At 43.3% G+C, this 57,939-nt stretch overlaps 1 protein-coding gene across 1 annotated transcript; it reads left to right on the top strand.

The window, feature by feature from the left end:
• The first annotated feature begins 19,713 nt into the window (after positions 1 to 19,713).
• MRPS15 (mitochondrial ribosomal protein S15) lies at positions 19,714 to 49,039 on the top strand. The gene is made up of 8 exons (XM_082247409.1): positions 19,714 to 19,931; positions 22,053 to 22,100; positions 23,490 to 23,565; positions 24,699 to 24,747; positions 40,793 to 40,877; positions 43,029 to 43,087; positions 45,850 to 46,041; positions 48,799 to 49,039. The coding sequence occupies exons 1-8, from the start codon at positions 19,796 to 19,798 to the stop codon at positions 48,892 to 48,894; spliced, it is 741 nt and encodes a 246-aa protein (XP_082103535.1). The 5' UTR covers positions 19,714 to 19,795; the 3' UTR covers positions 48,895 to 49,039.
• Positions 49,040 to 57,939: the final 8,900 nt, after the last annotated feature.

The raw sequence follows: 57,939 nt of genomic DNA, 5'->3' as shown, positions 1-57,939 counted from the left end.
AAATTATCATATCAAAAAGCAAATTATCCAAGCATACTCATCCCAATAACAGGGGATAAACTACAAGAAAAAGTCCCTCTTTGCACCACGCAAAGATGACCCAACAAGTATAAACTGGCCGCGACAGCCAAGGGGAGGGGAGGGGGGGGGAACAAAACTTTCAACTTGACACGACGTTCTTCCTGAGGTAAGTGGTGCTTCAGGAGCTGAGCCCCCCTTTAAATAGATCCTGGGCAGGCTCAAAGGCGGGAGAAAAACAAGAAGAAACCAGTTTGAATGTTATTCTTCCTAGCTACAGAATAAGCCCCACAGTGATTGGGGCTTATTCTGACCATACACTGGCTAGCCCACCTAAATCTGCCTAGTAACCTATTGATATGACTAAAAGATGCTTATTTTTTTTCAAAAAAGCCTGCCGCCATCCCATCTAGAAAAAGGGGTTATTTGAAACCCCTTTTTCTTTACATTTTAAACATTAAAGCATATTGATACATTTTTTTGCATTAAAACCCTTTCTACACCCTTTCCTTCCCTTTAAAGCAAACACCAGCCACAGGCAAAAAGGCTGGAGGCCATAACCTTCTCCTGACTAGTTAGTAGCTAAAATGTGATTGCAATGAAGAAGTCATTCTCTTAAAATGAGTTATAGGACTGTAGGATTAGTAAGTTGGGTAAGTATCAGGATTTGTAAGATGATGACACCCATTGTGGTGCTCTAAGGCTAATATGACAGATTCCTGGTGTAATATTGCTGTAAATATTAAAACAGGAGTGTGTTAATACGGGTGGATACAAAACCAAATACAACAGCAAATCTGTGCAAAATTTAGCAGTAATTAGCATGACCATACTATGGATTTTTTTTTAGATAACTATTACTTTTATTTTGCAAATATGCTGATTATGGCACAAAACAATGAGGCTGGGTTCACACTTGTGCAAACACAGACATCGCATGTGATTCGCACTGCAATGCTGTGCAGATTGCAGGTGATGTCTGTGCAATGCGAATTCAGCCATACAGTTTGCATTGCATTCGGACCAAAACGGTACAGGACCCTTTTTTTGGTTCGCATTGGAATCGGATTGCATGGGTGTTCACACCCATGCAATCTGATTCCTGTACCGTTTTAAAGTTAGCACAGCGATCTGCGAACCAATCTGTGGGTGCCATTACCTTCTATTGACACCCGCAGCGGTTCCCAGAGTGCAGTGTGAACTGTTCGCAAGTTAGATGCGATGAGGGTACCTGCACTGGAATCACGGTGGTTCCCGCATCGCATATGTGGGAACCCAGTCTAAAAGCTTTTTTTTTTTAGTTAAAATTGTAGTAAGCTCAAATACGATACATTTTGAAATATAATGCTAGCATAAAATAAACATTTGCTTGAGATAAGTATTTTATTCATAAATAAAGAATATATAATGTATTAGGTTTAACAGCACTTTTTTTAATAAGAAAACAAGAGAAAATGTAAGTTGAAATACATCAATATTTTTCTGATAAAGATATACCTCAAATAATATAAAGCTAAATAAACATATTAGACAATACAAAAAGCAGGTAAGGTACCTCTTAATCCTTAACCGGTGAAATTTAGCAGTTTTGGTGGAAGATGTTCCTTTGTCATTGCAGAGCACTGAAATACTAAGAAATTAGAAAATGGCCAAAAATCTTAACTTTTCAAAGATTTGAGATTATTCTTTATAAGTATAATAACCAATTATTTATATATTATACAAGGTAACACATATAGATTACAATTTCTGAATGCAGTGCAACTACATTCAGAAGGAGCTTTCAAAATTATTTAAAGCGTTATTAAACCCAAAACCAAAAGTGTAATATATTACAGTTTACTAATCATTAGATGTGGTGGCTACATTAGTTGTGTTTTTTTCCCTCTGTTTTCACCGGGGATTCTGGCCAATAACACACCTTCCGTATGAGTGCCCCCATTTTGGATGAATGAGCACAGGGCCAACTTTGGACAGCAGAATTATTAATCTTGGGGGGAGGTGAGTGTAAGATGTACTAGCAGATTTAGATACACTAACAAATTAAAGCCAAACTTTAGCTCACACTTTATATGAAGGTTTTCACAAAAACAGCAAGCTTTTAACAAAAAGCAAAACTGATAATTGTAAATACCCCTTTCGGTGGTAAATGGTTTGTCTCGACCCTCTAAATGCTACATTTGCAAAAGAGCTTTTTCTTTTGAAAAACAACATAATTACTGGCCAGATCACCAGGTGGAAATAAAATAAATATAATAAATGTTTGCTTTTGGGTTTAATATCGCTTTAAAGATCAATTGAGTCCTCTTCCTTTATTACTGTAATGCATTCAGGTAGCATATACAGTAGTAAATATATCTTCCTTTTTTTCCAAAGGAAGTGCTGCCAACACAAAACTCTACTCCCTATGAGCAGAACTGTTTTGTTCAGAACAATGTTCAGTGGGGCATTTTATTGAGCTGGGCTGCTGCTTGAGTGTGAGAGGGTACCTGTAGTTTTGAATATCCTAGTACTGCCAAGCACAGGCTTTTTAACAGTAAAAGTAAAAAGAGACACATGTATTACTGTATATGCTGCCTGGCTGCATTATAGTACAAATTAAGAGGATCTAATTGGCCAAAAAAAAAAAAAAAAAAAGAAAAAGCTAAATTTTGCATAATTCAACTCACCAATAACCACCATCTAATCTTCCCCTTCGGTATATTAGGTCTGTTGTTGCAAGTGGCAGAGTCTGCAATTGGGATTTCTGGGTTATGTGTATTGAAAAAGAAATAAAACTTCAACTTCCATACCTGGAAAAGCTTATACTATTGGACAAGGCCAGCAAAGCTTGAGCTGTACCACATCCAGCCCTATACCTTGTTCTTAGAGCCGGTTCACATTAGAGCGATCCGACTTGCCGGGGCGACCTCACAAGTCGCGGTGCGCTGCTCGCACCGTGACCTCGGAGCGGCCGGCACGGACTTCATAACATTGAAGTCAATGCAGGTCGCTCCGGGTCGCCCCAAAGAAGCTCCGGACCCTTTTTCTAAGTCGGAGCGACTTGTGTCGCTCCTATTAGAACGGGTCCACAGCTTCTCTATGGCAGGCGACCTACGGCGACCTGTCAGGCGACCAGGTCGCCTGACAGGTCGCCCCAGTGTGAACCGGCTCTTAAAGTAAAATTAAACCTTTTTTTTTTTTTAACTAAAATAACAAACATGTTATACTTACCTGCTCTGTGCAATAGTTTTGCACAGAGCAGCGCTGATCCTCCTTTTCCAGGGTCCCCTGCTGGCGCTCCAGGCTCCTCATTTTCAGTGAGTGCCCCCAGGGAAAGCAAATTTTCCTCAGGGCACCCGTGCATGCTCGCTCCTGAGCCCCGCTGCTGCGTTCATTGACACAGACAGTGGGACTCAGCCCCGCCACCCCACTTAGTTGTCACTGGAGTTGATTGACGGGAGCAGGAGCCAATGGCTCCCGCTACTATCAATCTTCCAAAGTAGGAGGGAAACAGTGGTGAGAGACGCTGCTCTCTTGCACGTCACTGGATCAATAGGGCTCAGGTAAGAATAATGAGGGGAGGGGGCTCCTGCAGCATAATACATGGAATGCATTAAGGTAAAAAAAACCTTGAGGCTTTAGAACCACTTTAACTCTTATCTCCACCCCATCAAACTTTGGCCATATCTGCTTCCATAGACACCTGAGGAACAGTGCTTATCCTGCGTCACTGCGGACTACCCAGTCTTTTCATTACCAGAAGGAAGATGGATGTAAGAGGTGGGTTTCAGAATCTCTTCTCAAGCTGCTGCTTGAGGTTCTCTCTCAACTTAGGGGAGTAATTGTGCTGTTCATCTAAAAAAAACTGTGCCTAAGTATAACAAAACAAAAGCAGAATGAAGGCAAGGTGTCATGTACCTGGTCAACAGTTGACAAGAGGGCTTCCTTTACACCTCCTGTCCTGTTTCCACTGGATTTGAGGACAGGGTATAACAGGGGAGCAGGGTGGCACAGGTGCCGGAACGTAATCCTGGCCACGATATACTGCAAGCAACTAGTAGCTGGCAGATGAAGAAGCTCTGGCGCGTGGTCAGGCAGACAGGAGTCAGCAACTACTAGGCAGTAGCAGTACAGAATCAGGAGACAAAAGCATAGTTTGGGGCCAGGCTGAGGTCAAAATCAGGCGAGCAAAGAAAGTACCAGTACAGCAGGTAGGAGGCAAGGTTGGGTCACAAGGCGGGGTCAGTAACAGAGTATCAGAAATGATCAGAGTCCAATGAAGCCAGGCCCGAACACATAAGCAAGCATGGGATCAGGGCAATAGGACCTGACAACCCCTCAGCGATCATCTGTACTCTTGGGAAGATTTAAATATGCCGCTGGTCGCCAAAATATCCATGCTAACGTGCACCCTCATCCACGCTAATTTGTGTGCGCCATGCACATAGCGTACATGGGTTGAGGCACATATGGTTCTTCTGTGTGCATGCCCAGGAGTATGCGCACACGCATATCTTCATGCACGGCTTCGCACATGATTCTCCTGAAACAAGGCCTAAGACACATGGGTTGCATGTAGTAAATGTAATTCATGATAACCGTACTGGTCACATAGTAAACACAACAGTACAGTACTGGTCACTTCGCATATAAAAGAATCCTAACTAAAATTTTTATTTTTGCTGGGAAAACCCACCCTACATGTGAACATTTCTTTTAGAGTATACTTTATTGTAAAAGTACAATAACGCAATTCCTTTTGGCACTTTATTTTTTTAAGTAAATATTTTATCCTCATTGAGTACATTTTACTTTACCTTTATTATAGCAGAAGTTATCTATCCTCCTAGCTGCTCTTTATAAATGTACTTGTACACTATAACATGGTAGTAGACATTTGTTTTATCCACAGTATAAGCAATATTTTTTAAATGTTTTATTCAAGTAGGCATGAATAGTTTGAACTGTTCTTTGGATTGTTCTTAAATAGATATGCATAATGCTAAACTGTATTTTAACATTGTGTAGTTCATGCTTCTTTTGATATTGCAAGAGATGTACATTTTATTAAATACTCATATCAATAAAAAAGTTTGTAAATCTATTTTTTAAATAAATATATTTTTCAAATCATTTTAATGAGTTATCTATTTAAATATTTTGTGAGATTTCTGGAGAGTTTACTAAAAGAAAGACTTTTAATGCCAATATTGTATATCAAATTTGCAGGTATTTAAAAGAAACCCCAAGATATTATTAGTAGAGCTGGAAGCAATGTTTCCATAGAAAAAAAAAAAAACAGTAAGACCTACCAGTAAATCTATTTCCAAGAGTGTTCCAGGACAGCCCATGAGATATAGGCACCTCATTTAACAGAAACAGGAAACACATCACCAAAAGTACTTTAAATGAAAGTCCTTCTGTTGAACTGATCAGTTTTAAAAAAGAATTGAAAGACGAAACCTGAAAAAAACATATACAAACATATAAAAAAACATACCACAAGGGTGGGAATCCGGCTGTCTTGGAAGACTCATGGAAAAAGAGTTACCAGTAAATCTAAGTCTGGTTTTCCCAAATCCTCTTCAAGGACAGCCCATGAACTTACCAGACTAAGGAAGGACAATAAAAAAAGCCTGGAGACCTCATCTCCACAGGGCTGACCATAAATATCACAGGTATGGTGGACCCTAATATATTACATTCTCAAAGAGAAAACTATGGCAGGAGACCTAACCACAGGGAAAAGTCTAAGCCATATTATAAAATAGGAGCTCCACAGGACCAATTCCAAAAAAAGTAAAAAAAATCTGTTATAAAAGAACCAAACCCTAGTAGGACTCTAGTCAACTAAGGACATATAAATGGCGCTAAGCTTGTGTGACCAATGTAACAAGGTAGTTGAAGAATTTTAATTCAGCAGCTATCATAGGTGTAACTGAAAAAGAAGAAAAGCGCCACTCTAAGTGCAGTATGACTCGGTGATTTATTGAACATTTACCATACTGGGTACTCACAAGATTAAGAAAGTTAAAAGCATAGTGAATATTCCTCAAAAGATCGGTTGGTCCAATGCCTGGGCGAGGAGGGACTGATGTGCTCCGAACGGATCCGTGTCTGACCGCGAGAGTCAGCGATTTCCGGACCCAGGGGACACCTGCAGCACCTCCGGCGGCGGACTTCCAGGTTGAGGCCTGAGGAAGGAGCGCATGCTCCGACAACGCGCCTACGTCATCACGCCCCCCGCTCCACGCCCAACCCGGAAGTCCGCCGCCGGAGGCGCTGCAGGTGTCCCCTGGGTCCGGAAATCGCTGACTCTCGCTCTGTGCTAAGCAGCTTACTGTTCATTCACAAACTGAAGCATAGTAAACAGTTTACTATGCTTCAGTTATCAATGAACACAGTGAGTGTATTCACTGTGTTCATTTATAAAAGGAAGGCGCTGGTAAATTACATATTTACTAGCTCCTTCCCCTACTCTCCATCTTTAAACATCCCTTGCAGCAGCTGGGGGGGGGGGGGGAAGAGAGGAGGGAAGCCAGCAGCGCTGCAGGGCGGGGGGAGCCAACATGGGGGAAGCCCGGGCAGTAGGGGGGAATTGGCACTGCCCGCGCACGCCTATTCCAGCTATTTAGTTCAGATACATTTTCCTCATTGCAGTACATCAAATGCACAAAAAGCATCAAATTGAAGAAAACTGCATGAAGACTTGAGTGCAAGCTGAAAGACTAGCCACAGCACAACATACATGCATTAACTAGGTCTGAGTTAAGGTAGAGATAAAACAACCCCCTTTATAAAACATAAGCACATAATAAAAGTCTGCTGCAGAAGCATACATCCAGCGATTTTCCACCACCTATGTCCTTGTAAATGAATGACACAAAGCCTTAGTGCCTTGAAACATACATTATCAACTAAAAACCCATATTCCCCTCCACTGTGCAGTAATAACAGGCTATATCCAATAAATCTGTTTTCTGGTGGCCCCCATTTGTAGCCCAAGCTATTGTACACTTACTGAAAGGACTAAGTAGTAGGGTGGTGGCTTAAATGTGAACATAACTTTAGTACTTCAGGAAATGTTAGGGGATACCAAAATTCCTCTGGAATAAGACTCCATATGCACCTTTTATCTGTGGGGGGTAGTATAGCGGTACATATGCTCATAACGGCATCAAGATTACTGACAACCATTGAAATGAATAGTTGAATAATCAACTTTCAGTTAGACATAAAAACATGTAATAAAGTCTGTATAGCCTCAAAAACACCAAATAGGGTGCCATGACGTGGCCTCTGCAGCCTAGACATGTATTTACAAATGTGTGCAAACAAAACTCTTTGGTTTTTAATGTGGACTGATAGACAAGGTCAATTCTGATTGTTGTAGGCTGGCTGGTAAGTGAGCTGGGAATTTTTTTTTATTTTTGAAGGGCACAACCTACACCATGTAAAAAGCTAAGCGTTAAACATCTCTTCCAATACCTAACAAATGCTATGCAGAAGTTCCCTAATGCCAAACACTAATGGCACTTTTCCACTGCAAGTACCGGCTCGGCTCTACTCGGCCCTGCTTGGCCCGGTTTGCTTTTCCACTGCTGGTACCGCATGGTACGGTGTTGGAACGGTTCGGTACGGTATGGTATGGTTTGCTTTTCCACTAAAGTAGTACTAAAGTTAAGTAGGTGGAATAACAATGATTCTCTGACCAATCAGTGGCTAGTAGTGACTGCATGCAAAGGATTGTGGGATATGGTACCGGTATGGTACCTCTTGGAACCACAATCGAGGTGGTACTGTTTTTGAGAGCCGTACTGTTTGGTTCCGTGCAGTGGAAAAGCGCCTCCGTACCGAATCGTTCCTACACCATACCATGCGGTACCAGCAGTGGAAAAGCACAAAAGCGAGCCGAACCGTTCGGTTCCATGCAGTGGAAATGCGCCATATGTTCACAGAAGCTACTGCTGCATTACCACACCTGAATGCCATCAAAAGAAGGTTTACTGTGTAGTAAAAGAAAAAAAAATCATAATAAATATACTGCGAGCGGGTGGCAGGTGCAGGCACAATAATGTACATGTACATCATCCCTTTCTTCTGGGTTCGGCGGCGCCCAATGTCATTAGCACAGAGTCAGTGTACAGTATTATCACTGATCATTGTATTAGTGTCACTAGCGATGCAAGGGTCAGTTAGTGACTCTCCCAATCTTTCTTTTAACCTGTATGTGCATGTCATTGTCTGTGATTATTTGTTGACCAATGTGACCTTTTATATGTTTTTTACATTTAATAAAGTTACATACATTTTTTCAAGTTTATCTACACCGCGACTATTTATACCTACCTCTGAACAGCTTCTGGCTGTTTAATTTGTTTTTTGCTCTCCTAGATAGTGTCTGTTAGCACCAGTTTGCCCGCTACCCTATCACAGTCACAGTCGCTAATTATCGCCATTACAGTATTTTTTTTTACCAAAGACAGGTAGCAGAATACATTTTGGTCTAAATTTATGAGGAAATTCGATTTTATTGAATATGTTTTAAAACAGAAAGTAGAAAATATTGTTTTTGTTTTTTTTGTTTTCAAAATTTTTTCTTTTTTTATTTATATAGCAAAAAATAAAAAACCCAGTGGTGATCAAATTGCACCAAAACAAAACTCTATTTGTGTGAAAAAAAATAATATACATTTCATTTGCCAAGACATACAATTTTAAACAAGCTTGAAGGCAGGTGCAGTTAGCTAGTCTGCCACTAGGTAGCTCTGCCCCAGAATAGTGTGTGGTAACAAAGAATAGTTTATTCAGGTGCTAGGTCCCTTTTAGCTAGAACCCTCCTGCAGTGATGTCACAAGTAAATCAGTGGGCATATACAGTATCCGCTGTATGGTCTTAGCCACCGTGCTGCAGCTCAGTTTCTGGGTCTTGGGAATCTTCTTATAGCCTAGGCCATGTTTATGTAGAGCAACAATTCTTTTTTTCAGATCCTCAGGGAGTTATTTGCCATGAGGTGCCATGTTGAACTTCCAGTGACCAGTATGAGAGAGTGAGAGCGATAACACCAAATTTAACACACCTGCTTCCCATTCACACCTGAGACCTTGTAACACTAACAAGTCACATGACACCGGGGAGGGAAAACGGCTAATTGGGCCCAATTTGGACATTTTGACTTAAGGAGTGTACTCACTTTTGTTGCCAGCGGTTTAGACATTAATGGCTGTGTGTTGAGTTATTTTGAGGGGACAGCAAATTTACACTGTTATACAAGCTGTGCACTCACTACTTTACATTGTAGCAAAGTGTAATTTCTTCAGTGTTGTCACATGAAAAGATATAATAAAATATTTACAAAAATGTGAGGGGTGTACTCATTTTTGTGAGATATTGTATATGCCAGGTTGGGGGAAGCCTAGGACAGTTGGGGCATAGCAGCCAGAGACCCCCACTAGCTTGCAGATGTAGTCAGCTAATACAGAGGCCCTGGACAGGACTGGAGGACTGGCTCTTCTGGGTGCCAGCTGTAGTCTTCCTGTCTTTTATGGTAGGTGAAGGCTAGAGCAGGTTGCAAAGGCTTTTCAGGCCAGGCGTTCTCTGCAGTGAGTTCTATATCCTCAGAGGACCTGGGAGAAGTGTACTGAAGCTTGAGGTGCAGCTGCAGTGATCCTGTCTCTGGAATGACAAGCATGAAGTCATAGAAAAAGCCAGGCACTTTGTGGGAATAGGACAGCAGCTGGCAAAGGTCAATATGCCCAAACCTTTGCAAAAAAAACTTTATTAGAAAATGCAGCTCTTGTAAAATAAATAAACCAATGATTGGGTTATAATGTGCAAATTAAAGTGTTACTAAACCCAGGACTCTGCATTTACTATATCTGGTCTCCCACAGTATACGATACATGGAAATGCAATTATTTTAGTAAATATAAACTGCTAAATACCTTTTCTCATCAGCAGTATATAGCAGTCTTGTGCTTTCTATCAGTGTCTGGCCCAGCACTAGTTAAAGCTTGTAGGAGGAGTTTTCATTCTCCTCTAACTGTCCTATGAGGCTGCATGACCCTTGACCCTCTGTTCGGACAGTGCTGACTAAGGAAAAAAGATTGGGACTTTAAATGAGGTGCGTGAGTAAACCTTACTCACCGACCAGTCTGCTAACAAACCAAATCAATCTGTCTAACAATGTACTGTAATGTAATTTTTCCTTAATTTCCATCACAGGGATGGAGACGCAGAGCCTGTGTCTCATTCAAAGTCCCAATACTGCCCTTACTTTACATACAATCAGGGATGGAGGAGCGTGCTCCTCAGCCGGTCATTCTTAGTCTTAACCCTATGGCTATCACATAGCCATTAGATTGTATTTACTTGTGATTTTGTAATATATATTGAAGGCCAATCATAGATGGGGGCAGGTTGGGGGAGGCTTGGGCTACCTCCAAGCCCACCTGTCCCTCATCTATCCATTAGCTAGCATGTGCTCCCACTGTGGAGACACTTAATAAATTGGTAGTGTTAGGACTGCAAGTAATACAGGGTGCCGTGAAGGGGCCTTGCAGCTTACACATGCATTTGCAAATGTGTGTCAACTAAACCCCTGTTTTTAACGTACATTGTTAGACAGATTGATTCGGTTTGTTAGCAGACTGGTAGGTGAGTAAGGTTTACTTAGGGCCAGGTGTTCTCTGGCACCTCATTTAAAATCCCAATCTTTTTTCCTTAATTTCCATCACAGGGATGGAGACACAGAGCCTTACTCAGCTTGTGTCTCATTCAAAGTCCCAATACTGCCCTTACTTTACATATGGATAGTGCTGATTGGCCCTGTGTCGATCACATTCACCATCCCCCCCCCAAAAAAACAAAAAAAAAACTGTCTAGCAATACACATCAAACTAAGCATGTGCAGAGTGCCTTCAAGGCTCTGTCTTATCAGCAGATGGATTGGGGGACAGTAAAAGAATGGGAGGATCAGAGAAGACAGGATCATACAGCCTTTTTACACAATGCACAGGGTTAACCCCTTAGGTTCCACAGTGAGTATAACAAGCATGCTTTACTGCATATAAAGACTGATTTGACTGCTGTGGGTTTGGTAACACTTTAAGTGAACCAATATGTACATTTACATGGTTGAATATATATAAAAAATAGTCCATGAATATCAAAATATCTAGTGATAACAGTTTGAATGGTAACAACACTCCTCAGTGATGTATCTGTCTTTTCTGGACATTACACCAAAAATCCACAGTGTGTCCCACTACCAATCCACATGCACTCACCAGAAAGGATTGCTGCACGGATTATAGGCAGCAAACTGGGCTCAATAACATCTTCCAAGGCAGATAGATCCTTTTTAGCGGACCCTTTAAGGAAATTACCAATTTGAAGATGGCAGCAACCAGACTATTCCACCAGTGGAAGCAGCAAATAGCTGGCAAGACTGGAATAGGGCCAAGTGCTCCCCAATCTTCTGTTCATTTCCCCAATCCATCTAGGAATTTTGTTGTTGTGGTGGCAGCTTTGCACATGCTCAGTTATGTTAAGCATTTCCTCCCTATCACATCTGAGCAGCCCATGTGACTATAGAGTCACACATGTGGGCGTAAACAGAGTAAATGACAGCCCACTCCCTCCCTCCTCCTTCATGCCCAGCTAAACACAATGGGGGAGGTATATTACATGTAGATTAATGGGGGCTTCACCTCCCTCCTATTCTATAACACAGGCTGGAGGGGCGTGACACAATTGATTTTAAATATATATTTGAATGACAATTTAAAACAGTTTATTGATATTATTTATTTTTACTCTTTATTCCAAAGACTGATTTTTTTTTTTTTTTGAACATGTGACCAGCAGCAGAGGACTAGAAGCTCCTCCTAAAAAAGAAAAAGAAAAAAGTAAGCGCTGTGTAATCATTTAGCAGCTGACACACGAAAGGTGAACATACAGCCTTTAAATAAACATACGTAAAACAACAAATGGTGCGCAGTGTTACCTGTGATTAATAGGTAACAGTCAGTAAATAAGTAAATATAAATCCGTGACTGGACTTCAACAAATCTTCAATGTGAACCAAAATGATTCCAGCAATATGTGTGATGTGTCTAGCCACTTACCAGAAACTGGAGAAAATTCAGCATAAAATAAACACCACTTAATGTGTTTGGAAAAGATTCGCCACACATGTGCACCTCCACCAATCTTTGCACCCTCCAGATGACAAATGATAATGTGCCTTAGATCATTACTCTGAAGTAAAGAGGTATCTCTCCCTGGTATACTGGTAGAGTGGTGGTCTCCAATAAAGTCAGGCACTATGCAAAAGAAGTTCACCCATGGGAGCCCAAATGATGCTCATATAGAGAAGTAGTTTATTAAAAATTAAAATCAGGTACAAAAGCTGCGGCATAAAAACATATATGGCCAAAAACTTACATAATCAGCCACCGCTCCTACCACATGGATGCGGTGGCAAAGACGTCAGCACGTAGGCCCCTCCCGATGCGTTTCGTGCACGTTCTCCAGAGCTCTGCCTAGAAGCTCCTCCTGCTTATATTTCCCTATAGACAGGCTGGGAAAGATCTGAGCCATGTGATGGCTGTATATTGATTAGGAAAATAAGTACTTCAATGTTTTTTTGTTTGTTAAAATAATTACAAAGCTATCATCTCCAGACATAGAAGGGACAATGTAAATAAAACATGGTTACATAGTCAGGTTGAAAAAAGATACAATTCCATCTAGTTCAACCAATAAAAGGGAGAAAAAAAAATCAAAGCAGTGTGTGTTTAGTATCATTTTAAACCCACAAGTGCTATTTCTTTTTCCCACTACTATTTCTTGCCTTTAAAAAGGTACAAATGCAGCAATTTAGAATTTGGATGAAAGATTTAGCTGTGGGAAACACTGTTTGATAAATAGTGCATTCTTAATACAACTATATATATAGTAGAACCATGGATTAATAATTATTGACATCATTTGTTCCGGAAACATGCTTGTAATCCAAAGCACTCTTATGTCAAAGTGAATTTCCCCATAAGAAATAATGGAAACTCAGATGATTCCTTCCACAACCATTTATTCATAAGTCCTTCAGTTTATAATCCATATAAAAAGATTATAGCATTGCGATAGGTTGTGTAACCATAAAATGTCCATCCACAAATGGCCGCTTCCACAAGGGGAATAGAAGCAAAATCCAGCAGGAGCTACAGAGTATAAAACAGAAGAGAGACTCCTCTAAGTGTAGCAATATGGTTACATTTAATGAAGGTTCAACATTTAGCAACTCACATGGTTGATGATTAAGCCCCCATTCACACTACCGCGACTTGTCAGGCGACTTGTCAGCCTGACAAGTCGCGGTCCCTCGCGGTCCATTGACTGCTACAGGACCCGTTCTAATAGGAGCGACACAAGTAACTCCGACTTAGAAAAAGGGTCCTGTACTACTTCGGGGCGACCTCGGAGCGACTTGCATAGACATTCATTATATGAAGTCCGTGCATGTCGCGCCGAAGTCGCGGTGCACGGGACTTCACAAGTCGCCCCCAAAGTAGTACAAAGTCGTGCCGCGCTAGTGTGAATGGGCTCTTAAACAGGCACATCTAAGCAGGCCCGGACTGGGACAAAAAATAGGCCCGGGCATTTTGGACTGGGCAGCCCATTTTACAGCCAAAATTACAAAAAATGATAACCGTTTTTTTTATGTCTTTTAGTTATATTTGGCCAGCTTCAGTCATTGTAAGCCCTGTACGCTTTAACCACTTGCTGACCACGCAATAGCCAAATGACGAGTACAGCCTGGCCAGCCAGGGTGTCATATGGCGTCCTCCCATGATTGTGCCCACCGCACGCCCACTGTGGCGTGCGGGTACCACGCTTTGTGATCACTGTGTCCTCTGGACACAGCTGATCACAGATTGAGATAAAGAGCCAATCATCAGCTCTTTACCATGTGATCAACAGTACCCACCGTTGCTGCCAATCAGAGCCCACCAGTGCCTCCTCTCAGTGTCACCTCTCAGTGCTCATCAGTGCTGCCAATCAGTGCCTTCTCATCAGTGTCACCTATCAGTGCTCATCGGTGCCTTCTCAGCAGTGTCACCTATTAGTGCTGCCAATCAGTGCCCACCAGTGCCTCCTCATCAGTGTCACCTATCAGTGCTCATCAGTGCCTCCTCATCAGTGTCACCTATTAGTGCTGCCAATCAGTGCCTCCTCATCAGTGTCACCTATCAGTGCTCATCAGTGCCTCCTCATCAGTGTCACCTATCAGTGCTGCCTATCAGTGCCCATTAGTGCCTCCTCATCAGTGTAATCTATCAGTGCCCCCTATCAGTGCAGCCTCATCAATGACATCTCATCAGTGCCAATCATTGAAGGAGAAAATCTACCTGTTTGCCAAATTTAATAACTATGAAAAGGTTTTTTTTTTTTTTTTTTTCAAAAGGTTTGGTCTTTTTTTTATTTGCAAAAAATAAAAAACCCAGTGGTGATTAACCACATCCCGCCCGCCCTATAGCAAATTGACGGCGGGATTGTGGTTGCATTATCCTGACCGGACGTCATATGACGGCAGAGCGGCGATCGGTGATGCGAGGTGTCAGTCTGACACCCTGCATCTCCGATCTTGGTAAAGAGCCTACTGACGTAGGCTCTTTACCATGTGACCAGCTGTGTCCAATCACGGCTGGTCACATAGTAAACAGGAAGAGCCGTTGATCGGCTTTCCTTAGTTCGTGCCTGACAGGCGCGAGTAAAGGAGCGCCGATCGGCGGCTCCCCTGACGGGGGGGGGGGTCGGCACTGGTAATCAGATCATTGATTACCAGTGCAGACCCTCGGGGGGGGGGTGCCACTAGGACCACCAGGGAGCCCCCCATTGCCCTCCCCATCAGTGCTATCAGGGTCACCCACCAGTGCCCATTATTGCCCACCAGTGCCGCCTATCAGTGCCCATTAGTGCCCATCAGTGCCATCTATCAGTGCCCAGCAGTGCCGCCTATCAGTGCTCACCAATGCTGCATATCAGTGCTAACTATCAGTGCCACATATCAGTGCCTATCAGTGCCGCCTATCAGTGCCACCCCATCAGTGCCACCCCATCAGTGCCTCCTCTTTAGTGCCTGTCAGTGCAGTCTCATCAGTGCTCATCAGTGCAGGAAAAAACGTATTTATTTACAAAATTGTATAACATAAACAAAAAAAACTTTTTTTTTTTTTTCCAAACTTTTGGGTCTTTTTTTATTTGTTTAGCAAAAAGGAAAAAACCCAGAGGTTATCAAATACCACCAAAAGAAAGCTCTATTTGTGGGGGTAAAATTACGTAAATTTGGTGTAGGTACAGTGTTGCATGACCGCAATTGTCATTCAAAATGCAACAGCGCTAAAAGGGGAAAATTGGCCTGGGCAGGAAGGGGGTGAAAGTGCCCGTATTGAAGTGGTTTAATACCACCAAAGGAAAGCACTTTTTGTGTGAAAAAAATTATAACAAATGTCATATGGGTACAGTGTTGCATGACCCTGCAATTGTCATTCAAAGTGTGACAGCACTGAAAGCTGAGAATTGGCCTGGACAGGACGGGGGTAAAAGTGCCCAGTAGACAAATGATTAATGACAGGTCAGTGGCAGCTGCATCTATCTGTGGCTATCCGCTCTGCCAGCGATTACCTGCGAGGATTGCTGCTGGATGCACTTTGTGCGCAATCTGCAGGTAAACTGGCAGAGCGGATAGTTACAGATAGCTGCAGCTGCCACTGACCTGTCATTAAAGCGTATAGGGCTTGATGGTCAGCAGATTTCTGCTGCTGTCATTCGCACCGGTGCTATTTACCCGTACAAATGCAGCCTAAGTCAGGGCAGTGCAAGATGGACTGTGATTGGTCAGTATGGGTTACTTTGCATAAAGGCAACAGACATAGGAGGGATCTAGTAACCCATAGTAACCAATCAGAACTTGTCAAACATGTGACCAACCAGTAGTGACTTGTGATATGATTTAATGTTCTGGGTGACTGCATCTTCTGAATGCAATCAGAGCTGGCTGACAAAATGGAAGCCCCATTATATATGCACAGTCTATATACACCATTTACTGTGTCATAGGAAGTGACAGTGCTGAGCCAGATGTTATCAGAAACAGTGCTTGATAGGACCTGTAGTCCCAGCAAGCTTCAGGGGAGCCCCAGCATCCATACAATCCCAGGTCACAGCACTGCAGGAATGTCAGATATGTTATAGGAAGAGTCTGTACAGCAGCAATGCAGCACCTACTTTTAGTGCCGGTTCGATCACAGACATCGCATATGATTCGAAGCACACTGCTCCTAAAATCACATGCGATGTCTGTGCGGTGCGAGTTCAGCCATACAGTTTGTATGGCTGAATTCGCACTGCAATCGCAGTAAACTCGCACAGGACCCTTTTTTTGGTCCGCAGCAGAATCGGATCTCATGGTGGTTCACACCAGTGCGATCCGATTCATGTGCGAACTGTCAGATCGCACTGCAATATGTGATCTGATCTGGGGGTGTCGTTAACTTTGAATTGACACCCTCAGTGTATCGCATATGTCAGTGTGAACTGTCTGCGCTGCGGAAACATGCAGTATATTCGCAGTGTTCCCGCATCGCAATAGTGTGAACCGGGACTCAAGGTGACAGGCAGGCCAGTCCCCAAAAGCTCCCCCCTTCCTTTTCACCACAACCACCTGAACTCCGATCCCACCATCAGCAAACCTAGATGAAGCTCTTTCCCATAGCAGTGCGCACAGGGTGTGCCTGGGCACACCCTAATCATCCTATGTGGCGCAGATTCCCCCTGTTTAGACCCTAAAAATATTGTAAAGAAGTAATAGAAATAAATAAAACTAAAAAATTATTTTAAAAAAATTAATGAAAAAAACTAGTCACCATCCACTGCCCTACTGACTCCAATCCCTACCAGACTGACACTCTCAGTATATAAACACATGCACACACATGTGTTTGAGCTTTGGGGTGCACACCCTAATGCAATAGGCTGCGCACACCTATGCTCTTTCCCCTCAGTCTGTTTGACCCACGCTCTGACACAGGTCTCGTGTTTGCTGACGCCCCGCCCACCTCTGCAGCCAAACAAGGGAAGCAGTAGGAGGAGACAGCCTGTGACCTGAGCACTCCTCTCCCACAATACTGAAAAGGAAACACAGTGGAGTGGGCAGAGCAGTGTGCGCATGGCTGGCTTATTCAAGGATTATTGCCTCGTCCACACAGCCTTATGCTGGCGCCAGCCCCTATTAGTAAATTCCGCCTGGCGACCCGGCCAGTCGGGCAAGTGCCCGGTGTGCCCTATGGCCAGTACGGGCCTGCATCTAAGTATGCAGGTATCCAGGGTAAAGCTGTCCACATAGACGCACCGCCGGCTTTCACCACTGTCAGTCTACAATTGTGACCGGGAAGACTACCCTGCAGTAGAGCGATCTGAAAGCGAGGCTTGAAGCGCTTGTGGAGTGCAGTGTGGAAGGGATGATGTTGATGGCGGTGCAGAGGAGGGTCTATGTGGACAGCTTTACCCCAGATACCTGCATACCTAGATGTGCCTCTTTCAATCATCAACTATGTGAGTTGCTAAATGTTGTACCTTCATTAACCACTTGCTGACCAGCCTCCGTAAATACACTGTACGTACCTTCGCGGGGACGCTAGTGGGGGCGCCCGTGCACACCCATTTGCCACAGGGGAAGCTAATAGCGGGCCCGGCGGACCCCTGCGATCGCTCCCCGTGGAGACAGAACGGTTGTCAGTAATGGACGCAGGGATCCTATGTTCCTCTTATTTAGGAACACAGGTCTCTGTGTTCATTCAGTAAATACATCCCTCTACAGTTAGAAAGCACACCTTAGGGACACATTTAACCCTTTGATCGCCCCTGACGTTATCCCCTTCCCTGCCAGTATCATTATTACAGTAACAGTGTATATTTTTAGCACTGATTACTGTAGTAATGTCACTGGTTCCCCCAAAAGTGTCAAAAATGTCAGCTAGGTGTCCAATCTGTCTGCCGCAATGTCGCAGTCCCGCTAAAAGTGGCTGATCGCTGCCATCACTAATAAAAAAAAATAAAATAAAAATGACATAAATCTTTCCCCTAGTTTGTAGACACGATAACTTTTGCGCAAACCAATCAATATACACTTTTTGGGATTTTCATTTACCAAAAATATGTAACAGAATACAAATTGGCCTAAAATGATGAAAAAAATTAGATTTTTAAATTTTATATTGGGAATGTTATATAGCAGAAAGTGAAAGATATTGTTTTTTTTTTGTTTTTGTTTTTTTTTTTTTTTCAGAATTGTCGCTCTTTTTTTTGTTTATAGCGCAAAAAATAAAAACCACAGAGGTGATCAAATACCACCAAAAGCTCTATTTGTTGGGAAAAAAAGGACATTATTTAGGTACAGCATCGTAGGACCGCGCAATTGTCCCTTAAAGTAGCACAGTGCCGCATCACAAAAAATGGCCTGGTCATTAAGGGGGCAAATCCTTCCGGTCCATAAGTGGTAACCATATTGCTACACTAATGCTGGCCATACACTAGCCGAAAGATTGTTCGAAAATCTGTCATTTGGTCTGATCGTTCGTTTTTCGTCCAGTTAATGGGCACAAATAGAAAATAGTTCTTAACTTTTCAGAGCCAAAAAAATCGAAGGAACAGTTTTGAAAATCTGCCGACCAAACGATAAATTGAAAGGTTAATGTGTTTCTCGGCCGACCTGTTTGCACTAGGCATATGTGACAAACTGAACGAAAAACTCATTCATTTATGTCCATTGAACGATTTATCGTCTGAAATTCGGTCATTACGTGATGGCACGATCGTCTGCTCTCACGGCCGATTTTTCATTTTTCTAAAATGATTTCCCCCCCATATTTCAGCTAGTGTATGGCCAGCTTTAGAGGCGCCTCTCTTCTCTTTTAGAGTGTTTTCACACTTGGTGCGATTGCCTGGTCCGAACCCGAGTTATACGGTTCGCGGTTGCGCACCCGTGTTCAAAGTTCACATCATCAAAAAGAACCGAATTCTGACGTCAATCGAACCCGGGTGCGCACCAAAAGTGCTAGTGTGAAAACACCCTTAGACCCCATTCACATTACCGCGACTTGTCAGACGACTGGTCAGCCTGACAAGTCACGGTCCATTGTGTGCTACGGGACCCGTTCTAATAGGAGCGACTCAAGTTGCTCTGACTTAGAAAAAGGGTTCTGTACTATTTAGGGGCGACCTCGGAGCGACTTAGACATTTATTATATGAAGTCCGTGCAAGTCGCGCCAAAGTCGCGGTGCACGCGACTTCACAGGTTGCCCCCCAAGTCGTGAACCGGCACTTATACTCAGTTGTGACGTGACTGTATATCAAGACATCGCTTGTTTATCAAGTCAAACTTTATAAAAAGATTTTGCTCGTCTTGCAAAACGTTCTCAAATCAAGTAACTCTCAATCCAAGGTTTTACTGTAGATCAGACCAACATGAGGGACAAATGAGGGACTTTGTTCCAAATGAGGGACAGACCCTCAAAATCAGGGACAGTTGGGAGTTATGGGCTCTCTCATTACCAGGTAAACATTACCAAATCAATGTTACACTTTGTACCCATTAGAGAGAGTACAGACGCGTCTCAATACTCCCTCTAGTGGACAGCCCAGCGTGCATAGAGATCTGTGCTCGATTAGTGAAGCCTGGACAAGATGTCTGCGCCCTTGTGAGAGCTGTCAGTGAGCGTCGAGTTGGTGGCAATGTTGGGGCTGAGGAGAGCGGTGTGTGAAGTCCTGGGCTGGGGTGTCAGAAGCGGCTCTGACTTGCTATCTGCAGGAAGGCAGGTTGTCAGATGTCAGCCATGGATCGGAGAGAGGTGCAGCCGGCCTGCAGCAGGTATATGTGTGTGAGGGTAGTCTCCTCGTGTCCTCCTCAGGGCACCTTGACTTTCTACATCCCATGGGGGGGTCTGTATAGTGGGGACAGCGCTGGTAGATCATTGGATCATCCCTACAGAGCACTCCAGACTGACACATGGGGGCTGCACCATTTCAGACCCTCTGCTAACAGCTGGATTACTAATTAGCAATCATTGGGGTTCTAGAAGAATCTAGTGTACAGTCTTGCATAGATTAAAGACTGATCTCCTGATAAATGTACATGTATTACTTTACTGCTGAGAAGTCTGCAGAGCATTGCACCATCAGTGTATTGCGGGTGGACTCCTGCAGTCTTCACTTGTAAAATGCAGACGCAGTTTGTCGGAGAGTAGATGGCAACATAGGCCCAGTTGGGATGGAATCCATTTCAAGTATATCATCAATTTTAATCCACCCCAGGACAAGTTAACCCTTTGACAAAAACATAAATAAATGCACATTTTATTTGCAGGTGAGAACCTGGAAAGCATTGCACCAGGGATCAGCAGATCTCCTGCAAATCTGTCAGCGGATTGGTTTGGTCGTACCTCGTACGAAGAAGTCCATACATTCTGACAGGAAGACTCAATGAACTACCCCGGCGCCGTGGTAGTATATTGAAAACTACAAGCCGACAGCCGCAAAGGACCTTGTAGTCCCTTCACAGAGCGCTGTAAATGAGTGACGCAGCTGGGCAGGCATAGCCCACGTTTTTTAAAAATGTTGACAGCTAGAAGGGGAGAGAAGATCCCCCACTAGCTGTCACAGCAGGGGAGTGTGGGGTCAGTGCATGTATAACATGTTACATTCCGATTATAGGTGTAACATGTTTTGAAAGTTGAACTTATCCTTTGAAGTGATCCTGTAACAATTAAGCCTATGTGAGAATTGGAACATTTTAGGGGCTTCTTCATAGTGTGGTACATTATGCAATATCTAAGGCCCCTTTAACACATGCTGTCCGTTTTTCATCCATCCGTTGACGGATGAGAAACGGACATCAATGTATCTCTATGTAAAAACGGATGACATCGGATGATCATCAGTTAACATCCGTTTTATCCGCTTCCGTCAATGTCCATTTTTTTGAACGGATGAATGCCCTATTTTTCATCTGTCAAAAAAACGGATCGGATGAAAAACAGATAACAACTGACGAAAAACGGATGGAAAACTGATACATTTTGACGTGACTGAACTGATGAACTGAACGGACCGTATGTGTGAAAGAGGCCTAAAGTAGAACTGAAGGTACATTCAGCCAGATCAGGAGGGACCAGGCGAATTTCCATCCATGTATTGGAAGAGTGATTGTACAGAAGTCAATCTACTGATCAATTTCTGTACAACCATCTTGTCAGATTTTCCCCGCTCAATCAGCACTGCAGGCTATAGCTTTCAACGCTGATCAGTGTATTCTGACATCAAGTGTGTGGATGGGGGAATCGAGTCCTTGATATTTGCTCAACCTGCTGATTGAACAAAAAAAGGGCTAATGTATGGGCCGCTTTACACTTGTTTTTTTTTTTTTCTTAATTTTGGCTAAAGTAAGGGAGAGTTATAACCCCTGAATAGATCCCAACTCAAACGCTATCCTATACAAACACCCTCTAAGTGGTTATAAATAAATATATAAAGTTTAAAAATATTTCATAATGATCAAAACTTCCAAAAAAGTGCTCAGAATCCAATACAGTACTATAATGTCTGATTGAGATATATATATATATCTCATTTAATTACTCCAATAAGGTGATTGTGCTCCAATTATTAAATATATCTTAGTGCAGTTTTTCAAACTGTGCAGTTGTGCAATTCCACTTCTCTCACTTGCACCAAAAATCATACTGTGACCAAAGCGCCCCCCCCCCCCCCCTTGTTCCCACACTTACTGGAGCTTATGGACTTGCTACCCCAGACATTAAGAGTCATAAGCGCTTTTCAGCAGAGATAAACTTTGCTTCCCCCCCCCCCCCCCCCCATGCGCCTCTGTCTCTCTCCCACTCCTCCTTTGCCTATCAAATATATCCTATTTGTATTTTTGTAAGCTAATTTAACATAGTTTATACTTCTAGTGAAGTTATCTTATTTTTTTCAGGTGCAAATCTTATTCAAGTTGCCAGAACATATGCTACGACAAAAGAAGGTTGGTATTTCTGAACTAACAATATAAAGTGCATGATGTCAGCTACTTGGTAAGATTAAAATTCTGCTATGACATATAGTGGTAAATTTACTAAAACTGGAGCACTCAGAATCTAGTAGAACTGTGTATGGTAGTCAATTAGCTTCTAACTTCAGCTTGTTTAATTCATCTTTGGCAATAAAACCTGGAAGCTGATTGGTTTCTGTGCAGAGCTGCACCAGATTTTGTTTGCTCAAGTTTTAGTAAATAACCCCCCTATTGTCCCCCCACCTTCTCAGGCTACATTCAAACTTGTAGTGTTTTATAAGCATGCAAAAAGTGTGTTTACATGTGTTATCATTGATCCCAGTGGAACATACATTTTGCTGGAACCTGCATGAAAAATACAGCAAGCAGGGATTTTTTGAACACCCTGCACCAATACATGTAGGTGTGAATGCTCTGTTTCTCATATATTGGGGTTGATTGAGGCAGGATTTACACTGGTGCGAATTGGATGCGGTATTCCCCACATCCAATTCGCATGTCAGGTGACTGTGACCGGATCTCAAACATAGCTCCGGGACAGCTGCAGACTGTTTGCTGAAGGGTCCTGTGTGTCTTCTGGTCTGTTTGAGGTCCAAATTCAGCCAAAAATTGAGACCTGAAACGGTGAACAGGGACACACTGGACCCCTTGCTGCAAGCCGCTCTGCACACAGTGTAAACCCAGACTTAAGGGCCATACACACTATAAGATTTTCTGAAGACTTTTTCCTTCAGATTTACCTTTTCTATGTAGTGAAAGGGGCTGCCAGATTGCATACAAATTGAAAGTGTTTAGGTTTGACCTCATATTATATGGTTTTGGTAAGTCTAAAGGAAAAAGTCTTCAGAAAATCTTATAGTGTGTATGGCCCATTACTAAAACTGGAGAGTACAAAATCTGGTGCAGCTGTGCATGGTAGCCAATCGGCTTCTAATTTCAGCTTTTTCAATTAAGCTTTGACAAAAAAAATCCTGAAAGCCGATTGGTTTCTATGCAGAGCTGCACCAGATTTTGCACTCTCCAGTTTTAGTAACTCAACCCCATTGTCACCATTTTATGAACAATTTTTTCTGATTCTTTCAACTACTCTGAAAGGGCTGGTAATTTGCCACATTCACCTGGGCTCATTCTGTAATGTTGAAGACCTTTCTATACTCATCTACCCTTCACCACTAAGCCTTGAGATTGAGGATGCTACTTGGATGAGTGAAGAAACCTCAAAAACATCCCAAAACAATTCCAGTAGATTAACGTGTACCGAAAAACCTTAAAAACTGAAGTTGACAAAAATGATTACAAAGCCATAATCAAAACTTTTATATATATTTTTTTTTAATATATGTATGTATTTTTATCCTTCAGGAGTTAGTAGCCAGTTGGATGATTTGCCACCCACATTGCTTAAGAAGGAGTATGGTGAAGTGCAAAAAGTGGAAGAGTAAGTATGTCATGATGAAAACATATGTTGGGTTCTGTAGCACGGGTTCTAGCCATTATGATTGTTACTCTAATGACATTTCTGTATTTTGTTTAGAGCAGTTAAATCTACACTGATTATCTCACTTACTTTGCCCACCTTCCAATTGCTTTCCCACCACTCTGTTCCACCACCACCAGCATGCATGAGCTTCCAGTGTATGATTCAATTTCTGAGCAAGGATAAAAGGTATACAAGGGTGGTGAAAACTCCCTCATTTCACATATGACAGTGTTAAGGTTTGACAATTGGCCATTCAGCCACCAAGCATTGCACTGTTGGTGTGTTACATGTTCTCCTATACCTGGTAGGCCAGCAGTGGATTGTAGCAGCAGAGAAGCAATTTGGAAGGTAGATATACTGTATCTACCTGCCCTATACAATAAAGTCTTCAATTGCTTGTTTATTTTTAACCGGCTCTCATATTGTGAAATACTGCTTAACATTTTAGGGGTTAAAGCATAATAATTGAATTATCTCTGTGCTAGTCCAAAGCACAAAGAACAAAAAGTAAAACATTTGCATTATAGTTAAGCCCTATATAACAGGACACAGTTGTGATCTATCTGCAGTATACTAAGTGAAGATCCTGTAGTGCTGCATTTAAAGAATTTGTTAACCGAACATTACATATTCCTGATAAGTGCCTGCTATGCCATGTACTTGTATGAAAACCTATCCTGTTCTCTTCATATTGCTTCCTTTGTGTAAAATCCCTGATGTTCCTGCCAGTCCCTCCTCTGCTTTACTATTACAAACTGACCACACTAGGTATGAAAAAACAGCATGGGAACTCAGCCCACTCTCCTCCAATGATGAGACTTGTCCTGACACCCCCCCCCCCCCAACCTTGCGCAGCCATTCACTTTACTGCTCTTTCTCCTCCCCTATGTAGCTGAAAATAGAGATTCTGTGATCAATTATATAAAATAGAAACTAAGTGGGTTTATCATGTGTTTTTTTTTTTTTTTTATTATTTATATTTATACACAAATGTTTTGCCTTTTATTTCTATTTTAAACTGAATGAGTTGTTTTACAAGGTGACCATTTACATATACTTCTTCTTTTTTTTTTTTTTTTTTTCCCTTCCAGAGTTAATGAAGTTGTCAAAAGGCTATTGTCATTGAACATGGCAAGTCAGGTCAGTATCTGAGCAGTTTTGTTTGGGAAAAAAAAATCCTTCAAATAGATTAGATTCTCCTTGGAAAATCTTTTTATAGTGTATCATAATCAATACACTTGGGTGTCAAAGAAATGTAATCTTGACCACCTCAATATCGGCATGTTACACCACCTTACTGGCCAGGTCAGTAAGGTGGTGTAACATGTCGATATTGTTTTTCCCTTTTTAGTGCTGTGTACCCAAATTCATTTTACATCTTTTTGTTTTTAACCACTTTCTGCCCGCGCTATAGCCGAAAGACAGTTAGGGCTCTTTCACACGGTCTGCCTCCGTAGGCGGATCCGTGCTGCTCAGCGGGGATTGATCCGCCGATCCCCGCTGAGCCGGCGGATGACAGCTCTGTCTCCGCTTGCAGTGCGGAGAGGGAGGTGTCACAGCCCCCGCTGCTCTCTATGGGGGTTCAGATGAGAGCGGACCGCCTGTCCGCTCTCATCTGATCCGATCCCCAGGACGGATGGAAAATAGATTTCCATCCGTCCGGATTTCATGGACAGGATCGGATGCGGATGGCAGCGGGTGTCAGCGGACATGTCACCGCTGACATCCGCTGCTCCATAGGGCTGAATGGGCATCCGATCAGATCCGCCTAAAAAACTGACAGGCGGATCTGATCGAAAGAGCCCATGTGAAAGAGCCCTTACAGCGTGGGCTTCCAGTGCCATGATCGCGCTGCTTGCGCACGGCCTGCTCTGTGTTTGTCGAGTCCTTCAGACTCGGCTGATCACAGAACAGTGTAAAGGGGCTATGACAACGAGCCTTTACCACGTGATCAGCTGTCAATGACAGCTGATCACGGAAGTAAACAAAAGGCAGTTATCGACTTTTTTCTCTTCAAGATCAGCATGAGGAGAATAGAAAATCGGTAACCAGCTTCTGTTGCAAGGACATCGGTCCCAATCTGTGCCTGCCAGTGCTGCTAATTAGCGCCAACTATTACCACCTATAAGTGCCCACCAGGGCCACCTATCAATGCCCACCAGTGCTTCTGATCAGTGCTGCCTATTAGTGCCCATCAGGGCCCACCACTGATGCCCCATCGGTGCCTATCAGTACAGCCTATCAGTACCCATCGGTTCAGCCTCATCAGTGAAGGAGAAAAATTACCTGTTTGCAAAATTTTATAGCTAACTATGAAAAATGTATTTGTTTTTTTCAAAATTTTCTATTTTTTTTTTTTTGTTTGTTTCTTGAGCAAAAAATAAAAAAAAACATTGGTGATTAAATACCACCAAATCAAAAGCTCTATTTTTGCATTAAAAAAAGATTTAAAAAAATGTTTGGGTACAGTGTTGCATGACCTCACAATTGTCGTTCAAAGTGCGACAGCGCTGAAAGCTGAAAATTAGCCTGGGCAGGAAAGGGGTATAAGTGCCCAGTAAGCAAGTGGTTAAACAAATAGAGCTTTGGTGATATTTAACAACCACTTTATTTTTACTGTATAAAGGAAAAAAAACCCAAAAAATTGGGATTGCTTACATTTACATTTAATTTCTAAATTATTTTCATCTATAATATATTTTCATTTCTAATAGATATTATATAGAGTTGTTTCCTAGCATAAAACATTAGGGTTGCATCGTATTATAACAGATGCTTAGGCAAAAAAATGGGCGTGAGAATGTTGCACTGAATCCTCCCAAAAGCATTAAACTGGGTTTACACCCTTGCACTGCAGGAACATGCAAATACACATTTGTCTGTTTGGGTGCTGTGGTGCCATTTATTCCTAACGGCACCCTAATGCACATTCTTTTCAATGCACCACAACACGCAGTAACACACTACTGTGTGCTATGGTTCACCTTGTTAAAAAAAAAAAAAAAAATGTAAAAGTATGTATCTTTTTTTATGTTTCTTGTATTAGCAAACAGCGAACACCAGCCTAATGATTAGAGGTAATCGTAGAAATAAAATTCCCCCTTCCCTCCCAATCAATCGTGGTCAGTTGCATTTTAAAATCTCCCCCCATTAGTGCTCAGTGGCACTTTAACCCCTTTATGACAGCATAACACATATACGCAGCATCCAAGAGGTGGGCTTTAACCTTTTCGCTGCCAGGCCCTGCACTTCACTTTTAAACTCAGCTGGCCAGACCATTTTTGCAATTTTGTCTTTTCTTTGTGGAGTTTGTAAAAGACACCCCCCCCCCCCCCAAACCATATATTCTCTAGAAAGCCACAGGACCAGTAGAATAAAAAGAATGTGCTACTGATTTTTGCGCAAATGTTTATCAAAACAATATTTTTGCTAAAAATACACTAAAATCATTAGTGATGCACCGAAATTTCGGCCACCGAAATTTTCGGCCGAAAATGGGCTTATTCCATTTCGGCCGAAAATGGGTTAAATATGCCGATATTAAAGATGGCCGTTGCAGGCGCAGCGCAGGTTTAAAAAACCCGCCTCTGGCCGGCGGCGCGCCTCCCGGTGATGTCACTACTAGTGCGATCCGCGCATGAATGAATTAACACATCTGGCGGGCGAGCGAGCGACCGCTAATAGCTATAACTATGTGATCGCTTCACTTCCCTGTCAGCGGAGATACATGCCTGCCTACACTGCTGAGATCTAACATCTGATAGCTTGTACTGGAGACTCTGTGACTGCTAAGTGAACTGTCTGCCAGGTGCTGGGGGAAAAAGTGCATTTCAAAAAAACCTGCCTCTGGCCGGCGGCCCGCCTCCCGGTGATGTCACTACTACTGCGATCTGTGCATGAATGAATTAACACACCGGGCGGGCGAGCGGCCGCTAATAGCTGTAACTATGTGATCGCTTCACTTCCCTGTCAGGCATGTATCTCCGCTGACAGGGAAGTGAAGCGATCACATAGTTATAGCTATTAGCGGCCGCTCGCCCGCCCGGTGTGTTAATTCATTCATGCACAGATCGTAGTAGAAGTGACATCACCCGGAGGCGGGCCGCCGGCCAGAGGCGGGTTTTTTGAAAGGAAGGACACCGGAGGAGCCGAGTGAAAGTAAGGAGATTGCATTGGGATGGTGAGGGACGCTGAGGCAGGGGGGGGGGGGAGGGACGCTGAGGCAGGGGGGGGGGGGGAGGGACACCGAGGCAGGGGGGGCAGGGACGCTGAGGCAGGGGGGGGGGGGATGCTGAGGCGAGCTTACCAATGGTATTTGTTTTAATGTATTGCCACTGCTGGTCACTGCATTAGTGCAACCAGTATCAGTGCAACCAGTGTTAATTAACACTGATACTGGTTGCACTAATGCAGCACAAAGGGGTTAATTAACTGCCACTGGTCAGTCACTAATTCATCAGTGACCAGCAGTGGCAATACATTAACCCCCTCATGCTGCATAATACAAATACCATTGGTAATTAAATTAACCATTATACTGCGACAGGGTGGCAGCTACAAGTGTACACCTGCCTGTTTTTGGTGTATGCACCTGTTCTATCTATTTTAAAATTATTTGGGGGGAAAAAGTCATTTTCGGTTTCGGCCCAGAATTTTCATTTCGGTGCATCGCTAAAAATCATTATTAGCAAAAAACACAGCAAATTTTATAAATATAAAAGCTTAACCTGTATTGAGTTAATAAATAACAAATATTTGTAACTTTTATATTGCGGCTTTTTTGCGCAATGGTGAAAATCGAATGTACGCAAAAATGTAAATATCCAAATTTTTCCAAAAATCTGAAGATTTTCATTTTTCCCTTACAGCTTACGGAATTTGTGAAACACCCCCCAAACCATATATTTTCTGAAAGCATATGACCTTTAGAATAAAAAGAAGGTCCTACTGATTTTTAATGCGAAAATAATCTATTTTCGCTAAAAATACATTAAAATCATTATTCGCAGATAAAAATACAGCAATATTTACAACATTCCTGCTAAGTTCCTACTAAATATAAAAGTTTAACCTGTAATAAACAACAAATATTTGTAAATTTTAAATTGTGCCTTTTTTGCAAAATGGTGAAAATCGAACATACCCAAAAACTTTTTTTAAAATCTGAAGGTTTTCATTTTTCACTTACAGCTTTCAGTTTGTAAAAAAACCCCAAACCATATATTTTCTGAAAGCACATGATCAGTAGAATAAAAAGAAGGTGCTACTGATATTTAGGACCCCACGATTTTTGTGCAAATGTTTATCCAATTACTATTTTCACAAAAAAAAAAAAAAAACTAAAATCCTTATTTGCACACATATAACTTAAGTAATTCCTGCTAAATTCCTCTACTAATGCCTTGTTCAGTGGGGTCCGCTAAAGTTCACGCCCATTGAGGGCCATGTTTACCTGCACAGGAATGCACAGGTATTCTGTACATCCCTTTTGCAGGCAGTCCTATTTATGTCACTTGGGACACAGCAGCTGCAAGGACAGATCTGACACCTGTGTAGGTGCATGGCCCCAAACGCAGACAGTGTGAGCTCAGGGACATGCAGCCACACACAGTGGCTTTTTTCTTGCAGCTGCTGTGTATCAATTGACCTGAATGGGACGGCCTGCCCAGGCATGCACAGAACACCTGTGCATTCCGGTGCAGCTGCTGTGTCCCAATTGATATAAATGGGACTGCCTGCATGTGGGATGCATGGAACACATGTTCATCCCTCTGCAGCTGAACATGGCCCTGTAGCAGTATGCCCCATGTGAGGAAGGCCTTAGGCTTTGTTTAGAATCCTGGAGGGGGGGGGGGTTAGTGGTGGCCAAAATGCATGATTTAGCAATAGGCAATGGATGTAGGTTTTTACATGGAATGAGACTGCCTGAACAGGAATGCATGGAATACTTGTGCATTCCTGTGCAGCTGCTGTGTCCCAATTGACTGCCTGTATGGGGATGCACACTTGTGCATCCCTCTGCAGCTATACATGGGACAGGGTGGAAAAAATGCATGATTGAGATGTGTTTCTGCCACCCACCAACCACACCCCTCAAGCTGCATTAGGCAGCGGACGAGGGTGTTTACATGCTGGGGCTGCGATGCTACACCTTCAAACTAATAGGGAAGTGCCGCAAACGCCCAACACAAAAATGTCATATTAACCACTTGCAGATCGCCGCAAGTACATATACTGCGGCGGTCAGCCCCGTGCAGGCAAAGTGGCGTACCCCTACGTCACTAGCTCCCGCTGCTCTGGGGCGCCGCTGATGACCTGATTGGGTTCAGAACCAATCAGTCATCAGGTCCAGGCCAATGATTTTTGTCCTGGACCTGTTGACCGGTCCTGCCCAATCAGATTCTATTCTGAGCCTGTGTAATGTAAACAAGAAGACCCGCTCTCCCCTCCCATGATCCTTTTTGGATTCATCGAGCGGAGAGAGCACATCTAACTGTGAGTACTGCACCAAGCACATACACACACACTTAGATAGGCACACTTAACCCCCGATCGCCCCCCTGCCCCCAGTTAACCCCTACACCCCCTATCACAACACACACTGTATATAGCATTTTCCTATATACCCGTATAAGTGTGACTTGTGACCAGGTTTAGCGTTTGCGGCCCTTTTACACTTAAAAAACCCGCCACCCCCCCCCCCATAAAGATTTAGCCCCCTGATCCCCCCTGATCACCCACAGTTAACCCCCCCCCCCTGTCACATTGCACACTAATATACAGGAAATAGTGTTTTACTGTATTTTGTATTTGTGCAATTTTGACTTGAGTTAGCGCTAGCAAGTTAGTTTCTGTCCCAAGTAGGTAACCCCTACACCCCCTGTCACAACACACACTGTATACAGTATGTAGCATTTTCCTATACAGTATATAGCCTTTTCCTATATACCCGTATAAGTGGGACTTGTGACCAGGTTTAGCGCTTGCGGTCGTTCCTTTTATTCATAGGATACCTGCCACCCCCCCCCCAATAAAGATTTAACCCCTTCCCCCCTGTCACAAGGCACACTAATAAACAAGTAATATATTGTTTTACTGTATTTTCTATTAGTGTGATTGTGACTTGAGTTAGCGCTAGTGAGTTAGTTTCTCTCCCAAGGAGGTTTAGGGTCCCCGCCACCCCCCCAATAAAGATTTAACCCCCTGATCACCCCTACACCCCCTGTCACAACACACACTGTATACAGTATATAGCATGTTCTATATACCTGTATAAGTGTGACTTGTGACCAGGTTTAGCGTTTGCGGCCCTTCCTTTTACACTTAAAATACCCGCCACCCCCCCCATAAAGATTTAGCCCCCTGATCCCCCGTGATCACCCCCAGTTAACCCCTCCCCCCACCTGTCACATTGCACACTAATATACAGGAAATAGTGTTTTACTGTATTTTGTATTTGTGCGATTGTGACTTGAGTTAGCGCTACGAGTTAGTTTCTGTCCCAAGTAGGTAACCCCTACACCCCTTGTCGCAACACACACTGTATACAGTATATAGCATTTTCCTATACAGTATATAGCATTCTCCTATATACCCGTATAAGTGGGACTTGTGACCAGGTTTAGCGCTTGCGGTCATTCCTTTTATTTTTAGGATACCCGCCACCCCCCCCCCCCCCAATAAAGATTCAACCCCTTCCCCCCTGTCACAAGGCACACTAATAAACAAGTAATATATTGTTGGTTTAGTGTATTTTGTATTAGTGTGATTGTGACTTGAGTTAGCGCTGGCGAGTTAGTTTCTGTCCCAAGGAGGTTTAGGGTCCCCACCACCCCCCCCAATAAAGATTTAACCCCCTGATCCCCCCCCCTGACCACCCCTACACCCCCTGTCACAACACACACTGTATACAGTATATAGCATGTTCTATATACCCGTATAAGTGTGACTTGTGACCAGGTTTAGCGTTTTCGGCCCTTCCTTTTACACTTAGGATACCCGCCACCCCCCCCCCCCCAATATAGATTTAACCCCCTGATCCCCCCCTGATCACATCCAGTTAACCCCTTCCCCCCTGTCACATTGCACACTAATGCACAAGTAATATAGTGTTTTACTGTATTTTGTATTAGTGTGATTGTGACTTGAGTTAGCGCTAGCGAGTTCGTTTCTGTCCCAAGGAGGTTTAGGGTCCCCGCCACCCCCCCAATAAAGATTTAACCCCCTGATCACCCCCAGTTAACCCCTTCATTGCCCTGTCACAGTGTCACTTTTATAGTGTACAGTTTTTTTTCTGATCACTATTATTAGTGACACAGGTGACATTAGCTAGTGTTAGCGTCAGTCTAAAATAGCGCAGATCCCCGGCGCATAGTTATAAATAACCACTTGATTACCACACACACACACACACACACTTCCAATACTAGTATAGTGTTTGAACAGATCAATATCTGATCAGAACTATACTAGGGTTCCCAAAACGCGATGTTTGCACAATCAGCACTGATTCCTGCCAGCACCTGCGTTTAACCCCCTCCGCCCAGCCCACCCCACCCAGGCAAGTGTAGTAATCAATAGATTACTGTCACTTACAAAAAAACACAAAGCACAAAACCGCTGTGTTAGCAGAGTCAGGCCTGATCCCTGCTAGCATTAGCAGTTTTTTTGGTAGCCGTTGAAATAGTCCTTGACAACCAGGTGCTTTTATTACCTGTGAGTCACACTACTGTACCGAAAAATTTAGTTACTAAAATTACGTTGGTACAGTAGTGCAGAGGCTTATAGTATACTGACCATGTCAGATGAGAGCGATGGGGAAGCCTCACTGGCAGAATCAGGGTCAGTATACGAACCTGATGACAGCAGTAGCTCCCTGACAGATAGCTCTGACGGCGGATGGGTTCCTGTTAGACCCAGGCGTACCCAACCCCATTCTGGAGTTGTTGAGATGCAGGAATCGCAGGGTGCTCGTATGGAGCAGAGTGTCGGTACTAGTGCCGCTCATCCTTCTGGTGGCCTGGCAAGCGCCAGCGGCCTAGTACACCCTGGACCTAGTACAACCAGCACTGCAGTAACACTTGGTGACATGGCGAGTCCCATAAGTGCAGTTGAAGCTGGTGCGGTGGCTAGCACGAATAGTGGCCTGCAGCCACCGCGTATTCGAAAACAGGCCCGTAGAGCCCATAGTGCCCTCCCTGATGCGCTGGCATATCCCAATTGGCAACCCACTGATACTACAGCGCCAGTAATTCCCCCATTCACTGCCCAACTTGGAATCCACGTGGAGGCAGCTGGTTTTATGCCCCTGAATTTTTTTGAGCTGTGCTTCACGGAAGATCTTTTCAGATCTGTTGTAGATCAATCAAATGTATAGGCACAACAATTCATTGCCGCCAACCCAAATTCACCCCTTGCCAGACAATTCGACTGGAAACCTGTAACGGTTCCCGATTTTAAAATCGTTCTGTGCCTTTCCCTCCACATGGGCATAACCAAAAAAGAGTGAATTGCGGCTATATTGGTCCACTAGCCCAATTCACCATATGCGTGTGTACTCTGCCTCCATGTCCAGGCCGAGATACGAGCAAATTCTGCGATTTATGCATTTCAACGACAATGAAATCTGTCGTCCTCGGGGAGACCGTGAATTTGATTGGCTCCACAAAGTTCGGCCCCTCATAGACCACTTCAGTCAGCGGTTTGCAGCCTTGTTTACCCCCAAACAAGTTGCCTGCATTGACGAGTCCCTGATTAAATTTACTGGCCGCCTTGCCATAAAACAGTACCTCCCCAGCAAGCGTGCCAGATACGGGGTCAAACTGTAAAAGCTCTGTGTCAGGGCCACAGGCTTTACAGTTAGTTTCCGGGTCTATGAGGGAAAAGATAGCACTGTGGAGCCCCCCAACTGCCCAGACTACATAGGGAGCAGCGGCAAGATAGTTTGGGACTTGGTGTCACCCTTATCCGGAAAGGGGTACCATTTGTATGTGGACAAATTTTACACAAGCGTGCCACTATTTAGTCACCTGCTTGAATTACAAATTGACGCATGTGGCACCGTGCTTCCCCCAACGGCTTGTAAATTCCCGTCTTAGTCGGGGGGAGAGAGCCTGCTTGAAAACTGACAAATTGCTTTCAGTGAAGTGGAGGGATACACGGGATGTTTTTGTTCTGTCCTCCCTTTACGCAGACACGACGATCCAAATTTCTACTGCAACTGGCATTATGGAGAAACCCCTCTCTGTCCACAACTACAACCTTAATATGGGAGGGGTGGACCTTAACAACCAGCTTTTGGCGCCGTATTTAGTTGCCTGTAAAGCCAGACGCTGGTACAAAGAAGTGTCTGTTTATTTATTCCAATTGGCTATGCTGAACGCCTTTGTCCTATATAGGGCGTCAGGACGAACCAGATCCTTCCGAGAATTCCAGGAAGAGATCATCAACGCCTACCTGTACCCAGGAGGTATGCCTGCCCAACTTCCCCTTCCAGATGCAGTGAGCTGGCTGCATGAGCGACATTTTCCACATGTCCGCCCGAGTACCCCTACCCAAAGACTCCCCCAAAGAAGATGTGTCTGTAGCAAGCGCGGATTTAGGCGTGACACCTGCTATTATTGTCCCAGATGTCCTGACCAACCTGATCTCTGCATCGGGGAATGTTTGGAGCGCTACCACACACTAGTAGAGTATTAGTGTAGGGTACAGTACGACATAGTGTAGGGCACACAAACACAGGGTCTCGAAAGATTTGAGAGACACAAGCTAGAAAATTGCAGTTCACAGAAAAAAAAGTGTTTAAAAAAAAAAAAAAAATACAAAAACAGTTGTCTTGTCAGTTATTTTTATGTTCTTCTACTCTTCCCACTGTACTTTTACTGTACTTTGTTTGTTTTTCACTTGCAGGTACCCGTCGGCTGCCACACTGATTTTATATATTCTGACACAAACGGCGTTTGCGCTCAGCATATATGGATACCTCTGATGGCAGCAGCTGTGGTAGGCGTGATTTCACCACTGCAGTTAAAATACCTTTAGGTATACGCGGAATATTGTCATGTATACCCACCATTAAATCAGTGGGTTTGGTTGTTGGGCGGTTAATGGTGTGTAAAACTACACAATATTCCTGTGGTGATTTCTGTTAGGTTCTCTTTTTTTTCGTTCAGCCCACAGGCTGCTTGAAAAAAAAAAAAAACCCTACACTATATGCCAAACAAGGACCAGCAATGTACTAGTACGTTGCTGGACTTTGAGTGGTTATACCAGGATGATGCCTGCAGATTTAGGCCTCACCTTGGTATCGTTTTTTACAGCCAGCGGTCTGCTTACATGTAAAAGCAATCCTAGCGGATAATTGGCCGCTAGACTGCTTTTGCATGCAGTGGGAGGGGACTACCCCCCTCCCGCTGCCTTCCGTGGTTTTTCTCAGGCTCTCCTGTCCCGCCGGTTAACCCGAGAGTGCAGCCGGTGGTTCAATTATCTAACCATAGAGCTGATTGGAGATGAGAATGGCTCCAATCATCTCTATGGCCTAAGACAGTGGTCCTCAACTCTGGTCCTCGGGGCCCACTAACAGGCCAGATTTTAAGTATTACCTTGGGGAGATGCAGACTAGAAAACTGCAATCACTGAGCAGCAAATGAGATCACCTGTGATGTAATTTAGTTATCTTGCAAACCTGGCCTGTTAGTGGGCCCCCGAGGACCGGAGTTGAGGACCACTGGCCTAAGATACCGGAAGCTACGAGTATTTCATGACTTCTGTTTCGCCAGAAATAAACAGCGCCATTGGGAAATTGGGAAAGTATTTTATCACACTAATTTTAGTGTGGTCAGATGCGTTAAGGTCAGAGGAGAGATCTAGAGTCTAAAAGACCCCAATTTTTTAAAAAGAGAGTACCTGTCACTACAGATTGCTATCATAGGTGATATTTAAATTCACTGTGATAACAATAAAAATGATTAAAAAAAAAAAAAATGAAAGGAAAGGTGTCAAAATAACATAAAAAAGCAAAAAAAAAAAAAAAAAAAATCAAGCCCCCCCCCCCTGCTTGCGCGCATATGTAAACTGCAATTGCAGTGAGGTGTCGCCGCGAACGCCAGGTCAAGGGCAGTAATTCTTGCAGTAGACCTCCTCTGTAAGTCTAAAGTGGTAACCTGTAAAGACTTTTAAAGGCTTTTAAAAATGTACGTAGTTTGTTGCCGCTGCACAGGCGTGCGCAATTTTTAAAGCATGTCATGTTTGGTATCTATGTACTCGGCATAAGATCATCTTTTAAATTTTACCAAACAATTTGGAATTCTATAGTGTATTTGTGCATTCAATTTAAAAAAAAAAATTTTTTTCACAGAAATTGCGTTTGGAAAATCTGTGCGCAAATACCGTGCAACATCCACCATTTTGTTCTATAGGGCCTCTGCTTTAAAGAAATATATCATATTTGGGGGTTCAAAGTAATTTTCTAGTAAAAAAGAATATTTTTTCATGTAAACAAAGTCACAGAAAAGGCTTGGTTTTCAAGTGGTGATGTGTGGCTAAGATTGAGCATAAAATGCCGGGACGGTTCAAACACCCCCCAAATGACCCCTTTTTGAAAAGTAGACACCCAAAGCTATTTGCTGAGAGGCATATTGAGTCCATGGAGTATTTTATATTTTGCCCTGAGCTTAGGGAAGGTGACAATGACAATTTGTTTTTGTTTTTTTTGTTTTTTTACACAAAGTTGTCACTAAATGATATATTGCTCACGCATGCCATGGGTATATGTGAAATGACACCCCAAAATACATTCTGCTGCTTCTCCTGAGTACAGGGATGTGAAATGACACCCCAAAATACAGTGCCTTGCGAAAGTATTCGGCCCCCTTGAACTTTTCGACCTTTTGCCACATTTCAGGCTTCAAACATAAAGATATAAAACTGTAATTTTTTGTGAAGAATCAACAAGTGGGACACAATCATGAAGTGGAACGAAAATTTATTAGATATTTCAAACTTTTTTAACAAAAAACGGAAAAATTGGGCGTGCAAAATTATTCAGCCCTCTTAAGTTAACACTTTGTAGAGCCACCATTTGCAGCGATTACAGCTGTAAGTCGCTTGAGGTATGTCAGTTTTGTCAGGTATCAGTTTTGCACATCGAGAGACTGAAATTTTTGCCCATTCCTCCTTGCAAAACAGCTCGAGCTCAGTGAGGTTGGACGGAGAGCGTTTGTGAACAGCAGTTTTCAGTTCTTGCCACAGATCCTCGATTGGATTCAGGTCTGGACTTTGACTTGGCCATTCTAACACCTGGATATGTTTATTTGTGAACCATTCCATTGTAGATTTTGCTTTTATGTTTTGGATCATTGTCTTGTTGGAAGACGAATCTCCATCCCAGTCTCAGGTCTTTTGCAGACTCCATCAGGTTTTCTTCCAGAATGGTCCTGTATTTGACTCCATCAATCTTCCCTGTCCCTGCTGAAGAAAAGCAGGCCCAAACCATGATGCTGCCACCACCATGTTTGACAGTGGGGATGGTGTGTTCAGGGTGATGAGCTGTGTTGCTTTTACGCCAAACATAACGTTTTGCATTGTTGCCAAAAAGTTTGATTTTGGTTTCATCTGACCAGAGCACCTTCTTCCACATGTTTGGTGTGTCTCCCAGGTGGCTTGTGGCAAACTTTAAACAACACTTTTTATGGATATCTTTAAGAAATGGCTTTCTTCTTGCCACTCTTCCATAAAGGCCAGATTTGTGCAGTATACGACTGATTGTTGTCCTATGGACAGAGTCTCCCACCTCAGCTGTAGATCTCTGCAGTTCATCCAGAGTGATCATGGGCCTCTTGGCTGCATCTCTGATCAGTCTTCTCCTTGTATGAGCTGAAAGTTTAGAGGGACGGCCAGGTCTTCGTAGATTTGCAGTGGTCTGATACTCATTCCATTTCAATATTATCACTTGCACAGTGCTCCTTGGGATGTTTAAAGCTTGGGAAATCTTTTTGTATCCAAATGCGGCTTTAAACTTCTCCACAACAGTATCTCGGACCTGCCTGGTGTGTTCCTTGTTCTTCATGATGCTCTCTGCACTTTAAATGGACCTCTGAGACTATCACAGTGCAGGTGTATTTATACAGAGCCTTGATTACACACAGGTGGATTCTATTTATCATCATTAGTCATTTAGGTCAACATTGGATCATTCAGAGATCCTCACTGAACTTCTGGAGAGAGTTTGCTGCACTGAAAGTAAAGGGGCTGAATATTTTTGCACGCCCAATTTTTCAGTTTTTTAATTGTTAACAAAGTTTGAAATATCCAATAAATTTCGTTCCACTTCATGATTGTGTCCCACTTGTTGTTGATTCTTCACAAAAAAATTACAGTTTGATATCCTTATGTTTGAAACCTGAAATGTGGCAAAAGGTCAAAGTTCAAGGGGGCCGAATACGTTTGCAAGGCACTGTACATTCTGCTGCTTCTTCTGAGTACAGGGTTACCACATGTGTGAGACTTTTTGGGAGCCTAGCTGTGTACGGGACCCCGAAAACCAATCCCCACCTTAGGTTTTCTAATGGCGTAAATTGTGTTTTACCTCTTCACTACCCGTCACAGTTTCAGAGGCCCTGAAATTTCAAGATAGCACAAAACCCCCCCAAATGACCCCATTTTGCAAAGTAGACACTCCAAGCTATTAGCTGAGAGGCATGGTGAGTCCATGGAATAGTTTATATTTTGCCACAAGTTTCGGGAAAATTATAATTTTTTTTTTTTTGTTTGTTTTTTTACACAAAGTTGTCACTAAATGATATATTGCTCACACATGCCATGGGTATATGTGGAATGACACCCCAAAATACATTCTGCTGCTTCTCCTGAGTACAGGGATACCCCATGTGTGAGATTTTTTGGCAGTCTAGCCGCGTACAGGACCCCTAAAACCAATCCCCACCTACAGGCTTTCTAAGGGCGTAAATTGTTGATTTCACTCACTACCTATCACACTTTTGAAGGCCATGAAATGCCAAGATGGCACAAAACCCCCCAAATGACCCCATTTTGCAAAGTAGACACTCCAATCTATTTGCTGAGAGGCATGGTGAGTATTTTGCAGCTCTCATTTTTTTTTGGAAAATGAAGAAAACTCAGGAAAATGCATTTTATTTCCTCTTTTTTCAATTTCCAAAACTTTGTGACAAAAAGTGAGATCTGCAAAACACTCAACATGCCTCTCTGCAAATAGCTTAGGGTGTCTACTTTCCGAAAAGGGGTCATTTGGGGGGGGGGGGGGGTTGTGCTGTCTTGGCATTTCATGGCCTCCGAAACTGTGATAGGTAGTCAGGAGTGAAATCAACAATTTACGCCCTTGGAAAGCCTGAAAGTGGTGATTGATTTTCGGGGTCCCCTACTCACCGGACTGTAAGAGGAATCAGGCCTTATAAATATAAACCAACGGCCAAGATCCCAGGACAGCACCAGAAAAGCTATTCAATAGCTTTTGAGAATGCTCTGATTGGCAGAGCGAAACGCGTCAAGCCGTTACTCTCACGCACTACATCACTTCCGGTCCGAGCAGGATGAACGCAGAGGAAAGTCTGGCGTCCCCGGGATTGGAGCCGATACCGCTTATATTGATGTGATACACTGTAAGTGCAATCTTAAACTGTCTTTTAATAAAGTTGTTATATATTGCGCGATGAGGTCTCTCTCTATTTGATTTTTATGGTGGATCCATAATCCTGGATGACATTTATTGGAAATTGCTGCGATTTGTATATGAGGAGACATTGATCTGAGCTGCTGCTTTTCTGGCGCTGTCCTGGGATCTTGACTGTTGGTTTATATTTATAAGGCCTGATTCCTCTTACAGTCCGGTGAGTAGGGGACTGAGAGGGGAGCACCTGGATTTTTGAGCACTGAGCACTTTTTTGTATGAAGAGGATATTTATACATTTATGGATTGTCACTGAGCACTGGACACTTTTTTATTGTTATCAATTATTGGTTTACAATTATAACTATACTTAGCACTTAATCATACCATTTTTGATATTGTTTGATATTTATTGTATTCATATATTTATAATAATGAGTTTATATCACTTTGCACTTTATATATGACACATGGTATAATAATCATTTTATATATTTATTTAATGATATTTTTGCACATAATATATTGGCACTAGTTACACTTTATTAAAATCATTTATTTATTTACTTATTTAATAAGCAGCGCTGATACTTACCCATTTTAGCTATTGTAAAGGTTTCCCCTTTTTTTCAGCAGCAGCTTATCCTTTATTCTTTATTGGTTACATTTGTTCCTAAGCGCAGGCATTTTTTGCATATTGCCAAGCACCATTGCTTGCCAATTGGCCCAGTGCTGTCATGTATGGGTGTGTAGAGAGTCCTCCGTTTTATGAAAGCTCCAAATCACAACTTAGAGCTTTACACAGGGCTTCGTCTCTTTGCTTTCAGTGCAAAGTGGCAGGGATGTTTATTCCGCTGGGGATAGGGTAAGTTAAATCAACCTTTACTTTGCTTGGCAGAGGTTCACTTTGAAGAATACCCTAATAGATATGTTTTTGCTTTATACATGTGTGGATTTGTAAGGTACATTTCAAGATTTTCCTGCATTATTTGTAAATAATTATTTGTCTTCATATGTGTGAACCTATAGTTTTAACTGTAAATATATTTAAAGGAAAAGTATGACCGAAGCTCTTTTGGCTATACTACTCCAGGGGGGGGGTCACAGGAATGCAGTTTGTTCTGCACTCCTGTGACCTGTTTTCAGTGGACAGCAAGCTAAAATCTGCTGTCAGATGTACTAGAGCCGGTCCAGGCTCTAAATAGATCCAACCATATGTTTGGGATCTGCCCAGAAGCCTGGACCAGCATCTGGCGCTGCCTCTCAGTGATCCGCTGGGAGACTGAGCCAGCTGCTCGTGCCTCCTCCACAGCCCAGCGCTCCAGTGAGCTCTAGAGAGGCAGAGCAGAGAGCCGCTGACTGACAGTCACCAGCTTTCTGCTCACTGAAGACTTAGAACCAAGTGATCAGTGGTGTTTGATCTCTCAGTTCTCAATCTTGGAGCCAGTGGGGGACATATTGATGCTGCATCCACGTATGTGTTTTTTTTCTGTCTTTTTAATAGCATATACTTCTCTTTTTTTGTGCGTTTCTGTGTCTTAGTCTGACAAGCTCAAAATAAAAATCCAGCAGCTCGTGGATAAAGTGAAAAGAAGTCCTGATGATAAAACATCTATAGAAGTCAAAAGTGAGTGCTAAGTTTTAGGAGAGAGATTTCAATAAGCATAATTTATGTGTGCAGGTTTCCTTTGTAGCTTCACTTTATTTCTCAGTGCAGATATCCTTTAAATTTACTGCACTCTAAAGTGTAAGTCATGTATAATTTTTTCATTTTTACAAATATATATAGTGCTTTTGTCATTTAAGCTTTGTAAGGCACAAGTATGAGACTTTCAATAAAATTTGTATTACCAAAGACATGGCTAGTTTTAAAGTGGATTTCCTCAGCTGTGGACAGTGTTGCATGTAGAAATAACTTCTTTCCTGTTCCTAAGTGATGTAAATCTGTACATACGTAACCATTGTTTCTACATCCTATAGTTAATATAAAAGAAGATTACAGGAAGTAAAATGTTTTTTTTTACTATTCACCTTAGTTCCCCTTTTGAAATAGAGAAATGTTCGAAATAATAAGAGGATGCCAAGTAGTAAAAGAGGAGAACCATAAACAGTTTATATGCATGTGAATGTAAAATTTGATTATGGCATAGTAATAATAAAGATTTCATTTTTTTTTACTTGGATCTTAACATGATGACTGCAGGGTTCTGTAAAGCTCCCATGCAATCATAGAAGCTGCAGAAAAATGTCATCAAAATAGCAACAATAAGGCACATGCGTAGTACCTAGCAACCTTACATGTCAGTATTTGCTAACTGCAGCATAAACTCATGAATGCACAAGATCTTGCTGGCTCTGTCGTCTATACCAACCCCACATACACCCTAAACGAAGACAGTGGGCAATATGGCAGTGATGACCTTCATGTGCAGGGTAGAGAGTGTGGTTTTAGCTCAGTAGCAGGCATGCACAGGTCATTGCTGCCATATTTGGAGTGACCTGAGGTGATCTTGCGTATGCCCAGTTTAAAAAAAGTCTGTGGTAGAAATCTAATTGTCAACTTGCACATGCACATTACAGCACCTATGGTAGTGACAGTACAGACCGGACACGACCATACATGTGTGAGCTCTCGCTGTGGAGGAGGGAGGTGCTAGCAGAACGGTACAAGCGGATGGGGGGAATTGCCCTTGCCACTCTTCTGCCAGTATTTCTACCCACTCCTGTCCTCTTAAAAACTCTGGCTGCATGCTCTGTAGTGGAGGACAGTAAAATAGGGATGTGCTATCAGGAGCTTGCTACTCTGTACTCCCCCCCCCCCCTCCTCCCCCCACACACACATACCCCCTGCTAGATAAAGAAGTAGGCAAGCACCTGGCCAAACTCTTTTAAAACTCGTTGCAATTGGCTTATCAGCCAGAGAATCCGTAGTGATCAGTATCCGATCTCCAACCTTTCCAGTTGACCGTTTGATGACTTTGCGTGCTGTAATCTGACTGGAAACTGTGTGATTGGGGTCGTGGTCATGTCACATCAGCTGGTAGTTGAATACAAATTCTGCAAACATCTACTGTTGCTCTGGTTTTTTTTTTTTTTTCCCCATGTTTTTTTTATCATTCCTCCAGCGCGTCTTTCTAGTTTGTCTCTACCCTCATTGTATGTCACTGCTGATATTCATGTGATCTTCCCTTTTCCACTTGTGACCAATTACACAACTGTTTGTCAGTGGTTTTGATCTCTGGTCTCATGTCTAAAGCTGCTTTACGTGCTATGACACACAGATTCATTAAAACAGCAGAAAAGTATACTTGCACACAGGCTGGGACACTTGTTCTGATCTCACCAAAAGTCCCCAAAAGAAACTGTTTGGTGATTCATGACTCTATCATGTATCAAAAGCTAAAATATGCTGGTTCAACTAAAACAGAATAAAACAAAAAAGTGCCGCGCGATACAAATTAGGAAAATAAATAAATCCAGAAAATGTGTGCAATAAATACAAAGTGCAATAGTGCCAAATATTATCAATGTGAACAAATAAAAAATATAGATTAAAAGTAATATTCACAATAATAAAAACAAGGTGCAAATCGTGCACATATAATAATGATAATAAATCTTGCACACCAAAATGAGTGAATATAAATGCAACTGAAAATATGTATACAGTAGCCACCCTGTATGCAATGCACGTTTTGTTCTGCTTTACACTGTATTATCCTGGTTGAACTGACATGGGGAGTTTATAAATACATAAAAATATGTTTTATAATTGCAGTTGCCGTTTTGACAGGCAGAATCCAAAACTTCAAGGAGCACATCCAACTGCACCCAAAGGTAAGCAGTTTACAAAAACCTATTAAGGCTATCATGGTAAAATAAAAATATAAGGTTAAAAAAAAGTGTAAGCGCCTTTTGCACTCGCAGCTCACCCCAAACCTCCACCTGACTAAATAAAGTCTGATGAAGCACAACCCAGAAGTGTTACCCGTTTTCCCTTAGGCCCCTTTCACACTGGTGGACTGATCGGGTCCACCTGTCAGTTTTTCAGGGAGACCTTATCGAACCCTTAAAACAATATACAGTGCTGCGCCAGAAAAAATACAACATGAAATTTAGGAAATATAAATAATGTAAACAAGTGTTTCCAGTGTCCAGAAAATGTGATAACTTGTAAAAGTAACTTCACATCTGTGATCACCACAAAAAATCCGTGATGTGCTCCACTTCATCGCCACCAGAAATCAAAGCCTCTCACCTTCCACACTGACCCAAGAATCAACCCGGGCCAGAAACAGCTTTACCCCACAAGGGTCACAAGATGGTGTAGAGGATCTTCATTAGGACACCTATAGAAATTTCCAGAGTAGGCTCCACTCTCACCATAAGCAGATACCGGGCATAGGAAGGAAAAGCACAAAAAATCGAATGCTCTCCGTATAGATGAATCAGCAAGGTATTTCTTTAAATGAAGTACTCACAAAGCAAGCATTAGACATGTGCATATAAGATACAAGCTCCGCACAGCTGAGAGAATGTAGCGTCCGGCAGGATAGGCTCCGCCCCCTATACGCGTTACGTCGTCGCGTATTGGGCGCTAACTTTCACAGTAGAGGTGGGGTAAAGCTGTTTCTGGCCCGGGTTGATTCTTGGGTTAGTGTGGAAGGTGAGAGGCTTTGATTTCTGGTGGCGGTGAAGTGGAGCACATCACAGATTTTTTGTGGGGATCACAAATGTGAAGATTTGTTCTTACGTGTCACTTTTATAAGTTATCAAATTTTCTGGACACTGGAAACACTTGTTTTACATTATTTATATTTCCTGAATTTCATTTTTCTGGCGCAGCACTGTATATTGTTTGTTTTATTGTGGAGTGAATAACACTGTTTTGTGTTAGCAGCCGGACACTTTAAGATTTTGTTGCACTGTAAGCACAATATTAATTTAATCACACGATTCATTTTACCACTATTGCGCTGATATTTTTTACACTCTTATCGAACCTTGTCTATGGAGCAGTGGAAGTCAATGGACATGGGTCCGTTGACACCCACCGACATCTGATTCGATCCATTCCGCTAAAAAAAGACAGATGGGGATCGTTCCCCATCCATGCTGCGAAACAGATGTCAGTCAGTGTAAACGGACAGGTGGTCTGTTTACATCTAACTGCCCATAGAGGAGAGAATGCTGTGTCTGTCTCCACTCTGCATAAGCAGAGCACTGGCTTTAAGCTTCGCATGGGTTGTAAGTGCATGGGGCAAGGTGAGTAATTTGTGCACCCTAGCTTACTTACAACAAAGCGGCCAGCCAATAACCCCGAGGTTATTTTTTTTTGGTTTTTAGATTTTATAGGGTATCTCCACCTTCACACCTAAACAAAAAAAAAAAACATTAAGACCCTCCTAACAGACTCCTGCTTTTTTAAGTGTCATAAAATGACACTTTATTCAAGTCTTTGATGTGGTGTAGTCACATGGAGTTTGGTGAATTGCACTGCATCAAAATGCAGCATGTGTGCTTTTTTATGCAATGCGTCGCAACCCATCTCAATGCTGTGCTGTGATGTAAACAGGGCACATAAAAAACAATTTCTTTCTATGTCTCTTTGGGATGAGCCTATGCTGATCTATGTAGATCACAGGTGTCAAACACAAGGCCTGCGGGCTGAATGCGGCCCCCCAGGCCATTTCATGTGGCCCTCGCACCTCTCCTGCAGCTGCAGCATCCCCCCCCCCCCCGTCTCATTAGTCAGCAGCAGAGGGGACAGAACTTCTTTGCCAGATCCACTGCTTCTCTGTGCAGCTGCAGAAAGGCTTGTCTTTGCCCACCCCCCCCTTCTCAGCAGTCCGCAGGGAGGAGGAGGGCAGAACGCCTCCTACAGATCCTGCACCTCTCTGTGCAGCCGCAACACCACCTTGTCTCTGCCTCCCCTGGTCTCAGCATTCAGCAGACTCTAGAAGCTGACTCCAGCCCTCCTCTGGTCCTCCTCCAGACCCTGTACTTTCTTCCTCCCAGATCCACCTGCATCTTCTTCCTGGCAGCAGCACAAGGTAAGGGGGTGCTTTGTGATGTAAGGAAGGGTGGGTGACACTTGACTTCTGATGGTGGGGGGGGGGCTCTTGACCTCTCGTGTAAGGGGGTGTGGGGTGCTCTGGACATCTAATCTTACAGATATAACCGGCCCTTTGAGGGCAACCATAATGCTGATGTTGCCTATGATGAAATTGAGCTTGACACCCCTGATGTAGATCAATGTGGATAGTTTGCATGAGCCCTAAGGATTTGTGTGCAAAAATGTTTTCACCTCACTGTCATACACATAAAAAATAGAGGGGTAGGACTACTTTCATTCATCGTCCATTTAATGCCTTTTCTGAATAGTGTTGATAGTAGTTTCAATTCCAGTAGACAGAAACACAACTGTGTAGACTGGTGTAAACATATTGCATAATTGCAGACAGGACATCTGAGTGCTAAAAGGTCTCTCCACTAATTTGTAAGCTTTTCTTTAAAGCTAAGCTTGAAAAAGGTGCATAACATCTTTTGATCTTGATGCTGTTTAACACGGTTTCTTTCTTTTTTTTTTTTTAATGTAGGACAAGGCAAACAAGAGAAAGATGCTAATGACAATAGATCGGCGCAAAAAGATGTTAAAAGAGCTGCGGCTGACTCGTTATGACACTTTTGAGCATGTATGTAAACAGTTGAACATTGTATACACTTTCCCTCCAGAGTACTACAGACGTGCAACCAAGAGATGGAAGGCAAAGAAAGCTTTATGCTTGAAGGTGTGTTTCATTGTTGTTGCATGAAGGATTCACTAGGATTGTAAAGGCTTGTTAAATACCTCTGGGGACCCGCTGTCTTGTTTAAATCTGTAGTAGTTTTCAAGTAAAATTAATTTTTTTTTCTGTGAGTGCTGGCTGTTGCCCCTCTCTTAGCTTAAAGCTAAAATTATGGGTGTTCCTTTGGAGGGAGGTACAGCTAGTACTAAAGCCCCCTGCCCTCTCACTGTGTGTTTCCTATTTCGTGTAATGTGGATTGTGCCTGTGCTCAAGTAATCCAGACATACAGTACATGAAGCCAATACATACAAGCAGTACAGTGCAGATTGGCTATGAGCACTTTTAATTTCCTCTTCGCATGTTCCAACTCCATGTCCCCCCAGCCAGCTGCACACTCATTCTCCACCCTCCTCCTCTCTGGGTTCTGTGTCTTTCTAACCACTTCACGCACTCACTGCTACTTCTCTCCTCTTGGAGCTCTGTGTCCCTGGGCATCTTCATTCTTATACAGAAACTCCCCCGCATTCAATTTGCATGACAGGAGAGGGTGACCGGCTCCCAATGGAGCTGGTATACACAGCTCTGCGATCCGCATTGGAAAAGGGGCCTGTGCGTCTTTAGCTCCCTTTTCGGGTGCGAATTGAGGTAAAAATTCGGACCTGATTTGCACCTGAATCGGTGAACAGGGATACACCGGCCCTCTGCTGTGACCCGCAGCCGCATCAGTGTAAACCCAGTCTCACTTTTTGTCAAAAGCAGAATTGTAACTCGAGAACATCCAAGGAGGCTTGTGCTGGCAGGGTTTTCCTGCTGCTGTAGTGAATGATTTTGCTGGTCTCCCAAGCGTTTCTGCTGCCAGTGACCAGCACCTCCTTTCTAGCAATGTTGCCGTACAGTGAGGGGGCGTAGTGTCCTACCATGCTGCTTAGCAATGACAGGACAGATTTGTATGGGACCAAGTGTTCTATGCACTTGTTCCTCTGGAGGGTTCAATATTGTTTGAAAAAGTTGTAGCTCTACTTCTTTAACCACTTTAGTACCACACTATAGCCAAAAGATGGCGACAGTACGGTATAATAGGACATCTATGGACGCCCTCCCAGAACCCTGCCCCCTGCCCACCTCCTGCAGGATGCATCGGGTGTCCACTTTAGTACCACACTATAGTCAAAAGATGGCGACAGTACGGTACAATAGGACATCTATGGACGCCCTCCCAGAACCCTGCCCCCTGCCCACCTCCTGCAGGATGCATCGGGTGTCCACTTTAGTACCACACTATAGTCAAAAGATGGCGACAGTACGGTACAATAGGACATCTATGGACGCCCTCCCAGAACCCTGCCCCCTGCGCACCTCCAGCAGGATGCATTGGGTGTCCATCGAACACAGCTGATCATAGATCGAGGAAAGGTGCCAATCACAGCTGATCACATGTAAACAGAATTGCCGGTTATCGGCAGTCCTTTCCTCATACGCTATGTCTGTGTGAGGAAAAGAGAGCAGATAAGCGGCAAGCCTGTTAGCACACTGTTCACACTGATAATCGGGGCAATGATCATCAGTGCAGCCTCATCAGTGAAGAAGAAAAAGTACTTATTTGCAAGATTTTATAGCAGAAAAAAAAACGTTTTTTGTTTGTTTTTTGTTTTTTTTTCAAAATTTTCGTTATTTTTCATTTATTTAGCAAACAAATAAAAATCCCAGTGGTGATTAAATACCACCAAAAGAAAGCTCTATCTATCTCAAAAATTGTCATTCAAAGTGCGACAGCGCTGAAAGCTGAAAATTGGCGTGGGCAGGAAGGGGGGGGGGGTGAAAGTGCCCGGTATTAAATTGGTATGTATTGGCTTGTTTTGGAAACTTTATAAAGATGTTGGATTGCCTCTCAAACTGTTGATTAATGGAACAAATGTATTTGGAGAAGTCTGCTAGGCCAGATTTGGAACCAAATGGCCACATATCAGTAATGTTAAAACTTTCTAACTACCAGGACCTACTGTATATGATTAAATGTGATTGTTTCCTTCTGTATGTACCCACTCATTCCCAATAACCCGATTAGAAAATATTAATATGCTCCTATAATGCAGTATAAACTTTCAGTCTTTGCTTTTTGTAAGAAGTTACCAGTTAGTATGAGATATTAGAGTAGGTAGAATTTTTTTGCCAGGTTTGTTCTTTAATATTGATGGATAGGTATCTCATTTGAAAGCAGATAGGGCATGATTGGTCTGAATGTGTGGTGGGAAAGTGAGGCCTGACAGTGCCTCATCATGTGATCGCAGTCTGCTGTGCATTGCAAGCTTCATATTTCTCAAACAGTGCTACTTTGACACTGACCATAACACCCTGAATTTCAAGAATTACAGGCCACTGAAAAAGATATTTCTAGGATTCCTGCTATTCATTGCGTTACAACTTATTTTCTTGAATGGAAAGGAAATATTACGAAATAAAAGGAACTGAAAGTGTTATGAAGCAAATATCATGTGATGAAAGCAACTGTTATCCAACTACCAGCCACATATTAGTTCTGGGGAAATGACTTCATTCACAGTAAAGCTTTATTAGTCTTATCTTAGCTGACCTGGGTTTGGCACTTGCCTTGTAAGTCCAAAATGGCAGCTTTTATCAATTGCTTCTGATTTAGGTATTTTGCTTTCTGAAAGAGTTTATAAATGGGTTCTCTGCTTTACATGTAAATGTACTTATCCCTGCCAAGTTCTCAATGATGTTTCCCTCTTCTTTTTTATATAGGTATATGCAGAAGTAAAGAGACAGAAAGCTGAAGGGTTGATAAAAGAGAAGCAGCCTAGACGATCCAGAGCCAGGCCTATTCCAGTAGAAGCATGAAGGATACATTCATTTCTACTTTTAACTGTAAAAGTTAAATATCATGTTCTTTTCTTTTGTCCATATATCTTCTGTCACATTCTGCTGTGTAAAAACTTATTTTTTTCTAATCCATAATAATAAAACTTCCATTTTGTTTATAGTGGCAATTTGTGTTGAATGTTAAATACTCATTTAGGCTAGGTTCACACTAGACTGCGGTGCAGGAAACCCATGTTCCGCGCACGGTTTCCACACCACATTCAAATCGCACTGCAGTTGCGATCTGCAGCAGATGTCCATGATAAGTTAATAGATCAAATTACATATATTCGACAGCACACCACAGATTGTCACATAACATCCAAATCTTTATTGATGTCATCACATACCTGACGAAGGGGTCCTGCGCAGCGCTGAAACATTGCACTATGTCTTCCGTAATGTGATCATTCTTCAATAAAGATTTAGACGTATTTGACGATTCATGGTGTGCTGGTGAATATGGGCATTTGATCTGTGATGTCTCCAGTTCCAGCTGGTTGTTGCTGCAGCACCAGCTACTCCTAAAGCCTTATCCAGGAAAGTGTGCGATGGGAAAATCAATACTACTAATGTTAAGTTAATGACACACCAAACTCAGGTCACAAACGCAGTGCGTTTGCCTGCAGCGGTTTGCATGGTACATAATACCATGTGGTCTGGTTCCTGTGTATATTATAAAGTAGTGCATACGTTGCTTTGGTGCGGTACGGTCAAATGAATAGGCTGATATCGCACTACACCCAGATCACATGTGAATCGCACAGGAACCGGCCCTAAGACCCTAAAAAAAGTGTGCATGCCAATGAGTCTGGCAAGGGTTTTAGAATGTTACCAAATTATTTAAATTCCTTTTTACTGTAGGAAAATATTTTACAAGTGGCATAGATTTCAACTGATAACTAATTTGCACAGGACTGGCTGAGCCTGCAAGTCCAGCCCAAGAGCTGACATTTTGATGGCAAATAAAGGCTCCAAGAACTCAATAAATTTACTGTGGGATCTGCAGGCAGCTCTTTCAATAGTTGGGGTCAAATCGCATGCACTATTTTAATGTGATGCAGTGCAATTTGAACCCATTCCAAGATTTTTAAGATTAACTCCAGGCATGCCAGATGGATTCAAATAGGTCTCATAGTACCACCTTTATATCATGCCTGTGCAACCAGCTCCCTATTCCACCACCATGGTAATATGTGCAATTTTTCCTAAAAAAAACTTTTTTCTTTTTTTTCTGTGTCCCTGATGCCCAAGGTTGCTCTTTATTTCTCAGAACCTAGGCTACCATGGACACACCCGCATCATGGCATCAGACAGGCTGGCAGTAGGTGTTTTTTTTTCTGTTTGTTTTTTGTAAGTGCACCTATAGTACTTGCTGCCCACAACATGGCACTGGCTGATTGCATGCTGAGAATTGCAATCCTGAAGTGGCACATGACATTATATACAGAAGAAGTTACTATGCTGCTGGGGTTTTGGGCCTAAAGATGTACAGCCATGTTAAAAAGTAAGTACACCCCATGGAAATTTATTTTTCTCGAAATATTTGAACAGGCAAACATTAGATCTTCATTTAAATGGTCCTAAAGATAAAGGTGGTATATGTGAACAAATGACACATGCATACACACAATACAAGGTGTTTTCATTCTCATAATCTAAAATACAGATTTGTCACTTGGAAAATCAAAGTACAGCGAAAAAGGATGTGCTTAGATACTTTCTCGCTGCAGCCAGAGCGATCATTCCCCGACATTGGAAATCAACTTCTGTACCCTCTCTCAGGGAATGGGTAAATTACCTAGACTCCATTAGAGGCCTGGAATGGCTGTTGGCACAGGAAATGGGGAAAGAAGAACATTTTTTTCATACCTGGACCTCCTGGTCCGGGTTTAATCATCTGATTCTGTCTTGGGTTAAAGGGAATTATGTGACCGTTTCCATTTAGCCATGATGGAGTGCTTCTGTCAACTCCAGTTTCCATACCCTGCCCCTTACTTCCCCTCCCTTGGATGCTTTTTTTATTTTTTTTTTTTCTCCCTTGCTCTTTCCCTCTGTCTATCTCTTTTTTTTTTTTTCTGTGCTTACCGAGTGTTATATGAACAATATACATGTAGATGCGTTCTCCAAAGCAAACGTGGAATATCTGATTACCTGAACCCTAATTATAATACTCGATCTTACTAAATAATTATGTAAGAATTTGTATACATTAGTTTTACATTGTTCTCCAAACATTGATAGATGATTTTCCTTACACTTGCATTTCTTTGTCTATTGTAAGTGTGAATTTTGTCTTTTATCATTAAAAAACTTTAATAAAATAAAATTGTCAGAAAATGAAAGTACACTCCTACATTTACCACCACTTCAAATCCATTAAATTAAATATGCATGTGGAACAACTTTGTGAATGTCCTTGAGTAGCCCAGCCAGAGACCAGAATTGAACCCAAATGAACATCCCTGGAGAGATCTGAAAATGGCTGTGCACCGATGCTCCTCATCCAACCTGATGGAGCTTGAGAGGTCCTGCAAAGAAGAATGGGGGAACTGCCCAAAGATAGGCATCCCAAACCAAAAATAGTGCAATGCACCTATTTCCTGCACTCTGTGAGGTGACCTTCTGACCATCTCGAGCCAGGACAAGTCACACAAGTGTGAGAGGGGCCTTAATCTCTTAATCCCTAGAGATAATAAATTCAGTTTAGCTGAGCACCTCCATGCCTCTAATCAGTTTTTGTTGCCCTTCTCTGCACTTTCTCCAGTTCCCCGATATCCTTTTTATGAACTGGTGCTCAAAACGGAACTGCATATTCCAGATTATATTCCATAATCCAGATGCGGTTTTACCTAATGATTTATACAAGAGCAAAATTATATCTTTCTGGAGTCTTTACTTCTCTTAATACAAGAAAGGATTTTGCTTACTTTGGAAACCGCAGCTTGGCATTGCATGCTATTAAGCCTATGCTCTACCACAGGGATATTGAATTAAAATTCACCAAGGTCCAGTCAGTAAAATTTTCTTCCAGCAGAGGTCCAAATATCATGTCATTACCCGTGGCACATTTTCGCGTGCACCAAACCGCATGTTAATGCAGCACCATGAGGCTTGGTGCGGCGTGATTTTGAAAAAAAAAAAAAGTAAATGACTTTTTTCTCTGTGTTTCTTGCAGGTTATGCAGCCCATAAATACTGAACCCATTCTTATCACTGCACATCAGTCCCCTCCCCTTTTACATGAAGATCCCCTCTTGATGAGTGTCCTCAGCTCCCCCTTTACATCATTCCCCTCCACCACTTTCACAGTAGTTTTCCCACACTTGCTTGACAACCCCCCAACATTACTCTGCCCCTATTTACATCATGCCCCAACATTACAGTCCTCAGTCCCCCCCCCCCCCTACCCCCCACCTTCCAGTACTCAGCACCTTCATTACATTCCTCAGCCCCCTTCATATTACTCTCCTCATTGCCCCCAACATTACATTTCTCAGCCCCCCACACCACAGTCCTCAGCCCCCCCATTACATTCCTCTTCTCTCCACTTTAATGTCCTCAGCCCCCCGCCCACACATCACAGTACTCAGCCCCCCCCCCCACTTTACAGTCCTCAGCCCCCCACATTACAGTCCTCAATGTCCTTAGCCCCGCCACTTTGATGTCCTCAGTCACTCCAATTAAATGTCTCTGAGCCCCCTCCCCCACATGACAGTCCTCTCTTCTCCACTTTATAGTACTTAACCCCCCCACATCACAGTATTCAGTCCACCCAATTTAATGTCATACGCCCCCCACTTTAATGTCCTCAGTCCCCCAATATTACAGTCCTCAATGTTCTAAGCCCCCCACTTTAATGTCCTCACCCCCCCCCCACATTACAGTCCTCAGCTCCCCCAACTTTAATGTCCTTAGCCCCCACTCATCACAGTCCACAGCCCCCCACTTTAATGTACTCAACCCCCCCTTCACATTACAGTCCTTAGCCACCCCCTCATCACAGTCCTCACCCCTCCCCCCCACTTTGATGTCCTCAGCCCACCACATCACAGTCCTCAGCTTCCCCCTCCAACTTTAAAGTGGTTCTAACATAGCGGGCCAATCTACCATAAATTTAGGGCTCTGTGGTATGCAAATCACAAGGATTACGGGCACCAAACTTGGTACAGGGATACTAGATTACCCCCAGGGGGCCAAACACATTTTTTTGTGGCCGATGCTTAATTTTTACGAGGACTGGCATGGGAGTTGAATTTGCACGAATACTGTGGAACATAGGTAACAGTGAGCGCTGCTGTGCAGGTACCATTGGATAGCTAAGAAAATGGAGATTAATATGGTACCCAGCAGTCCCTGCTCCACGGTACTGCCCGAGGGCCACACACTCCCAAGGGGCCCCTGAAAAAGTTGATCAGAAAATTTCAGGCTAGCTACTCCAATATTTTAAGAGTGGTAAAGAAAGAGCTTCCCTACCTCTGTGCCAAATATGGGCCCTTGGACTTGTTTGGTGCCCGAACTGGGGCCCTGCAACTGTGCCCACTCGAAGATTACCATACAGCACCAAGCTGACTTAAATTATGGGCCTGGTGGTACCTAAACCCTAGCGGCTAGGGGCCTCAAACTTAGCTCAGAGATACTGTAGCAGTGCTGGCAAACCTTGGTACCCTAGATGTTTTGGAACTACATTTCCCATGATGCCCATTCACTCTGCAGTGTAGTTGAGCATCATGGGAAATGTAGCTCCAAAACATCTGGGGTGCCAAGGTTCGCCATCACAGTACTATAGGATACCCGGGGGCCACATGCATTTTTCAGGGCTGATGCTTAAATGTTACAGGGACCTGTATAGCGGTCGATTTGGCTAACCACTGTGGAATACAGGAACTGCAGAGCCCTGTTCTGCAGGTACTGTTGAATAGTTAAGAGTCCAGGGATTCCTGTAGTACCCAGCACTCCCCTGCTCCGCAGTACGGGCGGAAGGCCACAAACTCTCAAGTGGCCCTGGAAATAGTTGATCAGGAAGTTTTGGTCTAGTGACTCCAAAATTTTTGGTAAAGAAAGACCTCCCCTAATTAGGTCCTTAATTATGAAGAGTGTCTGCAATCGCTTGATTTATTCTCCCTGGAGAAGAGATGCCTGAGAGGGGACATGATAGAAATTTATCAATATCTCAATGGTGATCTCAGCATAGAAAAAAAGCTATTCAGTCGAAAGGATTGCATGAGGACTCGAGGGCATACAATGCGATTAGAGGAGAAGCGTTTTAACCTCAGGCAACGGGGGGGGGGGGGGTTCTTTACTGTTAGGGCTACAAGATTGTGGAATTCTCTACCATAAAAGGTGGTTTCTGCGGGAAGTATGGTGGCTTTCAAAAGACTCTTAGACATACATCTCAAGGATCAGAACATTCAGGGGTATGAGAGATGATTACGGCCACACACACCTACACAGGTTGAACTAGATGGACTATTGTCTTTATTCAACCTCACCTACTATGTAACTAGGTAACTCCCCTGTCTCCGTGCCAGATATGGCCCCCCAGACTCATTTGGGGCTCGAGCTGCAGCCCCTCAAATGTCCAGACTACGACTGTGCCAAGGTTTAACATAGCGGGTCAAGCTGCGGTACCCAAACCATGGGGGTTAAGGGCACCATATTTGGAAAACTAATACTAGAGGACTTCTAAGAGCCACACAATTTTTTTGTGGCCAATGCTTAATTTTTACATGGGCTGGCATGGGGATCAACTTTGGTCAAATACTGCAGAACATAGGTAATGCAAAGCCCCTTTACAGATAGCTAAGAATATGGGGAATAATATGGTACCCAGCAATCCCCACTTTGTGGTACTGACTGGCGGCCATATGCACCTAAGTGACCCCATACAAATTTGACAAAGACATTTTTGGGATGGTAATGTTAAACTTCCCCTACCTCCGTGCCAAACTTGGAAACCCCGGACATGTTTGGGGCACGAGCTGTGTCCCTGCAACGGTGCCCACTCCAAGCTTGCCATACTGCACCAAGCTGACCTAACCCCGGGGGCTAGGGGCACCAAATTTTGCACAGGGATACTAGAGGCCCCCAGAGGTAGACCTCCCCTATCTCTGTGCCAAATTTGGGACCCTGGACTCACTCAGGGGCCGAGCTGTGGCCCCGCAAAGTTCACCTACCGTGACTGCATCTATAGTAACATGACGGGCCCCCCACTCCTCTAACCGCTTACCCCCCCCCCCCCCCCACTGACAGATCCCCATCTTCATGCTACAGCCGCTAACCATTCAGCATTCAATGGGTGTGTGTCCCACTCATCCAACCCGTGTCCCCCGCCATCACGCAACCTGTGTCCCCGCTATCATCCAACCTGTCCCCCATCACACAGCCTGTGTCCCCGCCGTCATCCAGCCTGTCCCCCATCATGCAGCCTGTGTCCCCGCCATCATCCATCCTGTCCCCCATCACGCAGCCTGTGTCCCCCATAACACAGCCTGTGTTCCCCACCATCATCCAGCCTGTGTCCCCCATCACGCAGCCAGTGTCCCCACCGTAATCCAGCCTGTCCCCCATCATGCAGAAGGTGTCCCCCATCAGGCAGCCTGTGTCCCCCATAACGCAGCCTGTGTTCCCCACCGTCATCCAGCCTGTGTCCCCCATCACGCAGCCAGTGTCCCCGCCATCATCCAGCCTGTCCCCCATCATGCAGCCCGTGTCCCTGCCATCATCCAGCCTGTCCCCCATCACGCAGTCTGTGTCCTTCATAACGCAGCCTGTGTTCCCCGTCGTTATCCAGCCTGTGTCCCCCATCACGCAGACTGTGTCTCTGCGCTCACAATTGTGTTTTTTTTTTTTTTTTTTAGAGGAACTGTAAGTCCCAGCATGAACTTTCTCCTCCTAGTATGTAAGATTTGTGCATGTTTCTTGCCCCCAAGTGCATAACTTTACATTTATCAACAATAAACCTCATCTGTCACATAGTTGCCCAATTAAACAATGCATTGAGGTCCGCTTTTAATTTGTAGACATCCTGTAAGGACGCGATTCCACTGCATAGCTTGGTGTCATTCACATTGTTTTTATGAAATGCTTATACTGAGCTTTAACCATTAACACCTGACACTTTAGGGAAATTGTTTAACAAATCATGTGTTAGTTCCCCAAAAATATTCGTAATCACTATTTGCTTATCACAAATCATGTGACAGCTAATACCACTTCCGAGGAAGAAAACATTTGTGTTATGTTGTTCTGTGTACAGTAGTATATGTTAAAGCGAAACTTCCCCCAAAAGGGGAATATCCACTCTACCACATTTGGCATGTCATTTTTTTTGGGGGGGAGCGGGTTCCTAGTTTCACTAGTACCACTTCCACTTGAATTGCCACGCACACCCCCCCCCCCTTTACCTGCAGCTTCCTTGGACATGTCACAGGTCCCAGGAGGCTGCAGCACCATTCACAAAACGCAGTGTGGCACGCGCAAATGCGCAGTAGGAAGCTGGCTGTGGACCGCAGGCTGTCACAACCAGCTTCCTGCATTAAAGATGCCAGATAATAGTGAAGAACTAGCCTGGAGGAGGACAGTGCTATATCCCTATACAGGTAAGTGTCCTTTTATTAAAAGTCAGCAGCTACAGAATTTGGAGCTGCAGATGATTTAAATTTTTTCTTTCTAGAGTGAAGAACCTGTTTAAGGTCAGCACGTGCTGTTCATAACTTCTTTCATAATTTATCTGGGAAGTTGAGTTATTGCTACAGACTTACAAAAAAGGAAACAAAAAAAAAATAATAGAGTGGTGACAGCTAGAGCATATCTAAACCCAAAAACAAACTGGATCTGGTCTTACTGGAAAAAACTCAGAAAAAATTGCTATATCAAAAACAGTGTTTGAGTATGGTGATAAAAATAGTAGAATCCTGGCATATCTCTCCCGTTCTGAGCCACGGCCATATCCAGTGTCTATGATGGTCAGCTACAATTGTGCACTAAGAGGGCAGAGATAGCGGAGGCATTTGTCGTTTTTTTTCGGTCATTATACACCTCCCAGGTCTCCTACACCCCAGAAGAATTGGACTCCTATTTACAACGTATTCCCATGGCGGAACTTGACCCGGCTGATAGTTTGCCCCTGGAGGAACCCATCACTGTAGAAGAGATAGCAACTGCTATTTCTTCCTTTGCGGCCAATAAGACGCCGGGTCTGGATGGCTTTCCGATTGAGTGGTATAGGGCTTACTCGGAAATCCTCACCCCACGATTATCGGCGTTGTATGCTGAGGCCTTTGATCGAGGGGTGCTCCCGGACTCCCTAAGGGAGGCTTTAATTGTTTTGATCCCTAAACCAAACAAGGACCCCAAATATTGTGATTCCTACCGAGCTATCTCCTTAATCAATGTGGATGTTAAGATTTTGACCAAGGTTCTGTCCCGTAGAGTGAATGCTGTCATATCTAAAATTATTCATCCGGATCAAAACGGTTTTATACCGGGGCGCTCCACGGCCATAAACTTATGCCGACTTTTCACGAACCTCCAGATCCCTGTGGAGGGGCTGGACACCAGAGTGGTGGTGTCTTTGAACACTCATAAGGCATTGACTCTGTTGAATGGCCTTATCTATTTGCAGTCCTTGGTAGGATGGGATTTGGACCAAAATTTATTAGATGGGTCAAATTGCTCTATGATTCTCCAGTGGCTCGCTTGAGGGTTAATAACAGGATCACTGAGCCATTTTCTATATGCCAGGGTACGAAACAGGGTTGCCCTTTGTCACCCCTGTTGTTTGCTGTGGCTAAATAACCACTGGCTACGCTGATCAGGGAAGACGGGAGGATTCATGGATGTCGGGTGGGGGACATCTCTGTATGCGGATGACATGCTCTTGTATCTGGCGTATCATGGGGACTCGTTGTCTTCGGCCTTGAAGGTGGTGAAAACTTTTCGGAGGTACTCGGGGTTTCAGGTTATTTGGGACAAGTCCGTGGCCTTCCCTTTTGACCCGCTTGGGGCCCCTGGTTTGGTGCTT

This window comes from Pelophylax lessonae, assembly GCF_965119305.1.
Source record: "Pelophylax lessonae genome assembly, chromosome: 2".
Taxonomy (NCBI): domain Eukaryota; kingdom Metazoa; phylum Chordata; class Amphibia; order Anura; family Ranidae; genus Pelophylax; species Pelophylax lessonae.
Note: the sequence above shows the minus strand (reverse complement) of the source record. Positions and strands in the feature narration are given on the sequence as shown.

Excerpts from the sequence above, each read along its gene's own strand:
- MRPS15 (XM_082247409.1), top strand. The coding sequence starts at position 19,796 with ATGTTGGGGCTGAGGAGAGCGGTGTGTGAAGTCCTGGGCTGGGGTGTC. Across the intron at positions 40,878-43,028 it reads AACATCTATAGAAGTCAAAA|TTGCCGTTTTGACAGGCAGA; the intron begins GTGAGTGCTAAG and ends TTATAATTGCAG. Across the intron at positions 46,042-48,798 it reads AGAAAGCTTTATGCTTGAAG|GTATATGCAGAAGTAAAGAG; the intron begins GTGTGTTTCATT and ends TTTTTTATATAG.